Below are 72,089 nucleotides of genomic sequence, written 5' to 3'. Positions count from 1 at the left end.
TCTCGTGGTAGTGAATAAGTCTCACAAGATCTGATGGTTTTATCAGGGGTTTCTGCTTTTGCATCTTCCTGATTTTCTTTTGCCACTGCCTTGTAAGAAGTGCCTTTCACCTCCTGCCATGATGCTGAGGCCTCCCCAACCATGTGAAACTCTAAGTCCAATTAAATCTCTTTTTCTTCCAGTCTCGGATATGTCTTTATCAGCAATGTGAAAATAGACAAATACACACACACAGACACACAAGTATTTCCGCATTATAAGTTCTGCTGAGTAAGGCATGGTTGGAGCTTCAATTTCGACTAAAGTGAACTACCAAAGAAAGGAATAGAAAAAAAAAATGGGAAGGAATCCATGATTTATCTGAAAAGATATGATCACTTTTTTTGTCATAGGTATTTTTGACATCCTCTCAACCCCTAGATTTTCCCCCACTACACACACACACACACACACACACACACACACACAGTAAAGAGACTGGGCCACTCTGCAGAAAGCTCAAAGATGCAGCTAATAATAAAAATGAATTTCTCTACATACCTGAATGTAATGTAAATCTGGATATAATGCAATATCCCCCCATAACCAGTGAGAATATTTAATCTTTAATTGATTGACATGTTTGTTACAATACCTTTTTGAAAAGTATGACAAACTATATTGAAAATAGTTTCATTATATATAACACACAAAAGTATATATCATATAAAGTAGGAGAATAGTTTACAAATATCACCATTTTTAAACAATTTTATTTCTAATATTTATTGGAACTCTCCTTCTCCTTTTTCAACATTAGCACATGGGTCATTACTGGGTCTACTTTTTCAGTAATCTAGGTTTTTAAAACACACCATTTTTACTTTCATTAAAGTTGTGTGAAATTTTGCATATTACTTTGGGAGGCCGAGGCAGGCGAATCACGAGCTCAGGAGATCAAGACCATCCTGGCTAACATGGTGAAACTCTGTCTCTACTAAAAATACAAAAAATTAGCCAGGCATGGTAGCAGGCGCCTGTAGTCCCAGCTACTCGGGAGGCTGAGGCAGGAGAATGGCATTCACCCAGGAGGTGGAGCGTGCAGTGAGCCGAGATCGCGCCACTGCACACTGCACTGCAGCCTGAGTGACAGAGGGAGATTCCGCTTCAAAAAAAAGAAAGAAATTTTGCACATTACATGTTTCCATCACCTCAACTGCTATTCCAAGCCACAAGTACGCATGGTAGAATAGGTGTATCTTTTTCTTATCATGCGAGGTTACACTTGTGAGTTCTACAGTGAAACCACTTTATTGTTATTGATAAGATATCTTTAAAATACTTAAAATTTCTGTCTATTCTTGCAATTGTGAGATCAATCACAGAGTCACAGGGAATAATCTCTAAATGTGACATACATTTATTTCTTTTTTAATGTTGTTACCTTGATTGTGTCAGGTGGCTTTCTGACACATTGATTGAAGTAATTTCCCATAAATATATTTTTCCCAAACAAAACTTTGTTATTCAAAAATAAAACAACTGAAAGATCACTGAATTATGTCAGAAACTTATAAAAGATGCCCTGAAGGTAAAAAGGGGACAAGGGTATAGAACAAGAAATGTTATAGTATGGCCTATATGCTACTTTCTTGAATTATTAGAATTTCCTAAATACCAGATTGTTCTTCTCTACCTCAAAGTAAACTACACCTTTGTAATAAAAAGAAAAGAAAAGTTGCACAGTAAGGAGGGTATTTGATATGGTTTGGCTGTGTCTCCACCCAAATCTCATCTTCACTTATAGTTTCCATAATCCCCATGTCTTATGGGAGTGAGTTGATGGGAGATAATTGAATCATGGGGGCAATTACCTCCATGTTGTTCTTGTGATAGTGAGTGAGTTCTCATAAGATCTGATGGTCTTATAAGGGGCTTTTCCTCCTATTCACTCTACACTTCTCCTTCCTGCTGCCATGTGAAGAATGTGTTTGCTTCCCCTTCCACCATTATTGTACATTTCGTGAGGCTTCTCCAGTCATGCTGAACTGTGAGTGAATTAAACCTCTTTCTGTTCTAAATTACCCAGTCTTGAGCAGTTCTTTACAGTATTCTAACCAACAAAAAGTTCTAGTAGATGGTTTTGTTTTTAATGGACCTATTCTGGGACAAGTTAATACATCTTATTTTGTTTTGTTTTGTTTAAAAATTTAAAGAAACTCAAACAGAAACAAAATTTTAACTGTTTTCTATTCAGTTCTGCCTCTCTCTCCACATCAAGGAAGTAGAGCTGAGTTTCTTCTATATTGTCTTTGAAGATTAATAACATGATGTGAGTTTTACATTTAGCTAAAAAATGTGGCTCAGTTTATCTTTAGCCTTCTACCACCCAAAACAATTAAGATCTATCTAGGACATTTGCAATAATAAAAATTAAAACGAAACTCAACCAATTAGAAGTCAATACTATAAATGCTTACTGATTTTAAGTGTTTGTCTTGACTTTAAATGGCAATTTAATCAAATGGGTTTTCTTAGCATTTCCTAACTATAGGAAAAATTTGTTTTCTTATTTCATGAAGGCATCTGAAAGAGAAAACCCAGCATATATCACTAACAACCCAATGAGACGTGATAAGGAAAATAAACCAAAATAAAAATGTATTCAGTGTTTCTCATTTTAAAAAGCTTTCAAAAACATACTCCTCAGAGAAAAGTGATTACAGCAAAGTATTTGTGTTCACAAAAATATGAATTGCCTAAAAGACAGAAATCACTGTTTCTGTTCCTCTTATTTTATATCCTTATTGATCAGAATGTTGTAATTTTCATAGCACTGGAGGGAAAAAGACAAGCAAGTAAGAGTGCAGTTATTCAGAATAGAGGTTTGGGAGCAATTTTTATAATCAATAACCCAACCCTAGAAGGAAGAGAAAGTAATATTTAAAATGGTGTTCACAGGAGATTCAGTAATATTGATTTGATTCTGTTTGAGCACATTTTATAAATTACTCTTCTCAGTGAGTCTTATTTGTATAATTATTTTGTATTTTAAAACCTTACTTTGCAGTGGTTACAGAGAAAAAGGCTACCAAAGTTAGAACACCTTCCTTTATATTTAAAAAAATAAAGTCAACTTATGTTTCCTATAGTAAGGTCTTATGATTTGTTTTTAAACTTGTGTTCCATACTCAGAAAAATGATGAAAAGTAGGTGACTTTTGGCAATATTCAAGTAGGCGTAACTCTTAACTTTAAAAAATAATCTCACTTTTTTTGCTTCTAGGTATTAATACAAAAGAAGCACATGAAAGGAATTTTTTTTTTTTCTTAGGGTGCCCTATGATGTCTCAGGCATAAGGAGAACTAAGTTATTCCCTTTCCACCTAGTCTTTTTGAGTGAGATTATTAGTTTTCTTTAGTAAATGGACCAACCCATCAGGAAAACAAACTTGAATAATGAAAAAGAATAAAATAATTTATATGTTTAATCATACAATTGCCAAACTTCCAAATGAAAAAAAAAAATCTATCAGTATTATCTTTTAACTCTCTTTCAATTGAGATTCCCTCCCTCCTTCCTAAGTGTATAAATTTGGCTTCTTTTCTGTGGTTTTCTTTTTAAAATATATAATGCATTTTTATATAGTTTTATTTTCTTCTTTACAGATGTTCCGCATCATCAGGATTATTTATTGGATCACTAATAACTTTGTGTTAATTGCAGAAATCAAATGATGTTTTTCTTCCTCAGACAGCAAGAAAACCTGAAACAGGTGAAAGAAGTAAAAGTGGAAAAGCAAGGATTTCCATAGGTAAATGCTTGTGGAAAGGCTATTTGTGGCTTGCCTGGTTTCCTTTTCTACAACCTTTTAGGATTTATCTCCAGTGTAAAGAATATGTATTTCTTTTACCATAAGACAATCTCTCTGCTTGTCATGAATTTCTATACTGCTCCTTTTTCAGAATAAATTCCCTTGAATTTAGTTGTGGAAGAGAGAGTCAACTATGACAGCCGCTCTTCTAAGGAAAAGTAAAATATCATTCCAGTGGGAAAAAAAGGAAATTTCGATTCTGAAATTTACTGAAAAGTCATCAGGGCTCAAATGACCAAAGATGAAAGTTTTAGTCCCAATTTGTGACCTTAAACATTTGTACCATCTTGGCTGAGTGCGGTGGCTCACACCTGTAATCCCAGCACTTTGGGAGGGCAAGGCAGTTGGATCCTGAGGTCAAGAGATGGAGACCATCCTGGCCAACATGGTGAAAGCCTGTCTCTACTAAAAATACAAAAATTAGCCGGGCGTGGTGGTGCGCACCTGTAGTCCCAGCTACTCGGGAGGCTGAGGCAGGAGAATCACTTAAACCCAGATGGCACAGGTTGCAGTGAGCCAAGATTGTACCACTGCACTCCAGCCTGGTGACAGAGTGAGACTCCATCTCAAAAAAAAAAAAAAAAAAAAAAATTGTATTATCTCTCATCTAAAAATTGAGGATTGAAGTAACTATGATAAAGGATGTCCCAAGGATTAAGGATTAAGTGAAATAATTATCGTTAAAATGCCCTGAAAACTCTACTGTTAATGTACATCATTGTCATTCTCACCTTTCTACTAAGATTAGTTGCATGAGGTTAATCCAGACATTATCTACCCTCTTTCATTTGTAAGCCTATATGTATATGCATAGCCTAATTTTACAGGATTACCTAGGCCAATTCTTAAATAATACTAAGAAATATTTTAGAAAATCACCCTTTCATTGAAATTAATAATATTGCATGCTCTTATACAAACTATATTCTTTATAAGTCTCTTTTTTCTAATACACTGCTGTAGTATCTGTTAGTTATAAAATTACTTTTGAAAAAGTATTCTTTCTTTCTTTTTTTTTTTTTTTTTTTGAGGCGGAGTCTCACTCTGTCGCCCAGGCTGGAGTGCAGTGGCTGGATCTCAGCTCACTGCAAGCTCCGCCTCCTGGGTTCACGCCATTCTCCTGCCTCAGCCTCCCGAGTAGCTGGGACTACAGGCGCCTGCCACCTCACCCGGCTAGTTTTTTGTATTTTTTAGTAGAGACGGAGTTTCACCATGTTAGCCAGGATGGTCTCGATCTCCTGACCTCGTGATCCGCCCGTCTCGGCCTCCCAAAGTGCTGGGATTACAGGCTTGAGCCACTGCGCCTGGCCTGAAAAAGTATTCTTAACAAAGTATCCTCAGTGTAGTGATTTACTTTCAGTAACTTAATTTTTCCCTTTGGGTTTTGTAAGCAGGAAGAATTATAACTGCTACTTCCGGATCTCCAAACATGCATTTTCTTTGGATTTACTAACAATGCTCCTAAATTCTGATCCATAGATATCTATCTTCACTGATCCTGCACTAAGATGGATTGGTGCCAAATACGACAATAGTTTTGCCTGAGAAGATATTGCGGCCTCAGGGGAGTGAACTGAGATACATTCCCCATTCCGCAGTTGAGGACCATGGCAGCCATCTATTAACAGCAGGTAATGAATAATGAAGTCTATCCTGTGAGGCAGGGATCATTGATTAGATTTTTCTCTCCACAAGGCACTATCCATCCCTAATGATCTTCTAATCTTAATTCATTTTCTTCAGTGTGACCTAAGTCAAAATCTTAAAAAAAAAAAAAAAAAAAAGAACAAAAAAATACCCTAACATGATGCTGTCATAAACTTGGTCTAATATTCAGGCTTGTTTAACAGTGAAAAATAACAGAAATTCTAGTACTGTAGCCTAAACATTGATATTATGGTCTGAAATGTGTATTTGGAGCTAAAAGAAAACAAAACTATTGGCTTCTCTACAATGTTTACTATAATATTTCTAAATAACTTTTTATTTTTTCTCAAATGAAGCCAGTCTTTATACTTTTATAGTCCTGAAAGTGTTAAGCAAATATAGAATGACTGCCTATGATTTAGATAGGTTTTCCATAACAGTCACTCAGAAGATACATTTTTCTTTTGCAGTACATTATAAATTTTTAAGCATCTAACTAGGAAGCATCAATGTACTTAAATTATAAAATGGCCATGGACCACATAAATAATGCAAATGGAAGTAGGTTAGAAATGGCAAAGGATCAAATGTAAGTTTTTGAAAAATACATTTTAATGAGAGGAAAAATACATTATTACATAAACGTAAGTTTCTATAAATTAATACTTCCCACATCTAGTTTTTGGGTAAAAAATGGAATAGCTCACATTTATGAAACACTATGCAGGTTTTTCACAAACATTCAATCTTCACAACATTTCTCTATCCAAATTCCTAAAAGAGTCTGAAATATATTGTTATAGTAAACAGTTTTGAGTGAAAGCAACATTATGACTGGGCATTAATAACAGCTTTAATTCACAGATTAAAAAATTAGAATAATATTAAGGAATTAGTACCAGGTCACGTAAGTGCCATTAGTGAAAGCCTGGATTTGAATGCAGTTCTATTTGCCTCCAAAATTATCTTACTTAACCTACTATCCAACGTCACCTTGTAGTAACTCAATGGATATTTACCACATATTACCCACACAAAAGATTCATGTCATACTTTCCTGAGAAAGCCACTGAGTAAACAGCCAACTAATAGTCAAATAGCTATACTTTGGTTTTGCAAATTATTTTTATGCCAATGTATTTTAGTCATATGAGGTACAAAATAAATAATGTTAATTCTGATTCTTAAATTTCTGAGTAAGAATATTTTTTCTCTGAAAATATATGGCACAATGAAAGAAAATGAATAGAACAAAATGACACTGAGTAGACTAGTTTTCTTCCAAATATAATTAAAACAAACTTGTTCAAATATTGAACAGAAAATCAATTTGTAAAATCTCTGTTGTAATAAATAAAATGCATATCAGTAACAAGTAAAATATTTCCATAAGTTATCATGCTTAAGTTGCTTTAATAAAATAGTGCTAGGCATATTTATTCCTTACAATTAATGTTTAAGACTTCTGTTTTGAAAAATACAAAAACTTTGCAGAAAGTCTTTTCAAAGTCAAAGCATGCAACACTGTAATGATTCATGGTTTTAGGCTTTATCTAAAGTCTATTTTACTTTTCTTTCCTTGGTTAAGTTTTTCTAGAAGCATCAAGAGACATAAAAACTAGCCGAAGATAACCAGAAGATCCTTTTAAAAATGGGACATCTGAGTAGAATAAGATCACCTAAAGCTTCCCTTCTACTGGCTTATCTTGACTTCTTTAAATAAAATCTTATTTTTTTTTCAAAATATATTCAACAACAGTGCTTTTCCACAGGCAAGCATGCCAAAGAAAGACAGAGGTAAGAATGTTTGAAAATAAGAGTTTATCTATTCATTCAGCAAATTTTTGAGTGCTTTCCTTAGGCCAAGCATTCCTGTAGGCTCTGGAGACTGATCAGTGAACAAAACAAACATCAGAGCTGATATTCCAGTGACAGGAGGCATGAGAGGGAAGGAGTCAGAGAAAAAACGTAAGTAGGCCAGAAATTGATGAGTACTGCAGAGGGAAATAAAGTACACATTATGGACTGAACATTTCTGTCCTCTGAGAGTCACATTTAATTCCTAACTCCTAATGTGTCTTTTTTTTTTTTTTTTTTTTTGGAGATAGGGACTCTAAACAAGGAAATAAGTTCAAATGAGGTCAGAAAGATAGGGCTCTGTTTCTATAAGTTGAGTGAGACGTCTTATAATAAGAAAAAACGGAAAGCATGCTCTCTCTCTCTCTTTCTCTTGGCCTGCAGGCACTGAGGAAAGGCTGTGTGAAGAGAGCCAGGAGAGTCTTTGTCACAAACCAAATCAGAAAGAATCTTAATCTTAGCCTTCCAGACTCCAGAACTGTGAGAAAATACAACCCAGTCTGTTGTCTTTTGGTATGGCAGCCAGAACAGACTAATACAGCGGGGTAGAGAGAATTGTGCCTTTGGGAAGAAAGTACCAATTTAAAGAGAAATCTCATTGTACCAGTGAACTTTTAGTCAAAACCCAAAAGAGGCATGCAAGAAACTTTAGACGCTGTCTGGAAGAGGAACAGACCCAGTACAGGGAACAGGAAGTGCAAATGCCTGAGGAGCAAGTCTGTCTGGAGAAATTGGAAACAGAAAAAAAAAAAAAAAAAAAAGACAGTATGGTTGGAGAGGAGAGTAGTACGATAACAGCCAAGAAGCAATTACACGTCAGATCATGTAAAGCTTTGTAGGCCATAGATGGGACTGAAATTTACTGACAGTGAGAAGGAAACACTTAGATGGTATTTTTTAATTAAAACACACACAGGCGGTTATGTGTAGAATTGACTTTTGGGGGAGGATAACAAAAGAGTGGAAATGGAAATGTCATTTTAGAGGCCATTAAAATAACTCAGGTATAAAATGAGGCAGTCTTGAAATAGGAGTATAGCAAAGGAGGTGGTGAGAAGTAGTAAAATTTTAGAAATATTTTGAAAATAAAATTGAAAGCATATCCTAATAGAATTCACAGGAAATGTAAGAGAAAGACAAGAGCCTAGGAGGACCCTTAGGATAACAATCAAGATCATAGAATCAAAAATGGTTTAAAATAGGAGAGAGATGAGAGGATGGTACCCCGTCATGATTGCGGAAACAAAAAACAAAAAACAAAGAAGTCCCACAAAATTGAGGTGTCAATAATTGTTTGAGGATCTCATAAAAGTTAAAAATTATTGTAGTTTAGACACTAGAAAAACTAAGCCAGAGGAATAGGAAGTAGTGGTTTGCAGCTAAGATTTTGAAAGATGAAGGTTCCATGTGATATCACAGCCTAGAGGTGACTAAGTGGGTAGTTGAAGTAGTATGAGTAAAGATCATAAGAGGTTAGAAAGCTGAAATATTAAGAAGTCAGTGTATTAGAGGTACTGAACATAAATATGTTCGATATATTAAATTTCTAGAAAATGCCAGAATTTTATGCAGAGTTATGTTAGTCAAAAGCTAAATCCTATAGCAAGTGAAAAAGAGGGACTGATAATTCTGCAGATGTTAGCTCACAAATGAAGTGACACAGGATGTCATGAAATTCACAGGAGTTCGTATTTTGTTTATTGTTTTTTAAGAAGGAAGGAAAAGAAATGATTGACAAATGAAATGAACTGGGAAATGAATGAATGTCCACCCCAAATTCATATGTTGAAATCCTAACCCCCAATATGATGGAATTAGAAGGTGGGTCCTTTGGGAGATAATTAGGCGATATCTTTATAAGAGCCCTCATAAATGAGATTAGCACCTTTAAAATGGGACTGCAGATAACATTCTCACTCTCTCTTTTACCATGTGAGGATACAAGCAAAACACTGCAGTCTGAAACTCAGAAAAGAGTCCTCAACATAACCCAACCATGCTGTCACTCAGCCTCTAGTATTGTCTGAAATAAGATTGTGTTGTTTAGAAGTCACTCCGTTTATGATACTTTGTTGTGGCAGCCAGAAATGAGTAAGACAGGAGGCTTCAATAACAAGCAGTGGTATATTTGCCACAATTCACCTTATGGAAGTTTGAAAGAGGGAGGAAAACCCCCTTCCACTTGAGAGGACTTCAGGAAGATGCTGTGTTTGGTAAATAGCAAGGTTTCAGTTAAGAAACAGAGATTGGCCGGGCGCGGTGGCTCAAGCCTGTAATCCCAGCACTTTGGGAGGCCGAGACGGGTGGATCACGAGGTCAGGAGATCGAGACTCATCCTGGTCTACACGGTGAAACCCCGTCTCTACTAAAAAATACAAAAAACTAGCCGGGCGAGGTGGCGGGCGCCTGTAGTCCCAGCTACTCGGGAGGCTGAGGCAGGAGAATGGCGTAAACCCAGGAGGCGGAGCTTGCAGTGAGCCGAGATCGCGCCACTGCACTCCAGCCTGGGCGACAGAGCTAGACTCCGTCTCAAAACAAAACAAAACAAAACAAACAAAAAAAAGAAACAGAGATTTTTGGCCCGGCGCGGGGGCTCACACCTTTAATCCCAGCACTTTGGGAGGCCGAGGTGGGTGGATCACTAGGTCAGGAGATTGAGACCATTCTGGCTAACACCGTGAAACCCTGTCTCTACTAAAAAATACAAAAGAATTATAGCTGGGCTTGGTGGCAGGCGCCTCTAGTTCCAGCTACTCTCGGAGGCTGAGGCGGGGGAATGGCGTGAACCTGGGAGGCGGAGCTTGCAGTGAGCTAAGATTGTGCCACTGCACCCCAGTCTGGGCGAGACTCTGTCTTAAAAAAAAAAAAAAAGAGAGATTTTTTTTACAACACAAAGAAAAGGAACTCTTAAAAGATTTCTCATGGGCATAGAAAGGGGTTTGGAAGAATCATTGTGGCAGAGGGGTGCAGTGTGTGGGCCTGAATCAAAGTAGCATATGGCCTATACAGAGCGATATGAACGTGAAATTCTCCATGGTATTATACAGCCTAAAAGGACCGACCTTCTGTAAGTGACTGAGATGCAGCAATATAAGGCATGAACATTTCCTTATTTCTTGGAAATAAGGAGGTGGACAATTATTTTTTTATTTTATTTTATTTTATTTTGAGACGGAGTCTTGCTCTGTCACCCGGGCTGGAGTGCAGTGGCCGGATCTCAGCTCACTGCAAGCTCCGCCTCCCGGGTTCATGCCATTCTCCTGCCTCAGCCTCCGAGTAGCTGGGACTACAGGCGCCCGCCACCTCGCCCGGCTAGTTTTTTGTATTTTTAGTAGAGACGGGGTTTCACCGGGTTAGCCAGGATGGTCTCGATCTCCTGACCTCGTGTTCCGCCCGTCTCGGCCTCCCAAAGTGCTGGGATTACAGGCTTGAGCCACCGCGCCCGGCCGAGGTGGACAATTATTTTAAACAAGAGTCCTGAATATTTAAGTCCAATGGTATAGAAGTCTCATAGTAATTTATATTTGTGAGCAATGTCAGCAAAGAAATGGAGCTTGGACCTGTCAAAGAATAATTCAGAACTATTCAGTTATTAAAGAATAACTCAGCCAGGTAAGGTGGGTCACGCTTGTAATTCTAGCACTTTGGAAGGCCAAGGTGGGCAGATCACTTGAGCCTAGGAGCTCAAGACCCATCTGAGCAACATGGTGAAACTGTATCTTCACAAAAAATACAAAAATTAGCCAAGCATGGTGGTGAGCATTTGTAGTCACAGCTACTCCAAAAACTGAAGTAGGAAGATCACTTCAGCCCAGGAGGTTAAGATTCCAGTGAGCAATGATCATGCCACTGCACTCCAGCCTGGGTGACAGCGTGAGACCCCATCTCAACAACAACAAAAGAATAACTTAGAATAACTTAGATATATTCATCAGATATATTATTTGAAAATTTCAGAAAGTTTATATCCATATGTGGGAAATTGCCTTTGAACTATTTCTTTCCCTCCCTCCCTCCCTACCTCCTTCCCTCCTTCCCTCCTTCCCTCCTTCCTTCCTTCCTTCCTGACACAGCCTTGCTCTGTCACCCAACGGAGTGCAATGGCGAGATCTCGGCTCACTGCAGTCTCCGCCTCCCGGGTTCAAGTGATTTTCCTGCTTCAGCCTCCCTGCTAGCTGGGATTACAGGCACCGGCTACTGTGCCTGGCTAATTTTTGTATTTTTAGTAGAGACGGGGTTTCACCATGTTGGCCAGGCTGGCCTCAAAATCCTGACCTCAGTCAATACACCTGCCTCAGCCTCCCAAAGTACTGGGATTACAGGCATAAGCCACTGGGCCCTGCCACCTTTTGTTCCATGAACTATTTTATGGAACAAAAGAAGAAGCAGGATTGATAAAAGAGAAGGTAGAGAAGGGATGGGGAAAGTTCAGATAATCTGGGAAGGATGAATCTTGGTTTTCATTTTGGAATAAATGGATTAGCTGGCATCTATCACAGGTGTCACTCTGGAGAGCATCCTTGAGCAGGCTGTCTAGGGATATTGAAAGTACATCTGTAGCACATACACGACAAGTTGTCTCTATGCAGTACCTGCTACTGTCCTTCCATTAGGACCCACGCCATGGTAAGGCCAAGTCTGCATCATGTTCTTATGAAAATAACTCAAATCCTAATTTGAGTTATCTTCCTGCTAAAAGAAGTTTGAGGCCGGTGCGTTGGCTCACATCTGTAATCCTACCACTTTACGAGGCCAAGGCAGGAGGATCGGTTGAAACTAGGAGTTCGAGACCTGCCTAGGTACGATAGTGAGACCCTATCTCTACAGTTTTTTGTTTTGTTTTGTTTTTAATTAGCTGGGTGTGGTGGCATGCTCCTGTGGTCTCAGCTACTCGGGAGGCTGAAGTGAACGGACTATTTGAGCCTAGAAGTCTGAGGCTGCAGTGAGCTGTAATTATACCACTGCCCTCCAGCCTGGGCAACAGAGCAACATCCTGTATTTAAAAAGAAAAAAAAAAGCTTGAGAGGCTTCTATGTCACAACATTAAAGCAGAGAATAAGAAGAGATAAAAATCAGTTACATCATGAAAAAGGAAACTCTTCTCTGTCATAACAATCAAAAAGTGGCTGGTGTTTTCATGTTTTGTTTGATTTTTGTTTTAGAGATGGGGGTCTCACTCTGTCACCCAGGCTGGAGTGCAGTGACATGATCATAGCTTGCTGCAGCCTTGAACTCCTGGCCTCAAGGGATATTTCTGCCTCAGCCTCCTGAATATCTGGGATTACAGGTGTGAGCCACTGCACCTGGATTGATGCTTGAAAGCCAAGGGGCCAATTTTTTATTTGTGGAGTTTTGAAGTTGTATACTATAAATTTGATTAATACTCATATCAGTATATGATGCCTAAGGATATAGTACAATGTGTAGGTGTTTTATTCTTTATTGTGGATCATCACTCCTGATTAATATTTTTCTAAAGTTGAAGAAGTTTTTTGTTTATTCTAAATAGATGTATAGATTTGGAAGATGTAAACTGAACAATGAAGCTCAGATTATGAGTCTTAAATTCATGAAAACAGCTCAGCAATACCTTTCGAAGAATGCTCTGTCAAAAAGCCTCCTTTGTATTTAGTTATGTCACATATGTTAAACATATATTCTAGCAGTTAGGACTTTATGATGCACATAACAGAAAACTCAACTCAAGCCTGCTTAATAAAGAGGATTTATTGTCCCCTATAATTTCAACGGCCAGAACCAGGGTCGGATGTCAGGACATGTTTGATTCATTGAACCGGTATTCATTTTTTAAAACATTTCAACCCTTTTACTCTGCCATCTAGGGTGTGAGTGTCATTCTAAGAAAAGCATTCCCTTGGGTCACAAGATGACTATTGATAACCCCTGGATCCTGGATCCTTCTCCACATGCATAGGAAGAGGGAGATATTGAAGAGTGGGGAATATTTCTTCTAAGAAATCTTTCAGCAAATGTCTTGTATACCATTAGTCTCTACTAAATTACCTGACTATCTTTGAACCAATAATACTGAAGATGCATTTTAGTGACTAGCCATTCCTCATCCACATGATTCACACAGTAAACCAAAGGGGAAATCACTTTTCTTAAAGCATAGAGACTAGTCAGTGGAGATGTGGACATCTGAAGAAAAGCAAAGTTATAGCCAAAAGAAGAAGTTGAAACTGGAATGTAAAACATAATGTCTGTTTAACAACCAAGCAGGCTGGGGGCGGTGGCTCACACCTGTAATCCAAGCACTTTGTGAGGCCGAGGCAGGCAGATCACAAAGTCTGGAGATCGAGACCATCCTGGCTAACATGGTGAAACCCTGTCTCTACTAAAAAATACAAAAAATTAGCCAAGTGTGGTGGCTGGCGCCTGCAGTCCCAGCTACCCGGGAAGCTGAGGCAGGAGAATGGTGTGAACCCGGGAGGCGGAGCTTGCAGTGAGCCGAGATCACGCCACTGCACTTCAGCCTGGGTGACAGAGCGACACTCCATCTCAAAAAACAAACAAACAAAAACAAACAAGCAGGTCAGTAGCAGAACATAACAGATATCATTCTATTCCACAAACAATATTGGATGAAGGATAGTGGTTGTGCTGATTACACTTTCATAAAACAATTCTGAAACACAGGTCATGTTGTGATTATTAGCAATTGACAACATATTGCTTCATTCTAATAAACCCACCTTAGACTGATTGACTCATCAAAAAAATGACTGTGTGTTCAGCACTCAACTTTCCAGGTGTTGTCATTATACTACAGCCTGAAAGAGTAAAAATAAAATCTAACAACTCTCTTCCTTTTGGGTTCTTGCTTATATTTACTCCATCCAAATTAAGGTTGAGCTGTTCTTGGCCAGGTGCTGTGGCTCACGCCTGTAAGTCCAGCACATTGGGAGGTCAAGGTGGGCAGATCACTTGAGGTCAGGAGTTCGAGACCAGCCTGGCCAACATGGTGAAACCTTGTCTCTACCAAAATTATAAAAAATTAGCTGAATGTAGTGGCTCACAACTGTAATCCCAGCTACTAGGGAGGCCAAGAAAGGAGAATTGCGTGAACCCGGGAGGCAGAAGTTGCAGTGAGCCAAGATCACGCCACTCTACTCCAGTCTATGTGACAGAGCGAGACACCGTCTATAAAAAAAAAAAAAAAAAAAAAATTGAGTTGTTTCTCTACTTTAAGATAAAGCATCAGATTTTTCTTGAATAATCTGTATCACTGAGAACAAGACTCCAGGGCAAAGTTAATTCTATTAAGGGGGTGATTTAAGATACAGTGAGTCCGTTCACACTCTGAATCTCTATACCTTCCTTTTCAGACCATTTATAGGTTCCAAGACTATCACTTTTCTACCATAGCCAGATATGCTAGGTTAGCTAAACACAATCACAATAATAAAGAAATGCATTTAATTTTATTTTGAAACTCATAGCAGGAGTTCTAGTGTTATTTGAAATAGAAATGCAAATTTAAATTGAGATATTTTACTTTATATTTTTTGTATGAAGAAAAAAAAAGGAGAGACAAAAATGGGACCATAGAAATGGCTCTGTGTCACTGCCCATATTTTTTTTTTATGAGAAAATGCAGGTGCAGAAGTCAACCATTCTTAGCTCCTTGTCACAGTGAGTTTTTTCTCCTGTCACACCTACTGAGTCAGTGGTGGATGAGGCAGAGTAGTGCTATTAAAGAAATCAACCAGCAGAAACAGTGTCCCCAGCAAAGACCTTTTGCAAAAACCCACTTTGGTGCTAATGTTTGGCTATGCAAGGACTATACACTTACTTTCAGTCTTAGAACCAAAGTATATAACCCTGGCATTTTTTTTTCTTCATTTTATTTTCATTTTAGCAGACATTTGTTCACTATTAACCAGGCAACAGGCTTGCCAGCTTTATGATTTAATTCTAAAGATGGAGCCAATAGAGAATAGAAAAATAGTATAGGCATATCTCATTTTACTGTGCTTTCCTTTATTATACTTTGCAGATATTATGATTTCTAAAAATTGAAGGAATGTGAAATCCCTGTTGAGCAAGTTTATCAACAAAAGTTTTCCAACAGCATGTGTTCACTTTGTGTCTCTGTGTCACAATATTTCAAATTTTTTCATTATTATTTTGTCTGTCATGGTGATCTGAGATCAGTGATATATGATGTTATTATTGTCATTGCTTTGGAATGCCACAAATTGTGACCATAGACTTCATTAATAAGTGTTTATGTTTTGACTGCTCCACTGACTGGCCACTCTCTCTCCTTCTTTTCAAGCTTTCTATTCCCTGAAATAAAGCAATATTGATTTTTCAAAAATATTGAAATTGGCCTGATTAATAACGCTACAATGTCCTCCAAGTGTTGAAGTGAAAGGCCACCTACCATTTTAAAAGAAAAGCTAGACATGATTAAGGCTCATGAGGAAGGCAAGTCAAGAGATGAGACAGACCAAAAGCCAGCTCTCCTGCACCCATTAGCTAAGTTGTCTAAATAGGAAATCAACCTAACCATGACATTTTCTAAAGCCAAAATATAATCCAGAGCAAGTTGCTAGCTCTCTTTAACTCTGTGAAGGCTGAGAGAGGTAAGGAAGCTGCAGGAAACAAGTTTGAAGCTAGTAGAGGTTGGTTCAGGATATTTAAGAAAAGAAGCCATTTATGTACATAAAAATGCAAGGTGAAGCAGCAGGTGCTGATATAGAAGCTGCAGCAAGTTATCCGAAAATCTAGCTAAGATCATTGATAAAGGCTGTTCTATTACACAACAGATTTCTGATGTACACAAAATAGACTTCTATTGAAGCACGTCATCTAAGACTTTTATAGATAATGAGGAGAAGTCAATGTCTGGCTTAAAATATTGGAAGGAAAGGTTGACTCTCTTGTTAGAGACTTATGTAGCTGGTGACATTAAGTTAAAGCCAGGACTCAGTAACCATTTCCAAAATCTTAGGACACTTTAGAATTCTGCTAAACCTACTCTGCCTGGGCTCTATTAAAAAAACAACGAAGCCTGTATGATGACACATTTGTTTATAGTATGGCTTATAGAATATTTTTATACCACTATTGAGATCTACTGCTCAGAAAACAAGATTCTCTTCAAAATTTTACTGCTCATTGACAATGCACATAGTCACTGAAGAGCTCTGAGAAAGACGAATAAAGAGATTAATGTTGTTTTCATGCCTGCTAACACAACATCCATTCTTCAGCCCACGGATCGGAGTCATTTTTACTTTTAAATATTATTTAAGTAGATACACTTCATAAGGTCATAGCTCCCATAAATAGTGATTCCTCTAATGCAGCAGTCCTTAACCTTTTTGGCACCAGAGACTAGTTTCATGGAAGGCAATTTTTCCATGGACAAGCGAGGAGGGATGGTTTTGAGATGATTCAAGCACATTACATTCATTTATTGTGCACTTTATTTCTATTATTATTATTATTATACATAACAAAACAAATACAAAACTCACCATAATGTAGAATCAGTAGGAGCCCTGAGTTTGTTTTCCTGCAACTAGATGTTCCTATCTGGGGGTGATGGGAGACAGTGACAGATCACCAGGCATTAGATTCTCATAAGGAGAATGCAACCTAGATCCCTCACATGAACAGTTCACAACAGGGCTCGTGCGGCTAGGATAATCTAATGCTGTCACTGATCTGACAGAAGGTGGAGCTCAGGAGATAATGTAAGCAATGAGGAGCGGCTGTAAACATAGATGAAACTTTGCTCACTCACCCACCACACACCTCCTGCGGCACAGCCCAGTTCCTCACAGGGGTTGGGAAACACTGCTCTAATCAATCTGGGCAAAGTAATCGAAATCCTTCTGCAAAGGATTGCCATTCTAAATGTCATTAAGAACATCTGTTATGCATACAAAGAAGTAAAAATACCAACATTAACAGGAATTTAGAAGTTGATTTTGACCTTCATGGACGACTTTGAGGAGTTCAAGACATCAGTGGAGGAAGTCATGACAGGTGTGGTGGAAACAACTGGAGAACCAGATTTAGAAGTGAAGCCTAAAGATGTGACTGAACTGTGGCAATCTCATGATAAAATTTGAACAGATGAGGAATTCCTTGCTAGGGATGAGCAATGGAAGTGGTTTCTTGACATGAAATCTACTCCTGGTGGAGATGCTGTGAACATTGTTGAAATTACATCTAAGGCTTTAGAATACTATATAAACTTAGTTGATAAGGCAGCAGCAGCATGTGAAAAGACTGACTTTAATTCTGAAAGAAGTTCTACTGTGGGTAAAATGCTGTAAAAGGGCATCACATGCTACAGAAAAATCTTTTGTAAAAGGATAGTCAATCGATGTGGCAAATTTCATTGTTGTCTTATTTTCAGAAATTGCCACAGCCACCCCAGTCTTCAACAAATACCACCCCATTCAATGAACAGCCATCAACATCAAGGCAAAACCATCCATCAACAAAATTTACAATCTACTGAAGACTGAGATAATTTTTAATATATTTTAGCAAGAAAGTATATTTAAATTAAGGTATGTAGTTTGGTTTTTTAGACACAAAGCTGTCTTACACTTAATAGAGTGTGGTGTAGTATAAACATAACTTTTGTATGTTCTAGGAAGCCAAAAAACTTGTGTGTTTTTCTTTATTGAGATATTTGTTTTATTTCAACTGCTACTAAAACAGCAATACCTCTAATGTATGCCTGTACATTTCCCTGAGTACTTCTCAACTTGCCAACCTAAATTTAAATTTCTGTTAAATGACTATAATACAGCTAAGTTAATAGGTTTGTCTCACTTGTGCTAAAAGTTGACTCTAAATTTAATGCTGAAAAATCAAAACCTTGGTGCATTGGTGGTTCCTATTATTTATGAGAAGCTAAGAGTGAATTAATATAAACTATATCATATTCCTTGTAGGAAGGCTGTTAATCATGACTGTGTTTTCCTTCTGTTGTTGGTGGGGGGTGGGTAGGGAGGTTTTTCAGAAGCAAAGCATATTTTTGTTACCCATACTTTGCAGAAAGCTCATTTGAATCATAGGCCTCATAGCACATGGCAGGAAGGCAAGTTATCAGGAACAAAGGATAAAATAGGCTTCAGGAATTTCTTAGCATCTTGAAACACTTTTAGAACCTTCTGTTTATGACGCCAGCTCTTTCTAGTATAAAACGAGATTGCTGCAATACAGTTTTTCCATATAATATCAAGAGAGAAATGAATTACTCAACATGGATACAATAGACAAGAAAAAACACTGAATATGTCAGATCAGTATCTATATCCTTGAAAATAGGTAACTTAATTTATATATAATTATAATATTTGTATATTCAACGTGAAAAATTAGATTACGTGATTACTAATGCCCTATTTTTAACTATGATTCTATGATTTTACTTAAAAAATTTATGAAATGACCCAAGATTTTATAAAAGAGTGAATTTTTATATGTTTCATTAAATACAAGATTCTACTGTTTGTCAAATATGTTAATATTTTATTAATCATTAAGGAAATCTAAATGCTGTCACATAAACCATAATATTTTTTCACTTAGGCTTTTCAATTTAAACTTTTAAAATAAATCTTCTGTTATATATTCCTCTCATATGAACATAAACTTACAAACAGAAAAAAAATGAATATGGTTTTCCTGAAAAATTATCTCATTGAAGGTCTTCCTCTTTTTAATTTTTTTTAATTGGCAGAAAAAAGTACAGACTTAAAATGTACAAGATATTATTTTGAAGTACACATACACTTATAATAAATAAATCTTGCTAATTCACATATATATTTCTGCCATAGTTATTATTTTTGTGGTGAGATGACTTTACATCCAGAGTCTCAGCATTTTTTAGTACAGTATATTGTTAAGTATAGTCACCATATTGTACACTAGATTTCTTTAACCTATTCCTCTTATTAAACTAAAATTTTCTATCATTTGACCAACATCTTCCTAACACCCCTACTACCAAATACCCCATGCCCTGGTAACCACTATTTTACTCTCTACTTCTATGAGATCAACTTTTTCAGATTCTACTTATGGGTGAGATCATGTTGCATTTGCCTTTCTGTGCCTGGCTTGTTCCACTTATAATGCCCTTCAGGTTCATCCATGTTGTCACCAATGACAGGGTTTCCTTCCATTTTTATGCTGGAATAGTATTCCATTGTGTATATGTACCACATTTTCTTTATCCATTCATCCACTGATAGATACTTAGGTGGAGTCTGTATTTTGGCTGTTGTGAATAATGATGCAGTAAACAGGGATTGCAGATATTTCTTTGACTTACTGATTTTATCTTCTCTGGATACATATCTAGGAGTGGAATTGTGGAATTATATGGTAGTTCTATTTTTTAATAAATTGAGAAAACTTCATACTGTTTTCTCTAATGGCTATACTACTTGCATTCCCACCAACAGTATGTGACAGTTCCCTTTTCTCTACGTGTTTGCCAATATTTGTTATCTATTGTCTTTTTGTTAAAACCCATTTTTAACAGGAGTGAGGAGATGTCTCATTGTGGTTTAACTTATATCTCCCTTATGATTAGAGATTAGTGATGATTTTTTATATATCTGTTGATGATTTATTTGCCTGTCTTCTTTTGAGAAATGCCTATTCAGATCATTTGCTCATTTTTAAATTCAATTATTTGGGTTTTTTTTGTCAAGTTCCTTGTATATTTTAAATATTAACCTCTTATCAGATGTACAGTTTGTGAATATTTTCTCCTATTCCCTAGGTTGTCTCTTCACTCTTTTTATTAGTTTTGTTTACTGTGCAGAAGCTTTTTAGTTTGATGTAATCTTGTATGACTACTTTTGCGTATGTTGCCTGTGCTTTATGGGTGTATACAAATGCATTACCTAAACCAAAATCATACAGCTTTTCACCTTTTTTTAGTAGTTTCATAAATTGGGGTCTCACATATGTTTTTAATTCATTTCAAGTTGATTTTTGTCTATGATATGAGTAAGGGTCTAATGTCATTCTTTTGCATGTGGATATCCAGTATTCCCAGCACTATTCATTGAAGACAGTACTCTTTACCTACTGTACGTTCTTGGTACCTTTGTCAAACATCAGCTAGCTGTAAATACTTAGATTTATTTCTGGGCTCCCTATTCTGCTCTCTTGGTCTATGTGTCTGTTCTTATGCCAGTGCCATGATGCTTTGGTTACTATAGCTTTGTAGTATATTTTGAAGGCACATAGTGTGATTTCCTCCAGCTTTGCTCTTTTTGCTCAAGATTGCTTTCGCCATTCAGGACCTTTTTGGAGGCCCATAAGATATTAGAATTTGTTTTCTAGTTCTGTGAAGAATGTTACTGGTATTCTGAAGGGATGGTGTTGAGTCAGAAGATCACTTTGGACAGTATGGATATTTTAACAGTCTTAATTTTCCCATTGCATGTACCCAAGATATAGTTCCATTTATTTGTGTTCTTCAGATACTTGCGTCAATAATTTTATAGTTTTCCATGTAGAGATCTTTCATCTCTTTAAATTTATTCATAAGCATTTACTTTTGTAACAATTATAAATGAGATTATCTTTTTAATTTCTTTTTCAGATTGTTTGCTGTCAATGTATAGAAATGCTCCTAATTTTTTTATTTTCTTTTTCTTCAGAGATGAGGTATTGCTAAACTGCCCAGGTTGATCTTGAACTCCTGGCCTCAAATGATTCCCTGCACCTCAGCCTCCCAAGTGCTAGGATTACAGGTGTGAGCCATTAGGCCCACCTTCACTACTAATTTTTTATGCTAATTTTGTAGCCTGCAACTTTACTAAATTAGTTTAGCAATTCTAACATTTTTAGGTGGAATTTTTAGGGTTGTATATATAAAATCATGTCACCTGCAAACACAGTCATTTTAATTTCTTCTTTTCCAATCAAGGCACGTTTTATTTCTTTTTTTCTAATTGCTATGGCAGTGGCCTCCAGTACAATATTGAAAAGAAGTGGCGAGAATGGGTTACCTTGTCTTATCCTAGATTTTAGAGAAAAACCTTTCAAATTTTCACCACTGGATATAATATTGGTTTTGGGTTTATCATGTATGGCCTTTATTTCATTGCAGTACATTCCTTGTATACCTAATTTCGTGAGTGTTTTTATCACAAAAGAATGTTGAACTTCATTAAATGGTTTTTGTGCATCTATTGAAATAGTCACATTGTTTTTATCCTTCATGCTTGTTAATGGGTTTTAACACATATATTGATTTATATTTATTGAGTCATCTTTGCATCTCTATGATGACTCTCACTTTATCATGGTAGATAATCTTTTCATCATGCTATTGAATTTGGTTTATAAGTATTTTGCTGAGGATTTATGCATCTATGTTCTTCAGGGATATTGGCCTATAATTTTCCTTTATTGTAACTCCTGTTTAGCTTTGGTATCAGGATGCTGGCTTTGTAAAAGTTGTTTGGAGGTATTCTTTCCTCTTTAATTTTTTGTAAGAGTTTGAGAATAATTGGTATTAGATTTTGTTTAAATGTTTGATAGAATTTAGTATGAAGCTATTAAGTCCTGAGCTTTTCTTTGATGGAAGACTTTTGTTAATGATTTGATCTACTTATTCATGATTGGTCTGTTAGCATTTTCTATTTCTTTATAATTTAGCCTTGGCTGGCTTTGGGTCTCAAGGAATTTCATTTTTTCTTGGTTGTCCAATTTATTGATGCATAATTATTTGTAGTAGTCTCTTATGATCCTTTGTATTTCTGTAGCATCAGTTGTAAGGTATCCTCTTTCATTTCTGATTTTTTTTGTTTTTTTTTTTTTTTGAGACAGAGTCTCGCTCTGTCGCCCAGGCTGGAGTTCAGTGGCCGGATCTCAGCTCACTGCAAGCTCCGCCTCCCGAGTTTACGCCATTCTCCTGCCTCAGCCTCCCGAGTAGCTGGGACTACAGGCGCCTGCCACCGCACCCGGCTAGTTTTTTGTACTTTTTTTAGTAGAGACGGGGTTTCACCGTGTTAGCCAGGATGGTCTCTATCTCCTGACCTCATGATCCGCCCATCTCGGCCTCCCAAAGTGCTGGGATTACAGGCTTGAGCCACCGCGCCTGGCCTTCATTTCTGATTTTTTAAAAATATTCTTTTCTTAGGTAATCTACTTAAAGTTTTGCTGATTTTGTTTACCTTTTGAAAAGCAATTCAGTTTTGTGGATCTTTTCTATGGTCTTTTTTTTTTTTTTTTTTTTTTTTTTTGAGGCGGAGTCTCGCTCTGTTGCCCGGGCTGGAGTGCAGTGGCCGGATCTCAGCTCACTGCAAGCTCCGCCTCCCGGGTTTACGCCATTCTCCTGCCTCAGCCTCCCGAGTAGCTGGGACTACAGGCGCCCGCCACCTCGCCCGGCTAGTTTTTGTATTTTTAGTAGAGACGGGGTTTCACCGTGTTAGGCAGGATGGTCTCGATCTCCTGACCTCGTGATCCGCCCGTCTCGGCCTCCCAAAGTGCTGGGATTCTATGGTCTTTCTATACTTTGTTTTGTTTATCTCTGCTTTGATATTTATTATTTCCTATTTTTCACTAACATTGAGATACTTTATTATTGTGTTCTTAGTTTTTTGAGGTGAAACATTAGGTTATTTGAAATTTTTCTCATTTTTTGATGAAAGCATTTATTGCTAGAATATCCCTCTTAGGGCTGCTTTTGCTGTATTTCATAGGGTTTGGTATGTTGTTTGTCCATTTTTGTTAGTTTCAAGACATTTTAAAATATTATTTTTAATTGTTTTATTAACCCATTGGTTGTTTAGGAGCATGTTGTTTAATTTCCATATATTTGTAAATATTCTCAAGTTTCTCCTGTTATTGATTTCTAGTTACATCATTGTGGTCAGAAAGATGCTTGATACAATTTCAATCTTCTTAAATGTGTTAAGACTTGTTTGTGGCCTAACATATGCTCCATATTGGAAAATGTCCCATGTGTAGTTGAAGAGAGTAAGCATTCTGTAGCTGTTGGATAGAATGTTCTGCATATGTCTGTTATGTCCATTTAATTTAGTGTAGTTTAAGTCCAATGTTTCTTTATTGATTTTCTGTCTGTATGATCTGTCCACTGCTAATAGTTGGATACTGATATCTGTTATGTGGGGAAAAGAAAGAGAGATCAGCCTGTTACTGTGTCTATATAGAAGGAAGTAGACATAAGAGACTCCATTTGGTTCTGTATTTGAGATGCTGTTAATGTGTGACCCTACCCCCAACCTTGTCCTTGCAAGAGACATGTGCTGTGGTGACTTAAGGTTTAATGGATATTGGGCTGTGCAGGATGTGCTTTGTTAAACAAGTGCCTAAAGGCTGCTTGCTGGTTAAAGGTCATCACCATTCTCTTAATCTCAAGTAAGAGAAAAGCATTTGTCTCCTGCCCATCCCTGGGCAATGGAACATCTCAGTGTAAACCCCATTGTGTGCTTTGTTTACTGAGCAAGGAGAAAACCACCTTTAGGAATAAGGTGGGACCTGCTGGAGCAATGCTGCTAAAAGATTTATGGAGATGTTCGCATATGCATCTCAAGGCACAGCATTTTCCTTTAAACTTATTCATGTTACAGGGATTTTTGTTCATATGTCTTACTGCTGATTTCTTCCCTACAATGATCCTATTGTCCAGCCACTCCCTTATGTTTAAGATGGTAATTATCAATAAATACTAAGGGAACTCAGAGACCGGTGCTGGTGTGGGTCCTCTGTAAGCTGAGCGCCAGTCCCCTGGGCCCCACTTTTCTTTCTCTATACTTTGTCTCCGTGTCTTATTTCTTTTCCAAAGTCTCTCGTTCCACCTAATGAGAAACACCCACAGGTGTGGAGGGGCAGGCCACCCCTTCACTGTTATTATTGTGTTGCAGTCTATATCTCCCTTCAGATATTGTTATATTTGCTTTCTATCTTTATGTGCTCCAATATTAGGTACACATATATTTACAACTATTACATTCTCTTGATGATTTAACTCATTTATCATTATATAATGATTTTTGCTGTCTCTTTTTTCATAGTTTTTATCTTAAAGTCTATTTCATCGGATGTAAGTACAGCTACTCCTGCTTTCTTTTGGCTTCCATTTGCATGGACTCAGTTTTTTGATCTTTTTACTTTCAATCTATGTGTGCCCTTTTTAGGTGAAATGAGTCTGTTACAGGCAGCATATAACTGGGTCTTTTTGCTTTTTTAAATCCATTCAGACACTCTCTGTCTTTTGATTGGATATTTATCCATTTAAATTCAAGGACTTACTGCTGTCATTTTGTTAACTGTTTTCTGGTTGTTTTATAGATCTTTTGTTCCTTTCTTTCTCTCTCACTTGTCTTCCTTTGTGGCTGTTATTCTCTTGAATAGTATGTGTTGACTCCTTGATTTTTATTTTTGTATCTACTCTAGGTTTTTGCTTTGCAGTTACCATGATGCCTACAAAAAAAAAAAAAAAACTTGTAGTCATAACGGATTATTTTAAGCTAATAAAACATTTTATCCCCCCAAAAAAGAAAAAAACTACTCTTGTACTCTACCCACTCTGTATATTGATTTTTCTACATCATGATTTGTATCTCATATATTGCATATCCCTTTTAACAAATTATTATAGTTATTATTATATCTCATTTTTTCTTTTAACCTTTATGCTAAAAATATAATTTACACATTGCCATTACAGTATTAGAGTATTCTGAATTTGACTGTGTACTTCCTATTACCAGTGAGTTTTATATTTTCAGAGGTTTTGTGTTACTCATTAGTAACTCTTTAAGTTTAGAGAACTCTCTGTAGCATTTCTTGTTAGATAAGTGTGGTTGTGATGAACTTCTGTTTGTCTAGGAAAGTCTTCCATCTTCTTTTTTTTTTTTTTTTTTTTTTTTGAGACAGAGTTTCTCTCTGTCACCCTGGCTGGAGTGTAGTGGTGCTATCTCAGCTCACTGCAACCTCTGCCTCCTGGGTTCAAGCAATTCTCCTGCTTCAGCCTCCCAAGTAGCTGGGACTACAGGTGCATGCCACCACACCAGGCTATTTTTGGACTTTTAGTAGAGTTTCACTGTGTTAGCCAGGATGGTCCTGATCTCCTGACCTCGTGATCTGCTGGCCTCAGCCTCCCAAAGTGCTGGGATTACAGGTGTGAGCCACCGCTCCCAGCCCTCATCTTCATTTTTAAAAAAACAACTTTTCTGGTTACAGTGTTCTTGGTTTAAAATGTTTTTCCTTCAGCACTTTGACAATATCATCCCAGTGTCTCCTTTCTTGTCTGAAAGTCTGCTGCTAATTTTATTGGAACTCACTTTTATGACATCTGCTTCTTTGGTGCTTTCACAATCTTCTCTTTGATTTTTGACCATTTTATTATACTTCTCAGGGTAATCTGACTTGGATTGAATCTGATCAGAGACCTTTGACCCTTCCTGTGCCTGGATATTTACATATTCCTCCAGGATTGGAAAGTTTCCTGCTACAATTTCTTTAATGTGCTTTTTACTCCTTTATCTTTCTCTTTTCCTTCTTTAACTTCTATGACTCCTGTGACTTTGATGCTATCCCACAAATCCTGTAAGTTTTACGATTTCTTTTATCTTGTTTCTTTTTTCTCCTCCATGTATTTTCAAATAACTTGTCTGAATTGATAGTTTTTTATACTTGGTCAATTCTGTGGTTAATGTTGTATTTTTAAATTGTATTTTTTTGTCGATTTTTCATCCACAGGATTTCGGTTGAATTTTTAAAATTGTTTCAATTCCTGTTAAATTTCTTCTTCTTGACACATTGTTTTTCTTGTTTCATTGAATTATTTTTCCATATTTTCTTGAAGTTTATTGAGCTTCTTTAAAACAGTTATTATGAATTCTCTGTCAGGCAATTAATACAGCTATCATCCTTTAGGGTCAGTCACTGCCACTTTCTTTTGTTTATTTGGTGCTGTCATGTTTCTTTGCTTGCTCTTGATCCTTGTAGCGGTGTGTCAATGTCTGTTCATTGGACGAAATATTAATAGATACTTATTACAGTCTTTGCAGACTAGCTTTGTCTGAGAAAGCCCTGCAGCAGCCACAGTCCTGGGGCAGGCCAGAAGCCTGAGGCAGCTGTAGCTATCATGGAACTAACAGAAATTCAGTGCTTGCTGTAAGAGGTGCAGTGCTGATGCATGCCAGAAGCCTGATTACCTGAGAACTGCACTACCTTTCAGAAGTTGGACTAAGACCTATGGATGCTATCTTTCACCTTTTTTTTTTTTTTTTTTTTTTTTGAGACGGAGTCTCACTCTGTCGCCCAGGCTGGAGTGCAGTGGCCGGATCTCAGCTCACTGCAAGCCCCGCCTCCCGGGTTCACGCCATTCTCCTGCCTCAGCCTCCCGAGTAGCTGGGACTACAGGCGCCCGCCACCTCGCCCGGCTAGTTTTTGTATTTTTTAGTAGAGACGGGGTTTCACCGTGTTAGCCAGGATGGTCTCGATCTCCTGACCTCGTGATCCGCCCGTCTCGGCCTCCCAAAGTGCTGGGATTACAGGCTTGAGCCACCGAGCCCGGCCTCTTTCACCTTTTAAATAATGTTGTTTTAAAAACGAACTAGCTTTGCTTTATATGTTTATCAACTCTTTGGGTGGGGTAAAATGGAGCTTCCCTAGGCTTTTAAATTGTAGTAAATGCTATTTTTAAAAGCAAAGTTTTGAATATTTGAAAAAACTTTAAAAATGTGGCATACCAGAAGCCCATGACCACTGAGGATCACCTGCTGCTAGCAGCCAACTGTCCAGAACCTGGGGCTGCTGAAGTTGGCCCAGTGGTTGTGCTGTTCAGAGATCAAGTCTGAAAGTCCTGTGCTCACATTTCTCTTTCTCCCAAGCAGATGGTATCTCTTCCAGTAGTATATTTTGTAGCGTTGGTATAGGGTGAGTGTGGGTAAGGTAAAACTGCCCTTCCTATCCTATTCAATACATCTTCCTACTCTATTCAATGATACATCCTGGTATTGTGATCTTTCATCTACTTTAATTAGCTTTTAGGAAGGTGTTTTCATGTGTGAATAGTTATTCAAATTGATATTTCTATGGGTAAGATGATGGCTGGAGAGCCCTACCCCACTACCTTGCTCTGCCTCTCTGAGATCTACACTTGAATCAATTTTCAACTCAGAACTGTTGTGGTTCATGCCTTTACAAATGGCAACCTCTTTTGTGCTAAGAAAAGTTTTAATAATGTGGCGTTTCTTGTATGGTTTGTTTTGTTTTTTGTTTTCTTTTGAGACGGAGTCTTGCTCTGTCACCCAGGATGGAGTACAGTGGTGTGATCTCAGCTCACTGCAAGCTCCACCTCCCGGGTTCACACCATGCTCCTGCCTCAGCCCCCTAAGTAGCTGAGACTACAGGCGCCCACCACCATGCCCGGCTAAATTTTTTTGTATTTTTTAGTAGAGACAGGGTTTCACTGGGTTAGCCAGGATGGTCTTGATCTCCTGACCTTGTGATCCACCCACCTCGGCCTCCCAAAGTTCTAGAATTACAGGCATGAGCTACCACGGCTAGCATAATGCCGCATTTCTTAAAGAGTGCTCCAGTCTTATCTCTTAGAAGTCTTCTCAAGCCATTGATGTACATATTGTAACCTTAGTACAGATGCTTTCAACAGAAAGTTTTGAGACAAGAACCAGGACATCTATTCCTTCTTCAGATGGCCCATGAAGTGTTTTTTAACTGAATAATCAAGTGATTACAGTTATACTATCATGCAATCTGCAAAAACAATTTTATACAGTGGTTGACTTGACAGCTATGATATGAAAGCCACCTTACAGAAAGTGACTATATGACATAATCAATTGTAAGATACATATGATTTATAACATATTAAAATGTGTGGGAAGGCATCTTGGAACAATGAAATATAATATATAATACAATAACTATTAGTTTCAGGGGATGTGTGGTCAAGATGGCCAACTAGAAGCAACTAGGGTATGTGGCACTCACAGAGAGAAAGAAAACAGGCAAGTAAATACAGCACCTTCAACTGCAACATCCAGGTATTCACACTGGGACTAACCAAGGAAACAACTTGACCCATGGAGAATGGAGAAAAACCAAAGGCAAAACAACAGCTCAACTGGGAGCAACATGGAGCTAAGAGAACTTCCCCAACCCAGGGAAGCAATGAGTAAATGTGTGACCTAGGAAACTACACTTCTCCCAAGAATCTTTGCACCCCCCAGTTCAGGAGATACCTTCATGAACCGACTCTACTAAGGACTTTAGTCTGACACAAAGAGCTATGTAGATCAGCAGAGCAGCCACTCAGGCATGCATGGAGACCCAGAAGCTTTACAGACTCTGGCTCTGGGCTTCCCTGCAAAAGTAACTACAACTCTGGCAAAGTGGGAGGTTAGAACTCTTTACATACCCCTAAGAAAGAGAATGAATCTATGGGGCTGAGCAGCAATAATCTACAGGCCCCACTTCTACAACACTTCACGAGATAAAACCCACTGGCTTGGAATTCCAGCCAGGTATTCACAATAATGATGCGCCTACCTGGGACAGAGTTTCCAGGGGGAGAGGTGGGCCACCATCGTTGCTGTTTGGGCAACTTAGCCATTCCAGCTTCCAGGCTTTGAAGAGCCCAAGCTGACCAGGGGCAGAAGCAGTACTCCTGCACAGCAACAGGTGCTCTACAAAAGCATGGCCAGACTGCTTCTTTAAGTGAGTCATAATCCCATTCCTCCTGAATGGATGAGACCTCCCAACCAGGATCTCCAGCCACCTCCTATAGGTGTGTTGAGGCCAGCAACAGGTCCATAGCCCCATGGAATAAAGCTCCTAAAGGAAGAGGCAGGCTGGCATATCTGCTGTTTCACAGCCTTCACTGGTGATACCTCCAGGTACTGAAAAATCTGAGGTGACAAAGGACTGGACCAGACCCCCAGCAAATCTCAGCAACCCTATGGAATAGTGACAAGTCTGTTAAAAGAAAAAAAAAAACCTAAAGGTCAGCAACCTCAAAGACTGAAGGTAGATAAGCCCACAAACAAAGATGAGAAAGAATCAGCACAAGAATGCTGAAAACTTAAAAAGCCAGAGTACCCTCTTTCCTCCAAAGGATCACATCACCTCCCCATCGGGGGTTCAGAACTGGGCTGAGCCTGAGATGGCTGAAATGACAGAAGTGGAATTCAGAATATGAATAGGAACAGAGTTCACTAAGCTAAAGGAGCACATTCTAATCCAATGCAAGGAAGCTAAACATCATCATAAAACATTGCAGGAGCTGACAAACAAAACAGTCAGTATAGAGAAGAACATAGCAAACTTAATAGAGCTGAAAAACCAATTCAAAAGTTTCATAATGCAATCACAAGTATTAATAGGAGCATAGAACAAGTGGAGGAAAGAATCTGAGCTTAAAGACTGAGAAATAAGACAGGTAAACAAGAAGAGAGATAAAAGAAAAAAAAAGGATGAGGGAAACCTTCAAGAAATATGAGATTATGTTAAAAGCTTGAATCTATGACTGATTGGTGCACCTGAAAGAGATGGGGAGGATGGAACCAATCTGGAAAACATACTTCAGGATATCATCCATGAGAACCAGGTAGGTGGGCCAACATTCAAGTTCAGGAAATGCAGAGAACCCCAGTAAGATATTCTATGAGTAGATCATCCTCAAGATGCATAATCATCAGATTCTCTAAATTTCAAATGAAAAAAAAAATGTTAAGAGCAGCTACAGAGAAATGCCAGGTCACCTAAAAACGGAAGCTCATTAGACTAACAGTGGACCTCTCAGTGGAAATGCTACAAGCCAGAAGAGATTGGGGGCAATATTCAACATTCTTAAAGAAAAGAATTTCCAACCCAGAATTTCATACTTGGCCAAGGTAAGCTTGATAAGCAAAGGAGAAATTAGACCCTTTTCAGAGAAGTAAATGCTAAGGGAATTCATTACCAGCAGAACTGCCTTACAAGAGTTCCTGAAGGAAGCACTAAGTATGGAAAGGAAAGACTGTTCCCAACTACTACAAAAATACATTGAAGTACACAAACCAGTAATTCTATAAAGCAACCACATAAACAAGTCTACAAAATAACCAGCTAAGATCAAGACAGGATCAAATTCAAACAATCAATAGTAACCTTAAATGTAAATTGGCTAAATGCTCCAGTTAAAAGACATAGAGTGACAAGCTGGATAAAGAACCAAGACCCATTGCTATGCTGTCTGCATGACACCCATCTCACAAGCAATGACACACAGGCTCAAAATAAAGGGATGGAAGGAAATCTACCAAATAAATGTGAAACAGAAAAAGCAGGAGTTGTAATACTAGCTTCTCACAAAACGACTTTAATAAAGATCAAAAAAGACAAAGAACGGCATTACATAATGGTAAAGAGTTCATTTCAACAAGAAGAGCTAACTATCCTAAATATATGTGCAACCAACAAAGGAGCACCCAGATTCATAAAGCAAGTTCTTAGAGACCGTCCAAGAGACTTAGACTCCCACACAATAATAGTGGGAGACTTGAACACCCCGCTGACAATATTTGACAGATCATCAAGACAGAAAATTAAGAATAAAGATATTCAGGACCTAAACTCAGCCCTGGATCCAATAAACCTAATACATATCTACAGAACTTCCCACCCCAAAACAACAGGATATACATTCTTCTCATTGCCACATGGCACTTACCCTAAAATTGATCACATAATCAGAAGTGAAACACTCCTCAGCAAATGCAAAAGAATTGAAATAACAACAGTCTCTCAGACCACAGCACACTGAAATTAGAACTCAAGACTAACAAATTCACTCAAAACCATGTGACTACATAAACATTGAACAACCTGCTCCTGAATGACTTTTGGGTAAATAATGAAATTAAGCCAGGAATCAAGAAGTTATTTGAACCTAATGAGAACAAAGATGCGACATCATTGATGATTAGAGAAATGATAATCAAAACCACAGTAAGATACCATCTCACTCCAGTCAGAATCGTAATTATTTTAAAAAAATGAAGAAACAACAGATGCTAGAGAGGTTGCAGAGAAATATGAACATTTTACACTGTGGGTCGGAATGTAAATTAGTTCAATCACTGTGGCAGATGGTGTAGTGATTCCTCCAAGATTTAGAACCAGAAATGCCATTTGACCCAGAAATCCCATTACTGGGTATATACCCAAAGGAATAGAAATCATTCTATTATAAAAATACATGCATATGTGTGTTCATTGCTGCACTATTCACAATAGTAAAGACACGGAATCAACCTAAATGCCCATCAATAATATGCTGGATAAAGTGTCGTACACAAATACCATAGAATACTATGTAGTCACAAAAAGGATCAAGATTATGCTTTTTTCAGGGACATGAATGGAGCTAGAGGCCACTGTCCCTAGCAAACTAACACAGGAACAGAAAACTAAGTACTGCATGTTCTCACTTATGAACTGCATGATGAGAACTCATGAACAAATAGAGAAGAAGAATGCACACTGGGGACTTTCAAGGGGTGGAGGATGGGAGGAGAGAGAGGATCAGGAAAAACAACTAACGGGTACTAGTCTTAATACCTGGGTAATAAAAAAAAAATTTACAGCAAACCCCCATGACACATGTTTACCTATGTAACAAACCTGCACTTGTACCTCTGAACTTAAAATAAAAGTAAAAAAAAAGAGAGATCATCATCAGAAACCACAAAAATAGGGGAAAATAAAGAAGATGAAACCACACTTCTTTATATGGCTGGGCTATGAACATTATCTACAGATTCACAAGAACAGAAATACTGAAACTGATGTAATAACAGTTTGTGAAGTATATATATCTATATATATGTATTTTGTTGACACAGTTTCTTTGGTCTTCAATTAAATAAATTAATGTTTATTGAACTATTGTTGTGTGCCAAGCACTGTGATAAACAAAGGACACGTAGTCAGAAGTAAAATGTGATCCTTTTCTAGCCCTTCTGGAGCAAAACAGAAAAGGTGAAGGTGACAGAAGAGAAAATGATGCATTCTAAGTCTGGGAAAGGGTCTAGAGGATTAGAGAGAGTAAAGAAGGGTATTAAGGAGTTGAAGATAAAAAGAAAGTTAGAGACCAGGGCGTGGAGAGCAACTGGTAGGCAGAGTATTTACATGATAAAACAGAAAGATTTACATGCAGGAAATTTATCTTCAGTTATATTTTTTTACATAAGTTGTAAGAGAGAAAGGTGGAAATGGTAGAAGCAGGGAGATTAGACAGGAGCCCAGTAATCTCATCAAAATAAGAATTTGGTTTAGAATGTTTGCAGTAGAGATAGAAATATTTGAATTTGAAAGATAATTAAAGATACAATTTATAATATGTGAGTTTATATAGTAAAAATAATAGCCAAAAATTTATCAAGACATAGCTAGAAACAAGTTACCCTTTAAGTTCTATAGTATATATTATTTATAAAGTCCATCTGTGTATAAAAATAAAAATACATCTTTAAGTTTTCATATTCAAACATGATCCTCACAAGTTTCAGTTCACCTTTATTCTTCTAATAGACTATATTGAAATATAAGTACCCAATCTACTATAATAATTTCAAAGTCAGTTCACTTTACTAGCTTATAGTACAGACAATACTTTCTCTTCTTTTTTTTTTTTTTTGAGACGTAGTCTCGCTCTGTCGCCCAGGCTGGAGTGCAGTGGCGCGATATTGGCTCACTGAAAGCTCTGCCTCCCGGGTTTATGCCATTCTCCTGCATCAGCCTCCTAAGTAGCTGGGACTACAGGCGCCCGCCACCTCGCCTGGCTAGTTTTTTTGTATTTTTTAGTAGAGACGGGGTTTCACCGTGTTAGCCAGGATGGTCTCGATCTCCTAACCTCGTGATCCACCCATCTCAGCCTCCCAAAGTGCTGGGATTACAGGCTTGAGCCACTGGACAATACCTTTTATAAAAGGATTTATAAAAATCTCTATAATATGGTTGGCCCCTGTGTCCCTACCCAAACTTCATGTTGAATTGTGATCCCAAGTGTTGGAAGAGGTACCCGGTGGGCAGTGATTGGATCATGGGGGCAGACTTTCCCCTTGCTGTTCTCCTGAATGTTTGTGAATTCTTACAAAATCTGGTTATTTGAAAGTGTGTAGCACTTCCCCCTTTGTGCCCTTTCTCTCTCCTGCTGGCCATGTGAAGACATGCTTGCTTCCCCTTTGTAGTACAATCTTCTACCAAGATTGTAAGTTTCCTGAGGCCTCCCCAGAAGCAGAAGCCTATATAACTCAGAGAACTGTGAGCAGATTAAAGCTCTTTTCTTTATAAACTACCCAGTTACAGGTATTCTTTTATAACAGTGCAAGAAAGCACTAATACACTCCATCTTCTCAAAGTAACGGTAGACAACAGGCTGGCATATTCTGACAGCAAGAAAAGACTGGATAATTCAAATATTCAGTTTCTTTAATTAATTCAGTTACAGTGGCTGTCAGAGTCTGTGTAAAAAAATGTCAGAGAATTATCAGTTATGTTTTTTAAATGATGGACAAAAAAATAGGTACTGGATAGACTGAGAAAAGAAACAATTTGACAGAGTCGAAAGAAGAAATCAAAAGGACCTACTGGTAGAAAGGAGGTAACGAAGGGTTTTATTGAGCATAACTAAGTTTTCAGTCTGGGAAAAGAGAAACTTGTGGTCAGAGTTTAGAATGCATGAAGTAATGTGTTTAGGGGAGTAAAATTTAAAATGGGGAACAAATTAAATGTTGAAGGTGAGTGAGTGAAGAGAAGAGAGTAAATCTTTGGGGTCATAAAGAAAACTAACTGGCCAAATGTCGGGAGGATTATCTTTATAAATATAAAACCAATCAAAATGATATGTGCGTTAATAGAAAACCATAAGCAGTTGATAAACTTCCTGATAAATTATGGAGATTAAGTTCTAGAAAACAGAAGGTGAGTATAACCAAACAGCGGTGGTAAGTAGAGAATTAAATGTTACAGAATGGCATCCATCTGAAAGGAGTACATTTGTTTTTAATATATCTGGGTAGAACCATGGAATACTATGCAGCCATAAAAAAGGATGAGTTCATGTCCTTTGTAGGGACATGGATGCAGCTGGAAACCATCATTCTCAGCAAACTATCACAAGAACAGAAAACCAAATACCTCATGTTCTCACTCATAGGTGGGAATTGAACGATGAGATCACTTGGACACAGGAAGGGGAACATCACACACTGGGTCCTATTGTGGGGAGCGGGGAGAGGGGAGGGATAGCATTAGGATATACACCTAATGTAAATGATGAGTTAATGGGTGCAGCACACCAACATGGCACATGTATACATATGTAACAAACCTGCACGTGTGCACATGTACTCTAGAACTTAAAGTATAATATATATATATCTGGGTAGGGGATTAATAGCTCAGAAGCAACAGTAGTAGAAAATCATAATTTACTGAAAAGTAGGCAATCTCTGGGGAAAAGAATATTAAGAAAAAAGAATTTAAATTTAAATGTTTTAAATTTAAAATCTTTGATGGAGTCAGTTTCCTTTGGTGGCTGTTCCACCCAACTTTACATCTTCACATCAAAGTCTTTACCAACATAGACATCTGTCTTAGTCTGTTTGGCCTGTGATAACAAAACACAAAATACTTTGGACTGGGTAATTCATAAGTAACAAAATTTATTGGTCACAGTTTTGGAGGCTGGGAATTCCAAGATCAAAGCACCAGATTTGGTATCTGGTGTGAGCTTGCTCTGTGGTTATAGATGCTAGGCCTTTTCACTGTGTTCTTGCATGGTGGAAGGAATGAACATCTCTCTCAGGCCTCTCTTATAAGGGCATAATTCCATTCAGAGGGTGGGCCTTCATAACCTAATCACACCCCCAAAACCCTACCTCTTAATAATACCACATTTGCAAATTATGTTGCAACATATACATTTGGGAGAGAGGGACAGAAACACTCAGACTATAGAGATACCCAATGCTTAATCACACCAATAGTATCAGTTTTTTATATGCTTTCACTCATAGTTAGGTATGGTTTGGTAATGCCTACTCTATGGTGTTCATAAGTCTCTACCTGAAAAATTATATATGATTTTAGAACTCAGCTGAAAGGGTTCCTAAACTTACTCTTACTCTTCTCAGATTTCTTATTCTCTTCACTATTATCACCATCCACCAGCAAATCTGATAGTTATCTTCCATGCATTCTCATGGCATTTTGTGCATAGTTTCATTAGTATACTTTCTCCATTTTGTAATATATTTTTTTAAAATTAGCATATGTTTTTACTTATATATGCATGTTTGTTACATGGGTAAATTGTGTAATGGTAAGATTTGGGTAAGGTTATAGTGTGCCCATCACCCAAATAGTGAACACTGTGCCCAATAGATAATTTTTCAACCCTCACCCCTCTCTTACCCTCCCCACTTTTGGAGTTCCCAGTGTCTATTGTTATCTTTTTGTCCATACATACCTAGTGTTTAACTCCCACTTGTAAGCGATTTTCTGAGTTATTTCACCTAGGATAATGGCTTCCAGCTTCATCTACGTCGATATAAAAGGCATAATTTCGGCTGGGCGCGGTGGCTCACACCTGTAATCCCAGCACTTGGGGAGGCCAAGGCAGGCGGATCACAAGGTCAGGAGATCGAGACCATCCTGGCTAACACGGTGAAACCCCGTCTCAACTAAAAATACCAAAAATTGGCCAGGTGTGGTGGCTGGCACCTGTAGTCCCAGCCACTTGGGAGGCTGAGACAGGAGAATGGTGTGAACCAGGGAGGCGGAGCTTGCAGTGAGCCGAGATTGCGCCACTGCACTCCAGCCTGGGCGACAGAGAGAGCAAGATTCCACCTCAAAAAACAAACAAACAAACAAACAAACAAACATAATTTCATTCTTTTTTGTGGATGCATGGTAGTCCATGTTGTATATGTACCCCATTTTCTTTTTCCAATCATTCATTCGGGGCACTTAGGTTGATTCCATGATTTTGTGATAGCAAATAGTGCTATGAAAAACATACAAGTGCAAGTGTCATTTTTATGAAATTATTTATTTTCCTTTGGGTAGACAGTTACTAGTGGAATTGCTGGTTGAATGGTAGCTCTATTTTTAGTTTTTGAGAAACCTTCATACTGTTTCCATAAAGGCTACATGAATCTACATCCCCACCAACAGTGCACAAGCACGTAACAGATATTTTTAATATGTTATACTCTTCCACTAGACACTATCCACCCTGAGGGCAAGTTTTATGCCTTATTAATCATAGTATTATTTCCAGTATCTAGGACAGAGAATGGTATAAAGTCAAGTGTAATAAATGATTACTGAAATAAATTGAAATTTTAAATTGTTTTGTTCCCTTAGCAGCCACTTTCCTTTACTATGTCAAAAACAGTGACTTCCTTTGCCTTTGGAAATGGCATATTTCATATGCCCAAGAGATCTGAAAGCATACAGCATAGAGCTGAAATGAAAGACTCATTACAGTATTGCATTAGAGCTACGAAGTCATATTTTGCAACCATTCCGTGCCACCAATATAATTACAAGATACTGAACTTTCATTAGTTTGGGAAGTCAGCCGCCCTTTAATTGTCATTATTTAAATTTTTTGCTGACTGTAATAGCCTCATGAGATAGACATCTCGTTTCTGTTACAGAACCGAGGGTCACCAGTGGTATAATTTTATTTCTCTATACTTGAATGCAGCCCAGAATAGCATTCAACAGTGAATCCGTTCTTAAATTTATTAGTATTTTTAGTCAAGTACAAATTAATCCAGTTTTTCTTTTTAATGTCAGAATTTCTCACTGTTGAAAAAAAACATTGTTTCTTCATTACCCACAGGATGTTTAAATCCCTCAACAATAACCCCACCAAATGTGTTCAGTCCTATACACTGACATCTCCAAAGGGTAAGAATACTCTGTTTCCTAAGATGGCTCATTTCATGTTTTTTTTTGTTTTTTTTTTAACTTTATCATTCCTTTATAGGATGAAATGAACACTATGGTACAACAATTCTATCACTTCCACCATATATTACAATCTGTGGCCTAATATCCCTTACAAAATTGGGCCCCCTTTCAACCCTTTATTACCTGCTTATACTTGTGCTATTTATGCTCAGTTTTCTCAACCAATTTCCCTATTGCATTATTTGTGTTCACTCTGTTATCTTGACTACTCCCTTTTCCCTCAAGGTGTCTACAGTCCTTAAGGTGAGACACCAAGAACTGAATGTAATATCTTCAGTGTTGTGTCTTCTTGGCAGAGAAAAAAACAGAGATCTGGCCGGGCATGGTGGCTCACACCTGTAATCCCAGCACTTTGGGAGGTCAAGGTGGGCAGATCACGAGGTCAGGAGATCGACACCATCCTGGCTAACACAGTGAAACTCCGTCTCTACTAAAAATACAAAAAGAAATTAGCCGGATGTGGTGGTGGGCGCCTGTAGTCCCAGCTACTCAGGAGGCTGAGTCAGGAGAATGGCGTTCATCTGGGAGGTGGAGCTTGCAGTAAGCTGAGATTGTGCCACTGCACTCCAGCCTGGGCCACAGAGGGAGACTCCATTTCAAAAACAAAACAAAACAAAACAAAAAACAGAGATTCACTCTTCTGTTGTAGGTGTTTATACTTTCTTATATGCAAGATAAATGCCTTTTTAAAAATCCAATTTTGGGTGATGTTACAGAAATTTCTTTCTTTCTTTTTTTTTTTTTTTTTGAGACGGAGTCTCACTGTGTCGCCCAGGCTGGAGTGCAGTGGCGCGATCTCGGCTCACTGCAAGCTCCGCCTCCCGGGTTCCAGCCATTCTCCCGCCTCAGCCTCCGAGTAGCTGGGACTACAGGCGCCCGCCACCGCACCCGGCTAGTTTTTTGTACTTTTAGTAGAGACGGGGTTTCACCGTGTTAGCCAGGAGGGTCTCGATCTCCTGACCTCGTGATCCGCCCGCCTCGGCCTCCCAAAGTGCTGGGATTACAGGCTTGAGCCACCGCGCCCGGCCTGATGTTACAGAAATTTCTATAATTAAACGCTTTTTAGTTTAGTCTTTGATACTTACAATATGGAAATTAAAATATAAAATGTATAGACTTAAGTAAATCAACTTCCATCTCTACTGCCTCTGAGCACAATTGCCTAATTTTTCAGATAATTAAACGGAAGTGCTGCAGGGGTTTATCCTTCCTCTGTAACTTTTTTAAGGCTTAAAATTTCATCCTGGCTAGGTGTGGTGACTCATGCCTGTAATCAACACTTTGGGAGGCCAAGGTGAAAGGATTACTTTAGACAAGAAGTTTGAGACCAGCCTTGTCAACATAGCGAGACCCCATCTCTACAAAGAAATTTTAAAAATTTAGCAGACCCTGGAGGCCTGTGCCTGTAGTCCAGGCAAATTGGGAGACTGAGATGGGAAGAGTCCTTGAATTCAGGGGTTCCAGGTTGTATGATTGAATCACTGCCCTCACCCAACCTGAGTGACAGAGCAAGACCCTGTTTCTGGAAAAAAGAAGAAAAAGAAAAATTATTTCCTGTTATATCCAATTCCTTTAATATAGTTTACAAATTGTGCATTTCAACAGCAGCACTCTGTCCATGTGTCTAGCACACTCCTTAACACACTGTACTACAACTTCTCTGTATGTGTCTGTCTCCCAAATTAGAGTATGTATGCCTAAAGGTCAAACTTTTCTTACTCGGCTTTATATTCCCAGCACCTGGCACAATGCCATTTGTAGTTGGATAAATGACGATCTTCGTATATAAGCAGCACTGGTTTGTATTTTAATGTATTTAGGTACTCTACAATATAGATATAAAATGTGCTATTGCACCCAGCAAAATATCTAAAAAGACTTCTAAGCAGTTGGAGAATTAAACATATTTCACAATAGCACCGAAAAAAGCTAGTCCAGTAAGGGAAATTATGTAGAACATATTCTAATGTCTATTATAATCTGGCAAGGAATTTCCAATAATACCCAGTTACATAAAATTCCATCTAATCTAGCAAAGTTGTTTATTGTATTCATACTAACAAAATCTACAATTGCTGTATGATCCCCAATTGTCTCCCCTAGGAGAGGCTAAAAGATTTCATCTTACTGGCACTTACATGCATATAATAACAGATGCTGGGGAGGATGAGCACAAATAGAACCCAGGATTAAGGCTAGGAAGGTTGGTTGATTTTTTGTTTGTTTTATAGAAAGAGCTAACACTTATCTAGCACTTGCTTCTGCTAGGTTCTATTCTAACTGCTTTACATGAATTAGTTTAATTAATCTTTATAGTTACCCTATGAAGTAGAATTGAAACTTGAAGAACTTGGGTTTAAACTATGTGAGTCCACTTACAGACTATATTTACATTTTTCAGTAAATATAGTCAGGCTCCCCAACCCCCACATCTGAAACCAAACAGGGATTGATAATACAGTATTCTCCTGATGTGAACCCCCCATATACAGAACACTGGACTTTTTCCTCAGGTTGCACCAAGCTGACAACTAGACATGATTATACACGAATTTTGGTATCCACGGGGGTCCTGGAACCTATTTCAGGGGCAACTGTAGTTCCAAGTACAAGCCCAACTCACAGATGAGAAATTTAAAGCCAGGATTAACACTTAGGCATTCTAACCCTAGAGCCAATGATATATCTATTTTCGCTACAAGACATCAAATCAAACACCTGTTTCAAATAGTTTGTAGGAAAATTCAACTTATTTTCTCAGTTTGTGCTATTTATAATGAGCAAATGGACCTTTTTTTTTTTTTTTGAGACGGAGTCTCGCTCTGTCACCCAAGCTGGAGTGCACTGGCCAGATCTCAGCTCACTGCAAGCTCCGCCTCCTGGGTTCACGCCATTCTCCTGCCTCAGCCTCCCGAGTAGCTGGGACCACAGGCGCCCGCCACCTCGCCCGGCTAGTTTTTTGTATTTTTTAGTAGAGACGGGGTTTCACCGTGTTAGCCAGGATGGTCTCGATCTCCTGACCTTGTGATCCGCCCGCCTCGGCCTCCCAGAGTGCTGGGATTACAGGCTTGAGCCACCGCGCCCGGCCCAAATGGACCTTTTAAAAGACAATTAAAAGGTTTAAAAAAAAGAGTCCTGACTGTCGAGAATTAAAAAGACATCCAAACATGAGTGGAGTGCTTAGAGTTTGTAAGGTTACCATTTAGTCTGGTTTAAAAAAATGAATAAGAACAAAGAAGCAGTGTGCTTCCCAATCCTAAAGCAGGATTTCTCAACCTCAGCACTATTAACATTTTGGGTGGAATATTTCCTTGTTGTAGGAGACTGCCCTGTGCATTGTAGGATGTCTAGCAGCATCCCTGGCCTCTACTCATTAGATGCCCCTGGCACTCTCCCTCCCAGTTATGACACGCAAAAGCATCTCTAGGACATTGCCAAGTGTCTCCTGGGGGTAAAGTCGCTGTCCTAAAGAAAAGCAATCTGACCTTACCTTATCATAGTTTTCTTTATAACAACATTTCACATATGCTATATAGATAAGCAACATAATAAAGAAGCAATGTTTGAAACAGGATATCTGATTTTAAATAGCTGTTCTTGGAGATACAACTGTAGATCTCATGTATCTTTGTTTCTCCTATAACACAAAATGATTCCCCCACCCCACACAACACACACACTACTCCTTCTCTCATCCCTCATCTGCAATTCCAACCCAATATTTCTATATTTGATACCATTTTGTTTTGTTTTGTTTTGTTTTTGAGATGGAGTTTCACTCTTGTCGCCCAGGCTGGAGTTCTATTTTTGTTTCTGAATCTCTCTCTCTATTCAGTTGATGGCACCGAGTGAGAGCAACAGGATTGGTCCAGAAACATCCTGCTGTCTTCAAGTATTCTCCTACATTCTCCCCAAATTAAACTTTATGAAAATCAAACTTAAATAAAATTCAAGTGGCAAAGACCATCAGATTGTCATTAAGTACACACTGTTTTTGTTTTTTGTTTTTTTTAAACTAAGAGTGGGGTTGAATTTCAAGTCAGGTTTACTATATTCACTTTACATAAAGTATTAATCTTTCATGGAAAATTAAAAATGCTGCTCCAGACACTTTATTTTAATAATATTTATAACAATTTATGATCTATTTATGCCTCCCACTGCTTTGTATGTTTTGTGAATTTAGCACTACATTTTAATATAAACATGGACTTTATTTCATGTTGCACAAGGACTTAAATGAAAAATATTATCATTTTCAATGACTTTAATATTGAAGCATATGCCTCTAATTTAACTGCAAAGAAAACAGAAAGTCTCCTGACATTATCTATAAGGCTACAGCCACTCTTTCTCTCCAACTCATCTAAAATTTGGCAAAAAGCACTCTCCTTCCTGCCCCCAGATTTCATTGTCAATTTGCAGCCAAATGCAGATGATTTCATAGTGAATACACACATCCTTTTCTTTCAAGCAGAAATAGTAATTGTAGGAAATAAGAAAACATTTGCATTCTAATCTTTTTGTCAGTATCTGCTTTATCTGGATGAATGAGGCAAAGCTAACATAGCCAGTTTCTCTTATGAAATTCAAAAAAGAAATACTTTCCTAAAGGAGTTATAATTTGTAATCAAAGTACAATTTACAGTTATGTACATGTACCTTATTTCAGTGAATTCTAATATCTGAAAAAAAGAATTTTTTTTTTTTTTTTTCTAGTGAGACGCAGTCTCGCTCAGTAGCAGAGGCTGGAGTGCAGTCAGCGCAAGCTCCGCCTCCCGGGTTCAGGCCATTCTCCTACCTCAGCCTCCTGAGTAGCTGGGACTACAGGCACCCGCCACCACGCCTCATTAATTTTTTTGTATTTTTAGTAGATACGGGGTTTCACCGTGTTAGCCAGGATGGTCTCGATCTCCTGACCTCGTGATTCACCCATCTCGGCCTCCCAAAGTGCTGGGATTACAGGTGTGAGCCACCGCACCTGGCCGAAATAAAAATATTTCTTTCAGCTGGCCAATACATAAATTTTAGTTTTCTCCTCAAATTAAATGTAAATTCTGTAAGCAGATAAATTGGGACTCAATTTTTTTTATCCTTACGAAAGAATTGTAATTTTATTTCAAATTTTCTTCTCTTAATAGACTTTAAAAAGTATCCTAGAGAAAACTTCTTTAATTCAGTCCCTACTACTACAAATTATATTTTTATTGATTTTGCTAATAATTATATTTTCATGTCATTGGTAATAAAACTTCTGAGTTGAATGAAATCTCACAGATATTTGTACAGCTGTTTGTTCTTTCTCTAAAAATAGTAACTTCTTTAAGAGTAGTGATTTTTACCATAGTGTTGTTATATTTTATTTCATAAATCAATGTTATTCTAATAATATTGAACACTTAGAATGTGAAAGTCGTATTAATGACTTTAAAGTCTATATAAAACACTGTGCATATATAATCTCCTTTAATACTCACAAGATCCTTATGAGATGGGTAATGCTATTTAACAGATGTGAAAGCTGAGGTTTAAAGTATTTAATTAGCTTCCCAAAGTCACCCAAAACTTAAGAGTAAGATTCAGAAATTGAATCCCAGATTCTACGTCCCCAAAATTCAAGCTCTAATGGCTGTACTCTACTTTGTAGTACATGCAAATAAGGAATTCTAATGCCTTATTACTCAGAGATCTGTGGGTTTGCAGCATCAGTATCACCTGGAAACTTGCTAGAAACACCAAATTTCAGATTTCACCCAGTATCGGATGAATGAGTCTCTGCATCCCAGGTAATTTTTATCACATTAAAATTAATTAATACTACTGTAGTACACACTGGCGGGTTGCCTTGTTAGCATTCATTTCATCCTTTCTCAGAATGTTCATAATTTTGTCATAGAAAGCTATACATTTCCAGCAGAGGTAAATCCATTTCTAACTACACGATACCCACAAAACTTGTCCATACATTATATCATAGTGAGCCTCTGGAATTTTTCTGGGAATTTTTCATACAAAAATTCGATACCTTCTGGGCCAGTTGGTTAAAAGATGGATATGTGGGCTTAGATATGGTGATTCCAGTAGTGGGAGAAATAGACAGAAGTCATATTCTTTGATGAACAATAAGCCATCGTAGACTTTTGAGAATTTATCCTAAGAGGAATCTGTTTTAAGAGTGAGTAAGTAGGCCAGGCGCAGTGGCTCATGTCTGTCATCTCAGAACTTTGGGAGGATGAAGCGGGTGGATCACCTGAGGTCAGGAGTTCGATACCAGCCTGACCAGCATGGTGAAATCCTTATCTCTACTAAAAATGCAAAAAAAAATTAGCCAGGCCTGGTGGCAAGCGCCTATAATCCCAGCTACTCGGGAGGCTGAGGCAGGAGAATCGCTTGAACCTGGGAGGTGGAGGTTGCAGTGAGCCAGGATTGCACCAAAGCACTCTAGCCTGGGCAATAGAGCAAGACTCCATCTCAAAAAAAAAAAAAAAAAAAAGTTGAAGTACATGTGCCTGTTCTTGTGTTGTGCCTGTGGCAGGGTAGGGCAGTAAGCTGGATTAACCTGGTCAAAGTTTGAGTAACACTCTGGCTATATCATGGGGTATTAATTAAAAGAACAACAAAGCCCTGAGGCAGAGGGACCAGTTACCAGCTGTTTCTGTAGGGCATACTAGAGATGCTTCCAGATTAGACCAAAGTAAAGAGGCAGCAGGGAAAAAAAGAAATGAATAAATTCTAAAGACAATTCGGCAGTAGGACCAATAGCCCAAGTGGTTGTTTGGTGGTATGCAATGAAAAAGATATTAAGAAAAACTTCAAAATAGCTGGCTTAAGCAACTGGGGGTGATTATGGCAATAACCTTTAGTATTAATAACATTGGAGTAGGCACCAAGTAGGAGGCAGCATGAAGAATTCAATTTTGGACAAGTTAGAGCCCACAGCTGGACTCCAAGTTCAAATACATGCTCATCTCTCGCCAGGACTTTTTGTTCTTTATCATTACATGTCTAAACTATGTTTCTTCCTTTAAAAAGTCGCTAAGGCAAAGCTTTCTCCATTCTAAATAGTCCTTTCCCTGAAATTATTCTCAGTATTTCTGAGGTTTTACTGATATGTGATATAACCAATTTGGAAATGCAGGCACTTTTCTTCTACTTGAAACATAATTTTAGTGTGGGTAAATTTTCTAAAGGGAAAACACGACCTATAATCAGATCTATGAGAAAAGAAAATAATCTTGTAGATTGACTTCTCTACTGCTCTATTAATTGTTAATTATCACTAATGAAAGGGAAGTAGGATTTGCTTTATATCTGATCAGCTCGTAAATCAAAATCATGCGGAATGCTGGTCATGTGGATGCCAGCCGGCTCTCTCCGGTATGAAACCTCAATCTAGTTGTTCTTTCAGCTTTTTCCAGAGAGGTTTCTAAATGCGGAAGTGCTCATGATACAGTCTACTAAATTCTGAGCTCCAGATCCCAAAAGATTAGAATTGGCTGCGGTAAAATTGGAAGAATTTTTTTCCTTCCTGTAAATGATATTAGAGGGAATTTTTGAGTCTCTGAAAAATTATCTATGGAAGAATTGCATGGCCAGTGACCTCACATGTGTCTTAAAATCTCCATGGAAGCCCAGGAACCTCTAAACATATCGACGGGGATATCAGCATTTAATTTTTTATTACCCAGATGCTTTCCAGAGGACATGACATACCCATTTATTTTGTTTATGTTGTTTTTGTTTTTAAATAGTAGGCAACGTTGAAGAGACAATACGTTGACAGAACTGTTCTGACAAATAATTGACAAATAAATGAAGCATTAATTTAAGTTGTTCCAAATGCTCTTACCCCTCAACAGATGTAATTTTTTGAGGAGTAAAAATAATTGTAGAATTGCCATAAAAATATCAGCAAACAAAGAGGGTAAACTTCATTTCTGTTTTTCTGTTTCTGAAAGAATAAGTATGGCTTAAAATCACATTAAAGTAGGCAGCTCCCATGCTGTCTTTTTGCTGGTTTAGCTGAAAAGCCTGCTCTAAACTGTAAATTAAGAAACAGCATATAAAAGAAGAAAATGTACCCGTTTTGGATTGGCAATGAAAATATCATATACCATCTCTTTCTATGCAGTTAGACCTTTCAAGAGGCTAATTTTTGGATTCTATTTTCATGAAAGCAATATGAGCCTGTTAGACCAACTCTGCGTATCTACTGAGTGTTCTGCCTGAATGCTGATATTTTCTGTTGTAGAATATGAATACAATGGATAATCTGTTTTCTGAAATGGATGACTGAAATTCGCTTAATTTAAAAAAAAAAAAGAAAAACACAGAGATAAGATACTAAATATGTGTATTCTAGAAACATTCTGACATTTTTGTTTTCTAACAGGTGGAAATGGAGAAAGACCTTTAATAAACTAGAATTTTTTTAATTATGAGGGAGCAAAGTAAATGTTTTGTAAGTTGTCCTAACTTTAAAACATTTTTAAAGTTAAAAGTGGCCTTAAATAGTAATCTTATAAACTAAAAGTATTCAAACTTTTTTTTAAAAAAATTTTATGAGTATTCATGCTAATCTTAATCCAAAATTGTACTCAGCAGAGGCTGAGACTTCATATTGATTTTTTATTTGTTTTAAATACGAAAGGAAAGAAGAAAAACAGTATTTATTGCAATCCTCGCTAGACTAAATTTATATGTATGTTATATAATCTTTGTAACAATACTGGGTTATAGTAGTATCTCAATTTAAAGAACTGAGAATTGAGGAAAACTAAATTTCAGAAAAGTTAAATATTTTTTACCTATGGTCACACAGTGCCTGAGGGGCAAGGTAATGGAGTAGTATTTGAATCTAGGTTTGTCTGGCTGAGTAGTTCCACCCATCTTGTTTAGATTGTTAGGGCAAGCTGAGGCCAAAAGACCTATCTGCTCACCAATAAAATCCTATAAGAACATCACCTAAGGACATGAGTGTAGATGTTAACCAAGCGATTTAGCCTAACAAAACAAGCACCACCTTTCCCTAGGCCTCCAATGATATTTTTAGGTATTATTGGACAACATGCCATAAAGACCAAATGTTCATTGAGGCTGACCAATAATACTCAATATTGATCATTTCATTTCACCAACTATTTAATAAGTAGGGCTTTTTAAAATCCATTACTATATTTGGAATAATGGAGAGATAATAATAATTCAAGGCACAGTTCTTGCCCCAGAGAAGCTCAGCCCCTCACTAGACAAAGCAGATATACAAATATGCAGAGATAATCAAAGACATAGGAAATATGTCAACCAGAGCAGTACAATGTGTCAGGAAAGGTGAAATAAATAAAAATATTACTGGGTATCTCAAGTATGTGTTAAAATCATGTATTTTTTTTTTTTAGCACATATTCTTCCTGATTATCTGATTCTAGTATTTCACTGACTTTGAACTGTTCACAAGTTACAAAAAACTCTTGAAGGCATGGATCATGGTAAAACAAAATGATTATTTTGTATAGATGTGAAAATAATTTTTTCTGGTAAAGTTTCAACTGACCTCTCTTCCTCACTGTGTTAGAAGCCAGTTTCCCTCCACTTGCACATTCACCATAATATTTCTGATTTAAAAATGTACCCATGCCTGGCATTGTCTTTTGAACTACTTGTAACATCTTAACAGTTTATTCATTAATAATGAGTTCATTCCATTTTTATCATATGCTTATTTTATTTCTATATAAGATGTATGACTTGATTATACCTTTTTTTTAAAATTATCCTTCAACGAATATAATATAAACATTCTAGCTTCATTTCAAGAGATTACAAAGGGACAAATTATTTTCTCTGGTTTTGTAGAAGAGAGATGGCAATTATATATATGCTCTTGCAGACTCAATTTTTAAAACTATATTATGAAGATAAAAGATGCTTTTCTGTAAACAAATGCATCAGTCATCTCTCCCCATGACTCATTCAGTCAGTCTACACATATTCTAATGGTCTGCAAATATATATCAGTGAGAAGAGAACTGATACATCTCACATCTCTTTCATGAGTTGGATTTGAAAACACACACACACACACACACACACGATTACAGAAGCATAAACTGCATCACTTTAACTACTAAGATATTATCCTTCCACATTTTCAAATAAAATGAAATAAGAACACTAAATCATACTGCCAACTTGTTAGTATTAACAAGATTTAGTTTCCCAGGGAGACTTTTTATTAATAGTTTCAAATTTCTCTTTAAGAAATAACACAAATATTTTTCTCATCATTACCTTCTCTCTCTGTTCTTTAGATGTTGCCACGTTGATTTTTTTCTCATGAGCCTTTGAAGAGAGCAGCCCTGTCTCTCTTGAACGTCAGAAACAAAATGACTTGGCAACACCAGAGGGCTTTGACAGAGGAAGGAAATTTTTCTTTTTAGTACTCATCTATTTAATAACTGTTTCCAATACCTCTAGCAGTATTTTCATTCCTTTCTTCCTGCAGAAACAATATCCTGTGATACAAAAACTTACAACAAATTGGTCTATTTTCCTCTTACAAAATCTCTGTGTCTATCAAACCTTGAGTTATTATTTAAGAGTTTGAGGACATTCTTTAAACTTTTAAGTTCACATCTTAACCCTATGCAGGAACTCAAGTAACTTGTTAGTGCCATCAAAAATCGTTAAAACTTTCTAGCAGATGCTTCTGGAAGGTTTAATTCAAAGCAGCTGAGCAAGAAAAGAACACACAGTAAAAGAGGGAGAGGAAAAATGAGTGCAGTCTATGTAAATGGGGCTTCCTGGAGTTGTGTAGAAAATACTGAGCAAGAGTATCAAGAAAACAGTGGATCACCCCCTTTGTGTCATCATATACTCATTCCTTTGGCAGATCAAGATTGAGATTATCAATTGGTTATCTTTTTCTGCGTATATAAATAGTTCAACTGATTCTCACAATCTAGGTGTTTTTCTCGTTCAACCAATTGGCTACTCTGTAAATTGAAATGACTCATTTTCTAACAAATCAGTAAACTGTATATATAAAGATAGATATAAATACATTCATAATGTATTTTAAACTTAATCTTTACCAGCTTACAAACTATGGTTTGGTATATGTCACAAAAACACACAGACACACTCTAAAGGATGTAAATAGTTATTCCATTGTTTTATTACTCATTTGCTAAAGAATATGTATTACTCATGTGAGAGGAAAAGCTTCAGTTAGCCCAAAGAAAAGTCATTTGGGTGTTGAAAATTGTGTCCCTTGAGAAAAAAATTGTATCTCTTACTACCAGAATAATACTTCGTATCAATGAGTTTAGCAACCCTCATTAAAAATTGTATGTAAGCCATTGAAAATAATAGAAATCTCCAAAACCTAAGACATCAGCCTTCATAGGGCTTAAAGCCTAGAGAAACTGAAATCATCTTAGAAATCAAATCATTTGCATTATCTCTCTCTCTCTGAACTTTAATATCATAGTTATTAAGAGACCAGATATCTGATAGGCCTGACATCTCTTTTCATCCCTAACACTTAGCTGTGGTATCAGCTCAGGAAAGACTTTTAACTCACTATATCAATGTCTTCATCTATAAAAGAGTATATTTCTATTCACTGAGCCCCGTCTCCATTCAAAATCTAGGTTAACTTCTTAAACATTTTTTAATTTGCATTTTTAAACAGAAACTGCTTTTAGAAATAATCTTAAGAAGGCCAGGTGCAGTGGCTCATGCCTGTAATCCCAGCACTTTGGGAGGTCGAGGCAGGTGGATCACCTGAGGTCAGGGGTTCGAGACCAGCCTGGCCAACATGGCAAAACCCCGTCTCTACTAAAAACACAAAAATTAGCCGGGCGTGGTGGTGGGCACCTGTACTCTCAGCTACTGGGGGAGACTGAGGCAGAAGAATGGCTTGAACCCAGGAGACAGAGGTTGCAGTGAGCTGAGATCGCGCCACAGCATTCCAGCCTGGGCAACAGAGCAAGACTCTGTCTCAGAAAAAAAAAAAAAAAGAAAAAAGAAAGAAAGAATCCCAACAAAACATTCTGCCTCTACAGCACAGACTTAGAAGTTTTAAATTTGACGTTTGCGTCTATGGTGAGAAACAAAAATGAAATCCTAAGCCCCTGAAACTGATTGAATGGACCACCTCTTGGCCAAGGGAACCCCAGAGTAACCTTGAAAACCAAGTCCTTGGCCATGATGGGCCACACCTCATTATACCTGCTCTACTGTTAACTGTGCTAAGGGCCATTAGGCTTTCTTCCCTAAGAGCTAAACAGAAATCATCCCTTTCAAAAGACTCACTGCCCCTCTGATTTTAACCAACCACCTGAAGCTGCTCCTCCCTTTTGCAGTTTCAATAAAAAAATTGACCAGCATTTCTTCCTGATAAGAGACCAAGACCATGGAGTGGTTCTGGCTTGTCTATGGAGGGTATGGTAAGGGATTTTTTGACCTTTGCTTTACCTTTTGAAATCAGAGGGCCAAAAACTCCACCCTTGGATTATGCTAACACTGTCATTTTTTTGCACATAAGACCCATGTAGGGTCATGAAGCACAGCTGTGCATGTGCAAATTTCTCCTTTCATAAATATGCTATTTTTCCTACAGCTTACTCAACATGTATATTTAGCCACCCTGCCCAAGGTAAATTCCTATTCCCTTTGCCCCTCTCTCAAAGTGTCTGTTTTTGGCTTCTGGCAGAAGGCTATGCTTCCCAGCCTGTCAGAATGGCCACTCTGCAGGCTATAATACTTCATTAGAAATAAAGGTCTCCTTTCCAAATCTACGGACTTCATCATTCTTCAGTTGACAACAGTAATAATACAGAACAGCTGGGCTCCTGGCTAAACCCCACTCTTAAGCCTGGACCCGCAGCCTTAAGTGAAAACAGCTCACCCCATTTTTTGGCCCAAATGTTGCCTTTTTGACCTGCCACAACCTATCCTGTGCCCTTAAGAAGACTTCAGCTGTCAGAGAAACACAAGTGACTGAGCATCATGGACACAAGTGGCTGCGCAGTGAGTAGAGAAACAGCAAATGAGCATCAAAGACTACAGATAGACACAGCTAACTTCAGACAGTGTGGCTTCAGAGAAAAATCACCTTCTTCCCACACTAGCCCCTTTCCAATTCCCCATCCCACTGAGAGCCACTTTTACTGCTCAATAAAATCCTTTGCATACACTACCCATCAATTCATTCATGTGACCTGATTCTTCCTGGATGCTGGACAAGAACCTGGGTGCCAAAAGGGTAAGGGGTTAGACACTGCTGCAGAGCCCATACAGAGTGTGCTCTGCCAGAGAGGAGTATGGATAATTCCCATTCTCTAGGCCTTCCCTGCATCGTGGATGCAGGTTCCAGCATTCGTTTTCTCTGGTTCCCACACTCGCTTGCACACTCCCTCTCATGAGAAATGGCCACCAGTGGCCTGACTGAAATTAGCTACTCCAGTTTCCGCCCACTCTGGGGGCCGATGTCAAGGGAACAATCCCATGTCATCTGGGGGCCCATTCAGGATACGAAACAGGGTGACTTAAAAATGCGGAACTGTCAGATCTGTCTCTTTTCCAAGACCCTGCCACCTCTCTCTTTCCTTCAGGTAAATGGAATGTTGGCTCCGTTTCCCTTCAAGGAGGTCTAGCCAGTCTGAACCAGGGGAGGGATCGGTGATTAAAGGAACCCATTTCCACAGAGCAAGAGGTTCTTCCCCAAGACCCCTCCATCTTATGCACTTTAAGTTGGTTTTCTTCTTTTTTAAGCGAGAGAGTTCTCTTCCTACCTCAGCAGTCTGCTTGTGATAGGGAAACTTCAGAGGAGCGACCCATGCTGGCTGTTAGGTATAAACTTGGCAAAGCCCATTTGGGACATAATCTAAATGAATCTGTGTACCCCATGAAACACTGTTTTGTCCTAAATTCAATTTCAAGCTTCAGGTTGAGGCCCTAGAAAGGAAAACCAGATCTAAGGGATCCAAAGCCAGGCAACAGGCACAGTGTAAATGGGCAGGACAAATTCTTGCCAATTAAACACCCACTTCATAGAAGGAGGCCATGCTCTATGGCATAAATGAGGCCCAGGGAACTCAAAGGTTGTCAACCATGGGAGAGGTAGAGGCATAGGTGAGTGTGGATAATTCCTATTCTCTAGGCCCTCCCTGCATCATGGGTACTAAAAACCGCATTAGTACCAATGGGTGACACCTGCCAAGGTCACCAGGACTCAGGGATGAAAAGACAGAAGAGAGGCTGGGTGCGGTGGCCCACACCTGGAATCCCAGCACTTTGGGAGGCCAAGGCAGGCGGATCACGAGGTCAGAAGATTGAGTCCATCCTGGCTAACATGGTGAAACCCCGTCTCTACAAAAAATGCAAACAATTAGCTGGGCGTGGTGGTGGGTGCCTGTAATCCCAGCTACTCCAGAGGCTGAGGTAGGAGAATGGCGTGAATCTGGGAGGTGGAGCTTGCAGTGAGCCGAGATCACACCGCTGCACTCCTGGGCGACAGAGCAAGACTCCGTCTCAAAAATAAAAAAAAAAGAAAGAAAGAAAGAAAGAAAGAAAAGAAAAGGCAGAAGAGAAAGGGGGGATGCCCACTTTCTTTCTCCCTCACACCCTGCATTTTTGCTGAAGGAAGGAAGGAAATGAGGAATGCCGAATTCCCTGTCTTTCAGGATGGACAACCAACAAACTTTACCACCTCCAATTTATACTCAGAAATGGACCTTAGAACCAGATAGTACTTCAGAGGACCTCCTGAATGTGACCACCTTAGTCTTTTAGACACAATAAAGATGCAGAAGCTTTAATAGCCTAAGCCCACAAACCCCAGAATTCCTAAGGTTCACCTGTTAACTGCTACAGATGTGGCAAGAACAGTTCTCTCTCTCATAACGTTTAACCACTCCCATACAAGGCTTAATTTCTTTCCCAAGGGTGAGACAACTCAGAATACAATGTTATCAGTATATTTCACTACTTATTTCTGTAATTTTTGTCACTAGATTATTTCCTTGTATAATACACATGTTTGATCCATACATACTTAATCTTCTAAAGCTTGTTTTTTCTCTTGCCTAGAGGCCATCGAGACTTCAAATGTGCAGGCAGCCAGAGCCTCGGACGATGGCTCCCTTTTGCCAGGGACCCTTGCGTAGACCTCTTGGAGGAATCTGACTGCAATTTTCCCCAAACAAGGTCCCCTTTTAGCAGGAAGGAGCTAAGACCAGTCATCATCTATATTCTAATGGCAGTTAGATGTGCCTCTTCAGAGGGGGAAATAATACAGAACAGCTGGGCTCCTGAATACCTCCCCCCCAACTTTTAAGCCTGGAACTACAGCCTTAAGTGAAAACAGATGACCCTATTTTTCCTGCCCAAATGTTGCCTTTTTGGCCTGCCACCCCTTATCCTGTGCCCATAAAAGGACTTCAGCTGGCAGAGCAACACAAATGGCTGAGCATCGGGGATACAAGCTGAGTGTTGGGCATATAAGCTGCTGAGTAGCGAACAGAGAAGCAGCAACTGAGTGTTGGAGACTATGGATAGATGCAGCTAACTTCAGACAGTGTGGCTTCAAGGAAAGATCACCTTCTTCCCACATGTCCCCTTTCCAATTCCCCATCCCACTAAGAATCACTTTTATCGGCCAATAAAATCCTCTGCATATACTACCCTTCAATCCATTCCCGTGAATTGATTGGTCCTTGGAACCTAGACAAGAACTTGGGTGCTGAGAGAGTAGGGGCTTGGATGCTGCTGTGGGGCCCACACAGAGCATGCTCCCACCAGAGAGGTGTGATCAGTGTGTTCCAATGTTCATTTCTTCCGGTTCCCACACTAGCTTGCTCACCTGCTCCCTCTTGTGAGGAGTGGCCAGCAGTGGGCTGATTGAAAAGAACCACTCCAGTTCCTGCCCAAGAAGGGGATCGAGGTCAAGGGAACAATCCAATCTCAGTAATATATGAAGAAATTATCGGTAGTAAGATGAAAACTGTCTATGAAGGTGTTAGTGGGCTCAAGATATAGTAGTGAATAAGTTAACTGTTTATGTTGGGGTGAAGAGAAGGCTTCCCCCTTGCTTTCAGGATGCTCACTGAAAAATCAATTTTCAACAAGGCAGATTAATAAAAGTCAAAAAATGTATTTAAACATGTGCATGGGGAGAATCACAGAGTGATTACCCAATATCCCAGGAGGCCTAAGCACTTATATAAGCTCTTTTCAGAGTGGAGGGAGCAGATGGAAAGTATACATAATTCTATGAATGGGCATTAAATGATTGCTGAAGAGAATAAATGGATACTCAAGAGAATGAATAGATGGGGGAACAGAGAGTGACTTGTAAATGGTTCTCCTCAGAAGCTGAATGAACTTGAGAGGCAGGCATCTTTTGGTAAAAGAGCTGGGCCAGGTCTGGTTACATTTTTCCTCTGCTTTCCTGCAATAGATAATGAGATAACAGGAAACAGAAGGAAGAACAATTGTTCTTCTTGGTGGATCTCTCCAGTCTTTATGTAGGTGGGGAGAAGTCTCTTCCAAGGCCTGTTGATCTCTAAGGGTTTTTAAGTCAAAATATTCATTATACCTGGAAGCCATAATCTGGTGTGAAATTCTCTGTGTCAGAGGCACCCAAACCGGGATAAACTCTCTCTTCAATAGGGACTGGGTAAAATAAGCCCGAGATGTACTGAGCTGCATTCCCTGGAGGTTAGGCATTCTTAGTCACAGGATGAGACAGGAGGTTGGCACAAGAAACAGGTCATAATGACCCTACTGGTAAAACAGGATATAGTAAAGAAGCCCACCAAAACCAAGATGGTGATGAAATTGACCTCCAGTCATTCTCGCTGCTCATGATACACTAATAATAATGCATTAGGCTGCCAAAAGACACTCCCAACACTCCAAAATCTACCCTATATAATCTAAAAAGGGGAAGAACCCTCAGTTCTGGGAATGCCTCACCCCTTTCCCATAAAACTCATGAATAATCCACCCCTTGTTCAGCAAATGATCAAGAAATGACCATAAAAATAGCCAACAAGCAGCCTTTGGGGCTGCTTCATCTATGGAGTAGCCATTCCTGTGTTTCTTCCCTAATAAACTTGCTTTCACTTTATGAACTTGCCCCAAATTCTTTCGTAGGCAAGATTCAGGAACCCTCTCATGGGGTCTGGATCGGGGCCTCTTTCCAGGAACATCTTCACTCCTTTATTTCATAAACGCCAGAGGGAAAGTCAGAATGCAGAAACAGTAAGTAGAGTAGGTCCATACAGCTTGAGGAGAATCAACTGCATTATGTGGCATGGTGCTCTACATCATAACCACAACCAAGGCTAAGAAGGAGAGGAAAGATTATACAAATTGTCTAGTTACCCTAAGAGGTCCTTGGTCAACTTTGTGTTCCATTAATAGTTGTTCCCTGTCAAGGATTTTAGCATTCCACCCTTGCAGCAAAACTTAAACCACCCTCAGATCTCTTCCTACACCCATAAAAGTCTTTCAAGAAAGTGACCTCCAAAAAGTGGCAACTCCACTGGAAATTTTCTAATCACAAAGTTTTACCTGAAAGACCCAAGGACTACTCAAGTCTCTTCCTCTTAACGAAAGCCCCTACTACCTCTCTAATTTCATCTCCATTTATTCTCAGGAACCTTACAGAAGCAGTAATAGTGGGAATAATACGGTTTTTTTTTAAGAGAAACAACATTCCACCCCTCTGTTTGGCTATCAGAAATTCCTTACTAGCCTTAGGGTAAAAGTTTTTCTTAAAAAGAAACACAAATAAGCAAACAAATACCCAAAAACTAATTAAAACACATATCTCATTGAGAAAAATGCATGTAATATATTTAGTAAAATGTGTGGTTTCAAGTAAGTAATGGAAACAGGTAGCTATTACCACTTCTCCTCCCCAGATCAATTGGTGATATATTGAAAAAACAGTTATGTTACTTCTTAAATGCCACTAGGAAAAGTATCTGAGAAAGGCTAGACATTTCCATTACAGTAATTTAGACTCACATACAATCAATACAAACATCATTAATTTGGGGTTTCCTGTTGGCCTCTTTTGCTGAATAGATTGTTACAATGGTGGAGGAAAAGCAATTCCTTTTGGTTTGCATTCAAAAGTCATGGATTACCTAAAGATAGGGTCATTAAAAGAGATCCTAATGGGAAGAACACATATACATGATACTAACATTACTCTTTCAGTGAAAGCAAATAAATTTGTCCATGAGCATTGATTCTATCTATTTCTGAAAATTATTATATTAGGGAAGGTGTAACATAAAAAAGGAGGCCTAGCATGACAAACTCTATTTTACACCTAACTCCCTACTCCTTGGTGATATCTTTTAGGTTAACTGCTTTTGCTTTTCTCGTCATGTAGGCCAAGCTAACTATGGCAGGAACTTAGGTCATAGTTTAAAGCTAGACTGGCAATAGTCCCTTCCCATACGTAACTTCCGATGAGTTAAGGAAGGTACACCAAAAAACAACGTTATGTTAAAGATTTATGGGTGCCTTGTGGCCTCACCAAGGACAAAGAAGTTTCACAACCTCCTCAAGCTCTTGCTTACACCCAGAGGTCTGTGGTCCTCAGCCACCTCTTGACGTCAATCCTTTCCATCTTTCCCCTCTACTAACACGAAAGAAGCCTAAAATCCGTATTAATTTTTTTTCAAGTTCTGGGGTACATGTTCAAGATATGCAGGTTTATTACATAGGTAAACGTGTGCCATGGTGGTGTGCTGTACCTATCAACCCATCACCGAGGTATTAAGCCCAGCACGCATTCGCTATTTTGCTTAATGCTCTCCCTGCCCCAGCCGGTCTCCCCACAGGCCTCATTGTGTGTTGTTCCCCTCCCTGTGTCCATGTTTTCTCATAGTTCAGCTGCCACTTATAAGTGAGAACATGTGATGTTAGGTTTTCTGTTCCTGAATTAGTTGGCTGAGGATAATGGCTTCCAGCTCCATCCATGTCCCTGCAAAGGACACGGTCTTGTTCCTTTTAATGGCTTCATAGCATTCCATGGTGTATATGTATCATATTTTCTTTATCTAGTCTCTCATTTATGGACATTTGGGTTGATTCCATGCCTTTGCTATTGTGAATAGTGCCGCAATTAACATACGTATACATACATCTTGTAATAGAATGTAAAATTCCTATGAATTCAAGGGGTTTTTTTAGGACACTAGTCTGCCATCTTGTCAGTTTGCTGGCTCTACAAATAGTTGCTTTCCTTCTCCCCAGCATCCCATCTCTTGACTTACTGGCTGCTGTGCAGTGAGCTGTACAACCTTGGACTTGGCAACAAAGTTTCTTATACTATTTAATACCACATGGCAAAAACGACATAGAAAATAACATGCACACATAAGAATAAAAATGGCTTATGTAAATGAGATATTCAATCTCATAAACGCAGAACATAATAGTATACATTTCAAAGATAAGCAAACAGATTTCTTATGATAAATTCAATTATAAAGATCATATAAAGATATTCCTTTAAAAAGAATGGATCAAAGAAGTCTGAAATAAGTCTTTTGGTGAGAAACAATATTTTTTTATCACCAGGTTTCATTTATCTTTGCTGTTTTTAGAAAGAACAAGGACTTTCGTTACCGGTGCAGTGTGTTCAGGTTCTTGGCATTTTGGACAAATAATTGGACAAAATGCACAAACAAAGCAAAGAAAGAATGAAGCAACAAAAGCAGAGATTTATTGAAAATGGAAGCACACTCCACAGGGGTTCAAGTACCCTCTAGAGGTTTCCATTGGTTACTTGGTGTACGCCCTATGTAAAGGAAGAGACTAAAGTGAAGTTACATGGTTATTTACTTGGGTACACCCTACATAGATGTAGAGGACGAAGTAAAGTTACAAAGTCATTTACTTCGTATACGCTCTACGTAAATAAAGAGGGTATTTCCTGTCATAGCTGAAATGTTTCCATTCTAGGAAGTCCTTGGGTTTCCTACCTCCATGCCCTATTCTCTTGCCTCACTTTGGCATCAGACCTAGGTTAGCCATACTGCCTGCTACTTACCAACTGTGTGACCTCAGTTACAATCTCTGATTCTTAGTTGTTTAATTTTTTAATCTGTAAGATGGGGATAATTATAACAAGAGAAACTACTGAGGAATCACAAAATGATAAAAGAAAAGTACCTGCTCTATGCTCAGTAAACATGAGCTCCCTGCCCCTTCCCTTTTTTCCTCTTCTCATTTCCTGGAGTCACTAACCACCTACAAATTATTCTTCCCACTATGCAAACACATCTCACCTTTGGTAATAAGAGGCCAGAAGTCCTTAAAATCCTGATTACAAAGCCACTTTACTACAGTCCAGACAACAAAGATGAAATAATGACCAAAGTATATATAATGTAGAAACGCCCCATTTCCTTAAGAAATGCCTCTTGGGCCAAGCGTGGTGGCTCATGGCTATAATCCTAGCACTTTGGGAGGCCAAGGCAGGCAGATCATGAGGTCAGGAGTTCAAGACCAGCCTGACCAACATGGTGAAACCTCGTCTCTATTAAAAATACAAGAATTAGCCAGGCATGGTGGCACATGCCTGTAATCTCAGCTACTCAAGAGCCTGAGGCAGGAGAACCACTTGAACTCGGGAGGCAGAGGTTGCAGTGAGCTGAGATGGCACCATTGCACTCTAGCCTGGGTGACAGAGCAAGAATCCATCTAAAAAAAAAAAAAAGAAATGCCTTTTGTATTGAAAAGCCTAGGAAATATAATAGAAAGTTCCAGTCATCAATGATACTCTTGACCTCAACTATAATACTTGTCTTCTTAGACTGCAGAAGGTACTCCAAGTGTTTATATTATCTCTTTCCCAAAACACCCTCAAATTGAACTTTTTAATCATGCAATTCATAATCTCCAAATATAGTGCAATTAACCCCAAAGGATCTTCACAAGATTTTACATTTTTAGAAAAAATTAGTTTAAAGAAAATAATAGAAAGAAACCAGTGATAGCCGGGCACGGTGGCTCAAGCCTGTAATCCCAGCACTTTGGGAGGCCGAGACGGGCGGATCACGAGGTCAGGAGATCGAGACCATCCTGGCTAACATGGTGAAACCCCATCTCTACTAAAAAATACAAAAAACTAGCCGGGCGAGGTGGCGGGTGCCTGTAGTCCCAGCTACCTGGAAGGCTGAGGCAGGAGAATGGCGTAAACCCAGGAGGTGGAGCTTGCAGTGAGCTGAGATCCGGCCACTGCACTCCAGCCTGGGCGACAGAGCCAGACTCCGTCTCAAAAAAAAAAAAAAAAAAAGAAAGAAACCAGTGATAATAAATGATTCAAATTATTGATAAAAATGACTGTTAAATACAAACACACACATACAAAATAATTCCCTTGAAGATTTTTCCCTTCAAAAAGATTATCCAGAAGTCTCTTTAGTTTTAAGTATTACAACTCTTTTTATACAATTTTAAAACTGGTTCTTATTTTAGTTTACCAATCTTATTTTATAACAGCATAGAAAATTTTGACAACTACTTTTGAGGAAACTTTTACTACTTAATTAGTTAAATATTCTTAAACATTTTAAATGACTCAAGTTTTTAATTAAGTTTAGTATATTCAATTTTCTTTTTAAGTATTTCAATTGTCTAAGGAGCTATTACGAAAAACAATATTTTGAACACTTTTTAAAGCAAATTTCATGAGCCTAAAACAGTGCTCTATCTAACAGCCGCCTCACAAAATCCTTTTCCATTTCTGTGAGGTTATTGATTTCATTGTATGCTTTTTCTGTGTTTGAAATTTTGATGCATATTTTAGATAGACTGGTCAAAGTTTTTACAACTGCCTTGAAAACTGCCAACTTTTCTTCCCACCAACAGAGGGAAGTGGTTTTCCATATCCTTTAGAGATGGAGAAATGTGACTGAGATGACTACAAAAGAAAGCAAAACAGGTAAATGTAGGCCCTCATTTCACAATTACAACTTTCAAAGTTACAGCAAAGTTAGAAATCTGATGAAAAGATATTTGAAATTTGTAATGTTTAATTGCTAATACTAGCAAAAAGATACATATCAGTGGTCAATATTTTAAATATTAAAGTTATTAGACTTAGGTTGTTGCTACCTGGAGGATGAAAAAACTGTTTTCTTCTCCAAGAGCCAGTATAAAAGCAGCGCAAATAAAGTTTCATTTGTAATTAAAATGAGGGCTTTGGCTGTTGAGGATAAAAATGCAGTACCTATCTTTTCAAAATAACTTAATTATGGAGATCATATGGGGGATTAACTGAGTTTTGAGGACATTCTTTTAGAGAACAAAATGACAAGAATGAAATATTGCAGATGTACGGATAAAAAAAAAATCCATGGAAACAAATTATCCATTGATAATCCAATTACCTGTTGCTTGCAGATCTCCAATCTGTTAATTACCTCGATTTATTTTGAATCAGCTTTCAGCCACTGAGATTCGTTATGGCTCATTCAAATCTCTGCCACAATTCAACACTTTTTACTTTTTTTCTTAATATAAGGAAAATTGCCTATCGTTTCTTCACTACTTTGATTTGTAGGGTATTTTATTCCTGATAAACTGTTTTGGATTATTATTATTTCTCTGTAATACAAAAATATGGTCAATCCCAACCTTAAATTGAACAGCAGTTACTGAATATATTAAGTTGGTATTGACATTGTTTATGGAATTTCATAACTATATATGGTACTTTACAGAACACATAAAAACATAATCCATCTGACATCATGTTAGTATCCATTTCCATCTCAGCTTATATCACCCTGCTATTTCCCTGTATCCGTGAGGCATTATACATTCATGGCATGACACTAAGATAGTGCACAGAAAATAGAAAGGACTGAGTTGCCTTTTTATTATTATTATTCACACACAGTATTTTTGCCATGATTGTATAAGCTGTAATTTTCACTATTCTCCTAGGGTAGCCAAAAAAGGCACCATAAGAATCTTGAAAACATCTCTGCAGTAAACCTAATAGATCTATATGGCTGGAATAAATAGTGCCATGTTACTAAATGGAAATGATATTGAAAGGAATATATTGTTCTCTGTAAACAAAGAGAAAATGACTACATATACCTGTACTTCTTTTTTCTCATCAAAGCTATGTATTTTGGCATGTCACAATTTTCCAGTACTGATCTCCACGTTTCCTAGTTGAAATCTTCAAAAGGGAGACAAACGAATCTACTTTAACTAACATGTTCAAAGCTGGCCCAATTAATGATGGCTCTGCCAGAAGACATATTGTACATGAAACTAATTTAGTCTGTCATGGCAGCTTTGCTGAGTCCTTCACTTGAGGGGCTAAAATATTTCTAAAGAAGAGTGTATAAAAGGTAAGTGTGGCAAGATCTCTTCTACACTTCACCTTTGATGTTGTCTAGCCTTTGTGTTTCTGTATATTCTTTGTCAGGGATGCTACTCCCATTACGTGCTTATAACCTTTTTAAATTCATACGTTAAAGGTGAAATCACATGTCCTCTCCCCGTTAAGCCCTCCCTGATTCTCTAGTTTCTGTGCTGACCTCACAGTTTGTTCCATAAAACACAAGTATCACAGCAAGAACATTTTTTTAATGAAAATTTCAATTAAAAGAGATAGAATGGATCAATAAGCAAAACTCAATATACGCTGTCTACAAGCGAGAAACATTAAATACAAAACACCAAGATGTTGAAAGTAAATGGGTGGAAAAGATACTCATGCAAAGTATGCAAAGAATGAGCTAGCTGATATTAGAAAAGTTGTCTTAGCTAACCTATGCCTTTTTTTGTGACTATAAAATTGGGATAATACTAATAATATCTAACTCATAGGCTGTGGGGAAACTAAAATGAGTAAACATTTTAAATGCTTAGGTCAGATCCATAGTTCTAACAAAAGGGTTAGGTATTTTTATTATTAGTTATAATACAGTTATAAATATTATAAGAAGATATATGCAAGGGGTATAAGAACACAAAAGATAATGTGATTAATTTCACCTGGTAGTTTACCAAAGGCATTCAAAGGAAAGGTAAAAAATACAGAAGATTGGAAGAAATTAGTTAAAAGTGAAGATATTATTTCAGGAAGTGAGTATAACATAATGCATATCATGTATATGGTCTGGTACAGCTAGAGGATTAAGCATATTTATATATATGTATATACAGTGAACTAGGGAATCAAGATTAAATTGGTCATGTAGCACGGTATCCTTAAGAGGATGGGGGCTCAGTGTGGGGTAACATAAAGAGCATGAGATTTGGCTGAGGTTAGAAATTCTGCCCCATTACTCTTTAGCTGTGTGATACTGAGTGAATGATTTAATCTCTCTGTGCTTCAGTTTCTTTACTTGTCATGAAAACTAAACACATGAAAATCACAGAGCATTTGTAGAACAAATACATGAAGCCATAATTTAGAAAGTTGCTACATGCAAAAACTTGAGAAAGTCATCTAACCTCTCAGAGCCTCAAGTTCTGGGCAATTAAGTGTGGAAAAATGTTAATGTATATAAAGGTAATATTTGTAAGTTCTAATGTTCCATATTTATGCTAACAAAAATTAAGGCATCATTTACAGAATACCTAATAAATGCTACATACAGTTCTAAATAAATATACATGTATTCATTTATTATTTATAATAATGAGGTGACTTAGATATTGTGAATTATATTTTATTGACAAAGAAATTGATGCCAAGAAAGATTAGTAAATTTTTACAAGTTCACACAGTAATTAGAAATAGTTTAATTTCAAATTCCATGCTCTTTCTACCTTCTTATCTTAAAATAGTTGCTAAAATGATTGTTATTCATATTCTATTTACATATTTGTCTTTTGATTCTCTTAGTATGTTTAACCTGAGGCGCTGTTTCTCTAAATTGAAAGAAAAGACATAATGAGGCAGCTTATCATGAGTAAAGTTCTTAATATGAACTTAATAAAGTTCTTAATGTTGTAGGTACATATTTTTATCTGTGATATACTTGTCTCTGTTTAAACAAAACTGCTTAAGAGAAACAGATTTTGGGATGTTAAATTCAGTAGATATTAGAGATATTCATTTCCTGAGGACACTTTCCAGAATATATTAAAAGAAAATCCCAAAGTAATAATGTAATCTACCTAAAAATAATTTAGCATCTGGTTACAACTAAAAATGTCCATCTCCAGATTTCTGTCAAACTGTGCCATCTGAGTCATTCATAGCCCATGTTGAGAACGACAATTTGTCATATATTAGGCAAAATCTCCAATTCAAGAAAGGCTTGAGGTATGTATCAGTGACATAAAGGTATAAACTTTGATCAAGAATGACAAGCTCACTATTACCTTAGGAGAGGCGACAGCTCTAATGACCACACAGGGAAAATTTTTTTCATAATTTTCTTTCATGATTGCATAGCCAGACTTTTTTTTTTTCTTTTTCAAGTGTAATTTTAAAAATCTTCAGAAATACCTCCGCATGCTAAGCAAAGACTACTTCTACTAGTGGGAGGCCCAATACAAGTTAGTTATTAGAAATCTGACCTGATGTCGTATGTAAAGATCGGTTAAAAGAGTGTATACCGCGAAATTTTGATACAGATAATTTTGTTTCCCAAATGTGTGCAATTACCAATGTCTCCAGGAATTAGCCTAAAAAAGTGTTTCGGGTGCCTCAAAGTTCATTTAGGTATCAAAAGAAAATGAAGTCCTTTGATTAAAAATACTATTTTTTTAGTTTACCAAGAATGTAAAAGAGGAAGCCAAGCATCTCCACGGTTTATCATCAGATTCGCGTGTTCATTTATTTATTTAGTGGTGAGAACAATTAACATGCTATCTATCCTTTTAACAGTTTTTAAGTGTACAATGGAGTATTGTTAACTATAGACACAATGCTGAACAGCAAATCTCTAGAATTTATTCACCTTGCATAACTGAAGCTTCAAAATGGGAAGATGCTCCTCATCTTTTTTTAAAGTCTCCTTAGTGACATGGTGAAAAGGAAGAGCTTTTTGGAATCTAAGGACTAGAATGAGCCTTTTATTACCTATTTAGTATTTGCAGATTTAAGTTCTCAATTGAGTTTTGCTTTCTTCTTTGTCAAATTGTGTTGGCTCTGTTGGAAGTATTACATGCGTTGGTAAATGTAATACTTGAAGCAAAACTTGTTACATTAACAATTTTTTAATATGACATAAAATATGCATTTGTACTGTATAACATGATGCTTTGAAGTATATATACATTGTAGAATGACTACATCTAGCTATTTAAGATATTATTTCACATAGCTATAATTTTTATGGTGAGATACTTAATATCCATTCTCAGCATTTTTCAAGAATACTACATACTGCCATTGACAACAGCCTCCATATTGTACAACAGATCGCCTGAACTTATTCCTCTTATATAACTGAAATTTTAATCCTTTCAACATCTCCTTAACCCAAAACTCCAACCATTCTAGTCTGATAACCACCATTCTACTCTCTTCTTTTATGAGATCAACATTTTTAGATTCCACCTATGAGTGAGATCATGCAATATTTGTCTTTTTGTGCCTGGCTTATTCCACTTAACATACTGTTCTACAGGTTCACTTACGTTATCACGAAAGAAAGATTTCATTCCTTTTATGTCTGAATAGTATTCTTTGTCTGTGTGTATATATATATGTTTTCTTTATCCATTCATCCATTGATACTGATGGACACTTAAGTTGATTCCATATCCTAATTTTTGTAAATAATACAGCAATAACAATGAGGGTGCATATGTCTCAACATACTGATTTTGTTTCCTTTGGAGATACATATATATATATCCCCAGATATATATATATATATATATTAAAAGAAATATATATATGTGTATATATATAGATATGCAGTTGTGGGATTGCTGGGAAATACGATAGTTTTATTTTTAAGCTCTTAAGACACCTCTATACTGTTTTCCATAATGACTGAACTAACTCACATTGCCATAAACAGTGTACAAGAGTTCCCCTTTCTCCACATCTATACCAACACTTATCTTTTTCTTTATATTTATAATGGCCATTCTAACAGGTATGAGCAGGTATCTCACTGTGATTTCAATTTTAACTTCCCTGATATTTAGTGATGTTGGGCATTTTTCCATTTATCTGTTGGGCATCTGTATATCTTCTTTTGAGAAATGTTTATTCAGGTTATTTGTCCATTTTTAATCCAGTTATTTGGTTTTTGTGCCATTGTTTTATAGATTTTAGATACTAACCTTTTATCAGATATAGTGTACATTTATTTACTCCCTTTCTGTAGGCTGTCTCTTCACTGTTTACTTTGCTGTACGGAAGCTTTTTCGTTTGATATAATCCCATTTGCCCACTTTTTCATGTGTTACCTGTACTTTTGAGATCATATCCAAAATCATTATCCAGACCAATTTAATGGCTTTTCCCCATTGTTTTCTTCTAGTGGTTTTATAGTTTTGGATTTTATATTTAAGTTTTAAATCAATTTTCAGTTTTTTTGTATATGATGAAAGATAAGGGCCCAATTTCATTCTTCCGCATGTGGATATTCAGGTTTCCTAGCACTATTTACTTATTTTTTTTTCTTCTTTCCAACTTTATTTTAGGTTCAGTGAGTATGTATGTAGGTTTGTTACATGAGCACATTGTGTGTTGTGGGGATTTGACATACAGGTAATTTTATCATTCAAGTAATCAGAATAGTACCTGATAGGTAGTTTTTCAATCCTCATTCTCCTCCAGACTCCAACCTCAAGTTGGCCTCTATGTCCATTGTTCCCTTCTTTATATCCTTATGTACTAATGTTCAGCTCCCACTTACAACTGAGAACATTTGGTATTTTTTCTGTTCCTATATTAGTTTACTTAAGGTAATGGCTTCCAGGTCCATTCATGTTACCACAAAGAACACAATTTAATTGTTTTTCATGGCTGCATGGTATTCCATGGGGTATATGTACCACAATTTCTTTATCCAATCCACTGTTGATAAGCATCTAGCTTGATTTCATGTCTTGGCTATTGTGGATAGCCCAGAACCATTTATTGAAGAGAATATTCATTCTCCTTTGCTTGTTGTTGGCACCTTTGTTGAAAATTACTTAGGAATCAATGCTTGAATTTATTTCTGCTCTCTCTCTTCTCTTACATTGTGTTATGTGTCTATATTTATACCAGTGTCTTGTGGTTTTGATTATTATAACTTTGTAGTATATTCTGGTCAGGCAGTGAAATTCTTCAAGCTTTTTAAAAAATTTTTGTGGGTAGGTTTATATATTTATGTGAGCTTTGTTCATTTTGGTCAAGATTACTTTGAATATTTGGGATCTTTTGTGGTACCATACAAATTTGGGGAATTTTTGTTTTTCCATTGCTGTGAAGAATGTCATTGGTATTTTTATAGGGTTGGCATTAAATCTGTAGGTTATTTTGAGTAGTATGGATAGTATAACAACATTAGTTCTTCCAATTCACTAGTGTGAGATACCTTTCCATTTATTTGTGCCTTCTTCAATTTATTTCATCAATGATTTATAGATTTCAGTGTAGAGATCTTTTACCTTAGTGGTTAAATTTATTCTGAAGTATTTTATTTATTTTGTAGCAATTTTAAATAGTATTGTTTTCTTGTTTTTTTTTTAGATAGTTCACTGTTAGTGTATGGAAACACTATTGACTCTTGTATGCTGATTTTGTATTTTGCAACTTTACTGAATTTGTTCAGTAGTTCTGATTTTTGATGGAGTCTTTGGGGGTTTTCTATATATAAGGCCACATTGTCTGCAAACAAGCAATTTAACTTCTTCCTTTCCAATTTTCTTTCTTTCTCTTGCCTGATTGCTTTGGCTAGAACTTTCAGTACTATGTTGAATAGAAATTGCAGGAGTACGCATCTTTGCTTGTTCTGAATTTAGAGGGAAGTTTTTCAACTTTTTCTTCTTGAATATGATATTAGCTGTGGGTTTGTCATATATGGCTTTTATGTTGTTGAGGGACATTCACCTACCAAATTTGTAGAGAGTTTTTATCATGAAACAATGTTAGATCTTATTGAATGATCTTTCCTGAATCTCTTGAGATGATCATATGGATTTTTTCTTCCACTCTGTAATTGTGATGTATCTCAATTATTGATTTACATATGTTGTACCATCTTTACACATTCGTGGTATGAATCTCACTTTATCGTGGTGAATGATCTTTTATTAATGTGCTGTTTAATTTGATCTGCTACATTTTGTTGAAGATTTTTGCACCTCTGTTCATCAGGCATATTGTTCTGTAGATTTTTGTGTTTTTACTTCATTTTTGTGTGTGTGGTACTGTTCTTTTCTGGCTTTGATGTAAGTGTAATACTGGCCTCCTAAAATGAGGTTGGGATTAATCTGTCCTCCTCAATTTTGTGAAAGTTTTTTAGAAGAATTGGTATTAGATCTTCTTGAAATGTTTGGTAAAACTCAGCAGTGAAGCTATCTGGCCTTACATTTTTCTTCGATGGGAGATTTAATTACTGATTCAATCTCCTCACTAATTATTGGTCTGTTCAGGTTTTCTTTTTCTTCATAATTTAATCTTATCAATAAATGTATCTATTTCTCCTAGGTAATCCAAGTTGTTGATGCTACATTTTTAAATTTTTCAGTATAATATATTCCATACTTGTATGAATACTGAGTACCTAATGAGCATGCTCTTTCCACAGGATGTTCAAGTCAGACAGAACTTATTATAAATGGCATCTTTTTTTTTCCCCTAAGCTATATCTTCATGTCCTATGCTGACTCAGTTGTCAAACTGGTACTTTATGTCAAACAATCAGTTATACAGTGATGTAGTTTGGCTATCTGTCTTCGCCCAAATCTCATGTTGACTTGTAATCTCCAATCCTGGAGGTGGGGCCTGGTGGAAGGTGTTTGGATCATGGGTGGATCCCTCATGGGTTGATGCTGTCTTAATGATAGTGAGTTCACATGAGATCTGGTCATTTAAATCTGTGTGGCACTGGCCGGGCGCAGTGGCTCAAGCCTGTAGTCCTAGCACTTTGGGAGGCCGAGACGGGCGGATCACAAGGTCAGGAGATCGAGACCATCCTGACTAACACGGTGAAACCTCGTCTCCTAAAAAATACAAAAAACTAGCAGGGGGAGGTGGCGGGCACCTGTAGTCCCAGCTACTCGGGAGGCTGAAGCAGGAGAATGTTGTAAACCCGGGAGGTGGAGCTTGCAGTGAGCTGAGATCCGGCCACTGCACTCCAGCCTGGGCAACAGAGCCAGACTCCTTCTCAAAAAAAAAAAAAAAAAAGTGTGTGGCACCTTCCCACCTCTCTCCTCACTCTCTCTCACTCCTGCTTTTGCCATGTGAAGTGCCTGCTCATGCTTCACCTTCTGCCATAAGTAAAATCTTCTTGATCTTTGAGAATCTTTCAGATTCTGGTGCCATGCTTCCTGTAAAACTTCAGAACCAGGTTCCTTAAAAATTACCTTAAAAATTACCCAATCTCAGGTATTTTTCTTTTTCTTTAGTTTTGAGATGAAGTCTAGTTCTGTCACCCATGCTGCAGTGCAGTGGCATGATCTCAGCTCACTGCAACCTCCACCTCCTGGGTTCAAGCAATTCTTCTGCCTCAGCCTTCTGAGTAGCTGGAATTACAGGCACCTGCCACCATGCACAGCTAATTTTTGTATTTTTAGTAGAGAAGGGGTCTCACTGTGTTGACCAGGCTAGTCTTGAACTCCTGACCTCATGATCTGCCCGCCTCAGCCTACCAAAGTGCTGGGATTACAGGCATGAGCCACCGTGCCCACCATCAGGTATTTCTTCATAGCAGTGTAAGCATGGCCTAACAAAAAAAAATAGTCCCCCAAATACAGTAATGCCATAAAGATACCTGCAAATGTGGAACTGAGAGGAGGTGCCAATGGGCTTCCTGTGTCGAGCAGGGGCTCAGAAAGCTGTGAAACCCACTCATTTCTGGCATCAGGACTTACGTTGGTCCTGGATGAATAATATTGCAGATATATGCTTAAAATATTCCTAACATCAGGATTTGTGCATGTGTTTTCTTCCCCAAGAAAGCTATAAACAGCAAAAATTTGGCTTAAGTTTCCCTGTGTCCTCTCTCCCTCTCTCCCTTCCCCCTCCCCTGAAACTAAAGTAAAAGGAATGTTAACTGCCCATTTTTCTGTGACCAGCAGACCTTGTCTATACTTCCAGTTCTAACTCCTTGTAAACATACTTTGTAAAGTCCTGTAAGATCCTGTCTCCTTTGCCATGCCACTGCAAGGTCATAAAGTAGATAAGACCTAAATTGCAATTCTGGTTTTCCTCAAAATCTAGGACACTTCACAAAATAATTTACTGCCTTTGTTTCTCGCTCTGGTAACGTCTTCCTGCCACACATATTTCCCGCTTTAAAGAGTTTAAAAGACAATCGTATAATCTAACTCTGGCTACCCATTCGGGACCCCTTCCATGCTAGGGAAACGTTGTACTTTCACTCTACTCAATAAAGCCTACAATTTTTTCTCTCTCTCGGTCCATATCTCTATCACTCACACTATTGGTGTGGTCAGCTGCCACACCAATTCTTTGGCGTAGCTAGGCAAGAACCTTAGGCATTATAGAACCAAGCTTGGAACTGAATAATGGGCAGAAATTGGAAGAGTCTGAAGGACTCAGAAGCAAACAGGCAAATGAGGGAAAGTTTGTAATTTCTAAGAAATTCAAAAGTCACAAATTCTAAGAATTCAAAAATCACAAAAATTCACCAGTGTTTCAAAAATCACTGGGGAAATGGTTGTGACCAAAATGTTGATAGTTATATGAACAATGAAGTCCAGACTGCTGAGGTCTCAGATAGAAATGAGGAACTTATTGGGAAATGGTGTAAAGGATAGACCTATTATGCCTTAACAAAGAACTTGGATGCATTGTGTTCATGCCCTAAGGATCTGTGGAAGTTTGAACTTGAGAGTGTTTATTTAGGTATCTGGCAGAAAAAAATGTCTGAGCAATAAAGTGTTCAAGAAGTAACATGGCTGCTTCTAACAGCCCACACTCAGATGCAGGAGAAAAGAAACTAGTTGGGACTCATATTTAAAAGGGAAACAGAACGGCTGGGCGCAGTGGTTCACACCTGTAATCACACCATTTTGGAAGGCTGAGGCAGGTGGATCACCTGAGGTCAGTAGTTTGAGATCAGCCTGGTCAACATGGTGAAACCACATCTCTACTAAAAATACAAAAATTAGCCAGCGTGGTGGTACATGTCTGTCATTCTAGCTACTTGGACAGCTGAGGCAGGAGGATTCCTTGAACCCAGGAGATGGTGGTTGCAGTGAGCTAAGATCGCACCACTGCACTCCAGCCTGGGCACCAGAGTAAGACTCCATCTCAAAAATAAAATAGAAAAGGGAAACAGAGCATGAAAGTTTGGAAAATTTCCAGCCTAACCATGTAAAGAAAGAAAGAAAAAGCTTTTTTAGGAGAGGAATTAAAGCAGATTGTAGTGCAACCACTTCCCAGAGATATTTGCATGGCAAAAAGGGAACTAAGTGCTAAATATCAAAGACAATGGGGAAAAGGCCTTGAAGGCATTTCAGAAAACTTTGTGGCAGACCCTCCTGTCACAGACCCAGAGAAAAGAATGATCTTGGGACCAGGCCTAGGGCCCTGCTGCCCTGTGCAGCCTCAGGGCAGTGCTTCCCATATTCCAGTCACTCCAGCTCCAGCTAGGGCTCAAATGGGGCCCAGGTACAGCTTGAGCTGCCACTTTGGAGAATACAAGCCATAAGCCTTGGTGGTCTCTACATGGTGTAAAGCCTGTGGGTACAGAGTGCAAAAGTTAGGAAGTTTGGCCTCTGCCTAGATTTCAGAAGATGTTTGGAAAAGGCTGGATGCCCAGACAGAAACCTGCTTCAGGGACGGAGCCACCACAGAGAACCCCAACCAGGGCATTGCCACGGGGAAATGTAGCATTGGAGTCCCCACACAGAGAATTCATTGGGGCACTGCCTAGTGGAGCTGTAAGAAGGGGGTCACCACTCTCCAGATCTGAGAATGGTGCATTCACCAGCAGCTTGCACCCAGTGCCTAGAAAAGCAGCAGACACTCAACAACCTGTGAGAGCAGCCTTGGGAGCTGAACCCTGCAAAGCCACAGAGACAGTTCTACCCAAGGTCTAGGGAGACCAACCCTCATACCAGTGCGCCCTGGATGTGGGAAAGAGAATCAAATGAGACTAGTTTTGAGCTTTAATATTCAATGACTGCCCTGTTAGGTTTTGGGTTTGAATGGTGCCTGTAACCCCTTTCTTTGGTCAATCTCTCCCTTTTGAAATGGAAATGCTTACCTGGTACCTATACCTTCCATTGTATCTTGTAAGTAACCAACTTGTTTTTGATTTTACAGGGGCATAGGTAGAAAGGACTTGCCTTGTCTCAGATGAGACTTTAGACTTTGGACTTTTGAGTTAACACTAGAATGAGTTAAGACTTTGGAGAGTATTGGGAAGACAGGATTGTATTTTGCAATGTGAGAAGGACATGAGATTTGGGAGGGACCAGGGTCAGAATGACATAATTTGAATATTTGTCTCAAATGTCATATTGAAATGTAACTCCCAATGTTGGAGGTAGGTCCTGGTGGGAAGGGTTTAAATCATGGGAGCAGACCCCCCATGAACGGCTTGGGCCATCCCCTTGGCGATACGTGAGCTCTCGTTCTGACTTTACATGAAATCTGGTCATTTAAGAATATGCGGCATCTGCCCCTGCAATCTCTCATTCTTGTTCCCGCTTTTTTTTTTTTTTTTTTCTTTTCTTTTGAGACGGAGTCTTGCTCTGTCGCCCGGGCTGAAGCGCAGTGGCCGGATCTCAGCTCACTGCAAGCTCCGCCTCCCAGGTTTACGCCATTCTGCTGCCTCAGCCTCCTGTGTAGCTGGGACTACAGGCGCCCGCCACCTCGCCCAGCTAGTTTTTTGTATTTTTTAGTAGGGACGGGGTTTCACCGTGTTAGCCAGGATGGTCTCGATCCCCTGACCTCGTGAACCGCCCGTCTCGGCCTCCCAAAGTGCTGGGATTACAGGCTTGAGCCACCGCGCCCGGCCTTGTTCCTGCTTTTACCATGTGAAGTGCCTGCTTTTCCCTTGCCCCCTGCCGTGACTAGAAGCTTCCTTTGGCCTCCCCAGAAGCAGATGCCACTGTGCTTCCTGAAAAGCGTACAGAAACATGAGCCAATTAAACCTCCTCTCTTATAAATCACCAGTCTCAGATATTTCTTATAGCAATATAAAATGGAATCATACATAAAGTAAAATATATCCCGAGAATGAACCAATCACATATAGTATAACAAATTATCATGACTTATCTTCCTACATCTACCTCATTAAATTAATAGCTGCTTAACCCCAAGAAATTCAGTGAATTTACTTTCCAATAATTGGCTAATATGCAACACTCAGTGAAGAAGCTACCAGTGTTCCTGATTTACTTTTGAACTATTATTGGGCTAGTATGTGCAGTTTCCTAATATTTTAACTTAAATTGAATGGCAAAGTAAATAGTAATTTATAATTGAATTTTAGCTACAGCAAAACCACAGTACAAATCCAGG

Source organism: Trachypithecus francoisi, unplaced genomic scaffold, assembly GCF_009764315.1.
Source record: "Trachypithecus francoisi isolate TF-2019V2 unplaced genomic scaffold, Tfra_2.0 Lachesis_group8, whole genome shotgun sequence".
Taxonomy (NCBI): domain Eukaryota; kingdom Metazoa; phylum Chordata; class Mammalia; order Primates; family Cercopithecidae; genus Trachypithecus; species Trachypithecus francoisi.
The sequence above is the reverse complement of the archived record's forward strand: the minus strand, read 5'-3'. Positions refer to the sequence as shown.